Raw genomic sequence first — 72,089 nt, forward strand, 5'->3', positions numbered from 1 at the left:
AGGCCACTTAAAGGGCAGAAGTTTATTATATTTGCAGATGTTTTCTCTTGTTGCAGTCTAAATTAACCTTGGTAGTTGATCTTCATTCAAATTACAGTTAATTTGCCAAGATATCTGATACAGTCTTAGTATTTAATACAGTATTATCTTAATCCTCACATAAATTTATGTGAAAATGTGTTTTCTTTTAATTTTCATTAATTAAAGCAGACCTATTCCACAGCATATGCTGGGTTTAATTCCTCAAATATCTGAAAAAATACTAGAAACAAAAAAGGGTGGTAAATTTAGCTGGTTGCAGCCAGAAGCAGCTTAGATTCTTTGTCATGTGGACTCATTTTGTGCAATATTAAAGATTAATGTGCTTTGAGTATCAGCATCTGCCCTAAGTTCTGTATATAATGGGTTTGTATATAGTAACATCAAACATTTCAGAAATTAAATTGCTGTTACTAAAACTTCTGGAGCTGAAGAAAGTGGTGGCAGTGGAGATGCCACTAGTACCAAACATCTTATGGAGCTGTTAAAAATGGAGCAAACATATCTCACTGTAGTCACAATATATTTATTGGTCATCTGGATCAGCATAGAAGCCTTTGAGACTTATCTGGAACCTTGCAAGTAAAAAAGCATTTTGAGATTAAAGTTAATGCTGTGCTAATTGGCAAGAGTTTCTGAATGAATATTGCATTTAGCAAAACATTGTTCACTTTTGGATTGCTGAATTGGAAATTGAGGAAATGCAAACTTGAAAACTGAAAAGACTGTTTAAATCCCCAGGGCTCAGAATATAATATTGAATTCAGTGTTCATGCTTTTATCTTTGGGAGACGAATCAGCCATGGTGTTTAAAAATGAATCATGTTGCACAACACAGTCTGGAAAAGTGTGAACTTGGAAAGACCAGTCTTCCAGCTGGAGTGCAATCAGCCTCCAGGTATCCTTGCACAGTTTAGAAGTGACTTTGATGGCTTTATTCCAAAAATACTGTAATTTAAAATGGGAAAGAAAATCACTGTGACATAAATGAGGAAACTGATCAAGAATGATTAAATGGGAAAGGTGATTAATAGAGAAGTCTTGTAAACAAAGATGGAGATATGAAAAGGAAGTTAAATGAGGACAAGAAAAGGCTGTCTGCTCCAGTAGTGCAAGGATATGTTAGCAGGAGATGCTGGAAAGATTAAATAAATCAGATCACCAATTTTGGAAAAAAAATCGTGGGTTTTAGTGTTTTCCCATATGGATTTGTAAATAATGTAGGTGAGCAGGTTGCTTCTGTAACAAAGCATGTTTATATTCAAGATTTAGCATCCAGAATGATTTAAGAAAAAAGAACATCTAGGAGATGTACACAGAGATGCTGACAAACAGTTTCAAATTCAACTCTCTTTAGTTAGACATGCAATTGTCTCCAACCTGCAGAGGCTGTTCTTAGTCTCCACAAAATCCTGCACAAATCTCTTTCCTCCTTTCCTTACGCTTCACTGAAGGGTGCAACGACTGGAACGAGCTCGCTGAGATCAGACGCCTTGCTAAGGCTGCCCAAAGCGGCAACCAACCAGACAACCGAACTGCAGCTTCAGGCAGCCAAAATACTATTTCTGATGTAAGAAAGGTTTTGTGAAGCGCTTTAAAACGTGGCACTAAACTCGTATATGTTGTACAGGCAGCTTCTTCAGCATGTGCGCCCCTAGGGCTGTGCAAGGGGGATTTTGCAGCTGGGAGAATCTCGTACCCAGCTACCGGGAGTGAGCCTCGGACAGGACAGAGGGGAGGTGCCTTCTTCTTCCCAACTGTCCACCAGCGATGCCCACACCTCTTGTAACAACCCTCCTGAAAAATTGTTTCAAAGCCCGCCAAGTCAGCGTGGTACAAGACAAGGGGGAGTCGCAGGGCATTTTGCCCGGTCGGTGCCGAGGCTGGGAGCCCTTGGGCCGGGGGCACTCCTGGCAGCGGGGATGGGAGAGGCTCCGCGGGGCCGGCGGGCGGGCAGGGGGGCTGGGCCGGGCTGCGCTGGGGGCGGAGGACGCGGGTGGGGTCTGACTGTGACTGATGGGCCAGATGCGCTTCAATGTTTTAGAAAAGGGGGGGCCCTGCACCGCCGGCGCGACTTTGGCCACGGCGTCTGGTGCGCGGCTGACGGACACCGGGCTGTGCCCCAGCGCCCGTCCCTGCCGCCTTCCCGAGCGGAGCGCCCATCGCCGGCCAGCGGCAGCGATTCCGGGCGGGACGCGCAGCCGGGGTGCGGAGCGCGGCCACAGCCAGCGGAGCGCGTCTGCCTTGCCTTGCCTGCCCGGCGGCCGGGAGGATCCGCTCGGCTCCGCTCGCCGAGGTGAGGGGGAGACGCCGAGCAGGTCCGGCCGGAGGGGCTGCTGGCCGCGGCCGCCGCCGCGCAGCTTTTCGCCCCGGAGCCGCCCGCACCGCCCGGGACAGGCATTGCCCCGGCCCCGGGCTGCGAGCGGCGGGCGCGCTGTCCCGCAGCTGACGCCCCGTCCCCTCTCTCCGCGCAGGTCGGCGCTGACGGCGGCGGGGGCAATCCGCCGTGCCGCGCAGCCATGCCCGCCCTGCTCCTGCTCCTGCTGCTCCTCAGCTGCCGCGCCGCCGCCGCCGCCGAGGAGGAGGACGGCTCCCTGCTCCGGCCCGGCCCGGGCAGGCAGAGCGCCGCCGCCGCGCCCCCCACGGCCGCCACCGCCGGGCACAACGCGTCCCGCCCGGCCGCGCTCCCCAAGGGCCCGGGGGCGGCTGCGGGGCGGCCGCGCTCCGCCTCGCCCCCCATGTGCACGGGGCAGACGGAGATCAAGGAGACTTTCAAGTACATCAACACGGTCGTGTCCTGCCTGGTCTTCGTCCTGGGCATCATCGGCAACTCCACGCTGCTGCGGATCATCTACAAGAACAAGTGCATGAGGAACGGCCCCAACATTCTCATCGCCAGCTTGGCCTTGGGCGACCTGCTCCACATCATCATCGACATCCCCATCAATGTCTACAAGGTGAGGAGGGCTCGGGGATGGATTCGGGAGCGGGCGCGGGGTGCGGCGGTCGCCGCTCGGTGCTCCTTGGCGGTGCCCGTCCCCGCCGCGGGGAGACGCGTCCCGTCCTGGCTGGGACACACCCGTGGGCTTCACCTCGCGACAAAACCCGGCCGGAGGGTGGTATTCTGGTCAGATGTGGTGCCTCCGCAGGTGGCACCCTCTCTGTGCCTGAGTCCCATCCCTCTCAGCGTCCAGGCTGGGAATGGGGCAGAATGGAGGTGGCCAAGCTCTGAAAATCACCTGGAAACAGGTGCGGTCGTAGGGATAAATGAATGCAATGGATAAATGTTCAGTGGGCTGTTCGAGGAATGGAGGGGAGACACAGAAGACGCTCTCCTGTGGGTACCACTTGGTCCTTTGACTTTACGTGGGTCTGTACAGTCCCTTTCGGCATGGGGGCTTTTCTAGGAAGAGCCAAGATCGTTCAGCCAAGCGGTTTTATGCATCTCTTGGTTGGGAGGCAGGATGCTTTCCTGAGCTGAGAACCCTTTCACCCCTTGCCAGTGTTGCAGCATGGGCAGCCGGGAGGGAATGAGCCACACCTGCTCCTCTTGCACCTTCAGTAGTCTGTGCTTTGACTTGATAAGACTTGCCATGGAGGGGAGACAACCTCTGTCTTCTCTACCCAGCTTGTGCAATCCTACGGGATTAGTTGGGCAGTTGAATCCAGCCTCTAGTTGTAATCTAGCTCTCTTTGAAGGTATACTGGAAATAATAGAGCTCCTTCTGCTCTTAAAGTTTACAGTCTGGATCCCTGAGCACCCATCCCTGGCTTCATAAAGTGTACAGAATAGCATTCACCTATCACCTTCTCTTCACTTTGTATGCATGATTGTACACTGGGGGTTGTTACGTGTACTTCCAGAAAGCCACATTGAAGGGACGGATTTTGAATCCTTATAGTTATCCCAGAAGCTGCTGAGAGGAGAGAATCTTCTCTCTTTATACTTTTAAAGTATTTAAGTATTACAAAGTAGGGAATGTCATCGTGTTAAATTCATGATCCAGTTAATTTGGATTACATGTTAGTTCTCAGATTTGAAGTTTCAGTAGTTTTTATACTATACACTCTCTTACTTCTTGTGAGAGGAGTGTGCTCTTTTGAATGAAGGTGGAATTTAGAAAACAAAATAACTGCTTTAAAAATGTGTTTTTGCAAAAAAATATGCTGGACAAAATATGCTTTTCATCTCAGAAAAATCAAAAAGATTAAATCAATAACGGCTGTTCAGTATGAGACTTTGCAATGTCAGTGATAATTTCAAAATTAATGTTAATATGTAGAAATATACCTCAGTTCTTATTTTGATTGAATGTCACCAAGTGTGTCATCATGAGTAGGTTGGAGCAGGAGGAGTAAAGGGTCAGACTGCTAACCAATAAATATTATACCAGCTGCAATCTGGGATTTTTATTGTCCTATTGATAATGCTGGGAACTGTGCCATAGCTCTCAGGTGCTAAATCTCCCTCACTACTACTCATCTTACTGGAGAGCCCATAATCTCTTTATATTATCCCTTATAATAATGAGTGAAATATTTGCTATTTTAAAACAGAATTTCTGAATAAATGCAAGTTAAAAAGCAAGGAAAAAACACCTCTTCGATACTATGTTTATTTAATCAAACTTTTGAGGGCAGTTTGAATTGATAACTTTTTATCAACTCTACATCCCATTTCATTCCAGAGCAACAGGGAGAATACATACAGTAATGCAATAAAAAACTGGCTTTGATCACTCAGCAGTAAAGCAGAGAAGCAAAGGCTCCCTCAGTAAATCAAGTGTATTTAGCAATTGTAACTTGCAGTTTGAAACAATTTAAGACTGCATTAAACTGATCCGGATTCAGAATTTGCTGCCACATTGTCAGTAAGGCAGCTGCATGAAACAGTGTGAGAGAAGTTCTCATGTTAATAAAATGGAGCAGTTCTTTCCTCTACACTTGCCCTAGAAAGTGTGAAAGTGTCTGTGAATGCTCTCCAGACCAGACACATAGGAGACAATCCAAAAGCTGCACTAGAAGAAGTTTATATTGGGTATTAAAATGGAAAACTGCAAAAGATGTCCCCTGTGACTACTTAAGTGAACACATAAGTAACTGAAAAAGTGCACAAATGAAAATTGACATGTCCTAAACTGAGGGTATCTAAAGAAAAGCAGATTTTACCTGGATAGGGAGGCAAATGCACTCCAATGCAAAAGATTCTAATTAGTCCATTGCATTCCTAAATTTGAATATAATGCAATATGTTCAGTGGGAAATGGATAATATCAGAATCTGTCACACAGTCAGGAAACTGGCTATGAAATGAAGGCTTGAAGGGCATTCAGTTCCAGCATGTAGAACCTGGCCGATCTTTTTGGCATTCTGGGTCCTGGTAAATGGTCTGGCTTTGCCTGGATCTTGAGCTGCAGAATGGGAAGCAAAGTCTGAGACAGTCATTCTGCAGTATGTAATGTTTTGGCAGTGTAGAAACTTTGCAAAACTGCTACTAATTGGATGTGCAGGTAATTCTATGCAGCTCCACTAAACAGAGTAAGTCCTTGTTAATTTGAGGCCACAAACAGCAATTAAGGAGCAGAGGGATAGACTAGGTGGTCAGTGAGATTTTTATGTTCTTGTCTGCGCTTGAACTTTGGAGGACAAGACAGTGACAGCTTGTGCACCTGACAATGCAGGTCTGCAGTTCTGGACAGTTTATGCTGACTTTCCCAAGTAGATAAGGTTGTTAAGTCCCATGTCTAAGACACCAAAACATCAGGACTGGAAATTCCAAACTTACACTAGCTTTGTCTCTCATAGGCTTAAAATCACATACTAACATGCTTTCTCTTGTGATGCACAAACAACATCTCTTTTTCTTATTTTGTAATATTTACTCCTGTATATTAAATCAAATTTATTGTTATATCCCAGCAGAGTTTTAACAAGGGGGGCAGTTTAGGCTGTTCACATTATTGTCGGGTGTTCTGAACTCTTGACTACCAACAAATGTCTGAGGAAGAATGTCTACCTGGCAATACTGGCATAGGTTCCTTTTTCTCAGAGCTCAATGAAAAAGTGGAGAAAAAAAATTTAAGGGAAGGAAAAAAATGTTGTCTTCATCAAAGCCACTAATCAAGGGCCAGAGTCAGCTTTGTAGGCATTGATTTATTTTCATTAACTTTATTTAGGGATTACATAAAAATTATGGTTAACATAATATGGCATTATCAAGCACTGGAAATACAAGAAAGACCAGATTAGGGACTCTATATACCATTCAGACACAAATTGGCTCCTTTTTTAATCCAGCTTTTCTCTGGAAAAGGCTCTGAAGAAGATTTCTGTGGAAATGTATTTGTGGTGAACTTTTTAACTCTTGTAATGCAAGCACCTGTAGGCCATGCATTATGATAAAGCCAACCTTTTTCTGACTTTCTAATCAAGGTGCTTCTCTTTGGAAAGGATTCTCACTCTTCCATATTAGAACTCGGTTGCTGGTTCTTCTGATGTCAAAGATAGTGACCATTTTATTGGAAGAAATGCATTATTTCCTTTCTTTTAAGGTCTGAACCACTTACTTGAAGTCTTGCAAAGCTCATCTCAGGATTTGTTACACAAAGTTTTTTGATTTCTAACTATATTAAGCTAGAAGTCTATTTTGGTTAAGAACCCTTTATGGTGAACAAGTGCAAGTTAAAGGCACTTGAGAAAGATCTGAATTGTCCAGTGGAGGAACCTGTTAGGACTCTGCAGGCAGTGATAGGGAGAGGTCACTTTGCTCTGGATTCAGGTGGGAACAGTCCATTCTGAAGTCAAGTGTACGGAGTAGTGGAAATGTCTGAATGCTGTTAAAAGTACACATTCATAGTTTTCATGGTGCATCTCCAAACTGAAGTAAGTTAGATGATGCTAGTATAGATTTGTAAATTGAAAGTAGTTTTTTTCATTAGCTATACATTTGTTGTGTATACATTCACTTGTATAAAAGATGCACGTGACAAATTTCAAAGCAAGGTTTGACCTGTTTTGGCTTCATCTTCTACCCTGTATTGTCCATCCCAACCTGACAGCAGCATGGCTTTCTAAGTGATTACTTTTGATGCAGTCTTTCCACTGGAGCTGTGAAATAGCAGAAATTTTTTACTTCAACAGCACATTATGAGGTTTCTGTCATTTTCAAGATGACTCTATAAAATTGCTTTATCTTAAGTGGGTTTTTTATTAAGTTTCTAGGAGGAGTTATAATAAAGATACAAGAACATAACATTATTGCATGGCTCATATTAAGATTTTAAACTGTTTTTTGGATGGGTCAGTAAAGCATTCCAAGCTATGCTTGAAAGCAGTAAATATATTTTCTTGTCTGTAGGGGAGATCCTCACCCTGACATAATTATCACTAAATATTAAGAAGTTTGTAATGTTGTCTTACTTATCTAATCATAACCTTAATTTCCTGGGAAAATTTTCTGTTTGAAAAATGGTTGTTCCTGTAAAATATCTGTGTGACCTGCCCATGCCAAAAAAAAAAAAAAATCAGGTGAAAATCTACCTGTCATTTCAGAGATACATTGAAAAACTATTGTGTGTGAATTAGATGTAGAGCTGCATGTCTGGTTTCTCTTGTGCCTGCTGTTTAGAATGATGAAAATCAAGTCCTGCGAACGAGGCTTGCTGTGAACGCACGGCTCGGCGGAAGCGCCAATTCCTGCTCTGCGTTTCCCGTGGGCATTCCCTGCTCGGGACTGGCGGGAATATTCGCACGCTCTGCTGCTCCTTCCTGCCCCACTGCAGCCCGTGAGCAGTGGCGGGTTGGAGCCAGGTATCAGCCTCCTGGCTGGGGACCACAGCAGCTGAGCCCCAGAGCAGCACGGAGTGAGAACATCTCTCAGCTCTTGCTCAACTAAGGGAAAGCAGAGTCGGAATGGTGATTTGCAGGTGTGTCTGTGAGTCACGGCATCTCTTGGGGCTTCTTCCATAGCTCTGCAGCTTGCACATCAGTTTAGGCTCAGATCTGTCTGGTCTGAGAAAGCCTTGGCTAGGCATGCATCAGATGTATTGGTTCTTTTAAGTATGATTTCACTTCATTCATTGCAATGTTTTCCTTTTCCTTTTGATCTATTTCATCTTAAACACATCTCTGCTGCTCAGCCATTAAAACTTTGCCTGTGTAAAATATGTGACTGTAAATCATTGAAAAGGTCACTCGGACTACAGCCAGTGGTAGAGTACTCTTGGCATCTTACTTATGAAAGCACAACATTATTTTTCTCTTTGCTGCCACTTGGCAGTATCTCCTCTCGTGGCTCCAAGTCATTTGTCATTTGTAAAATGACAATCTTTTTACAGCTACCCTATTGTGACGCATAAGAGAATAATTTTGCTCATACAAAATTACAATAAGCTACATCTGTATTTACTAAGAGTTATCATTGTCCATAAAGGTGATGTTCCCAAATACTTTACATTGGATCTTCACTGTACTTCAAGGCCGTATTTGAAGGGGCCGTAGCAATACAGAGAACAGACAGAAGCATCAAGGAAACATACTTCAGCAAACAAAACTTTTTTTTTCTTTAACTTTATTAATGTTTTCTAGCTTTTGATGTAAAGCATGTATCATTAACCACTTGCAATACCATGATAGAGAAACTTGTGACTCATGCATTAAAATGCTCAAATTTCACAATACATCAGCTGCAAGACATAAAGCACATGTTTTTGCAATCCAATGCAGACAGCTGCATGTCCATTCTGCCCTGATATAAGCTGGCTGAATGAAAGTAATGTTTTTATGTTATGATAAACCACCAAAGCTAATGCACCCTTTCTCTCAGTTGACTGCATTCAGTCATGTGCCACGCCTCTATAATCCCAAACTGGAGCTGGCTCAAATCCAGTCAGTTTGGAGCACAGGTGTGACTGTCTGCACCTGAGTGATAAGTATTAGTTCAGCAAAATCTACATGTGGCTGAACTGCTGTGATTTGAGGGAAGAGAGACAGGGAGTGTCTACACACCAGCTAGATGTAAATAAAAGTTTTTAACAGGTCCTGCCAATAGAGATTTGACCAAATTTCTGCACTTTACTAACAAATAAAAGAATATTTTACTTCAAAGTGCTTTTTTTAATGAGTTCTATTTAGTCTAGTATAAACTCATGTACAATGTACAGTAGGTGCCATAAATAAGTATACAATGTACTTGCTACCCAGTCCTTGATTTCTGTGGCAAATATATGTGAAGGGCTGGAATTTCACTGCCTGATATAAATCAGTCCAGGTGTCATGCAACTCTGTAGGGTGTAAATTTAGAATACATGTAATTATTCACATTACAGTTTTAATAGTAGATTGTTACTGTCACCCCCTTACAGAAATTCAGAAGTTGTTTCAGGGAGAGGCTTTACTGAAAATACTTTAATTACAGTCTATGCTATTTTCCCACATCACATAAGCGAAAGATACTCTGTAGTTATTACAACCTCATCCCTACTTCCTCTGCTTTATTACTTTCCATAAAATTCTTGAGAAACATTAATCCTTAGAATTTATTTCTATGCTTAATTTCTGCAGAGGCATTGTATTTATTGTCTTACTTAATTAGATCATTGAAGAAATAGAAAGCTGGGCCGTGTTGCATTTTGTCTACTGCTGTTCTTTAAAAGATTCCATTACAGCACAGAGCTAAAGCAGGTATTTGGAGATGTTCTGGTATGTGGAAATACTGGTGGGCACTTCACAGAGGTTCCCAAAAGCCCATGGCCATAAAATGTTCCTAACTTCCTTTGTGTTCAAATAAAATTATATTTAAATTATATCAGGACTCCTTAGAAAACTCTCCTGTACCTTGTAAGTGTTTACCCTTAGAAGGACATGTCTGTTTGCATAAGGATTTTGCTGAACCAAACCAATCTGAGCAGGCAACCCTATGGCTACCTTGAATTATAGAATCATGGAATAGGAAAGATTTCTTAAGATCAGGTCTAACCATTGGCCTTGCCACCACTTTGTTCATCGATAAACCATTGGTCATGTCCCCAAGAGCCACATGTACATTTTTTTTTAACTCTTCCCTGAGAAGCCTGTTCCAATGCCTGACAGCCCTTTCAGTGAAATTTTTCCTGTTAGCCAATCTAAACCTTTCGTGGTGCAGCTTGAGGCCATTTCCTCTTGTCCTGTGTTTTCTTACTTGGAGAAGAGTCCAACCCCCACTTTATTACAGTCTCTTTTCAGGGAGTGGTAGACAACAACGAGATCTCTTCTCCAGACTAAATCTCAGCTCCCTCAGCTGCTCCTCATGCAACTTATTCTCCAGACCCTTCACCAGCTTTGTTGCCCTTCTCTGAACAGGCTTCAGCACCTCAACCTCAATGTCTTTCTGGTAGTGAGGGGCCCAGAACTGGACACAGCACATGAGGTGTGACCTCACCAGTGCCAAGTACCAGGATAACCACTGTCCTGGTCCTTCTGATACAGGCCAGGATGCCATTGGCCTTGGCCACCTGAGCACACTGATGGCTCATGTTCAGCCATGTGTTTCTTGGGCTCCCAGATCCTTTTCTGACAGATCTTTTCAGCCACTTCTTCATCACTCTTCCAGCCTGCAGCACTGCATGGGGCTGTTGTGACCCAATTCTTGTTGAACCTCATACACTTGGCCTTTGCCCATCAATCCAGCCTGTCCAGAACCCTCCTTAGAGACCTTGTAGCCTTTGTGGTTCCCAGAAACATCCACGCAATATGATGAGCTATTCTTCCGTTCTTACAACCCTCTTAAATGAGTTGTTTGAAGAGACCCTTGTTTGAAGCCAAGGGAAAGATTTTCCAGCCTCTTTTGGGTAGTCCTCATTCTTCCTTCTCCTTTTCCATTTTGTAGCCCTGTATCTGCAACAGATTCCAAAGACCTCATTTGAAGAAAGTTATGAAAAACAGAGATGGGCTTAGATAATCTAACTAATTACAGAAACTCCAAAAGTTTACTCTTCTATATAACAATTGCGTCTATTTCTTGGCACAACCCTTGTTGTGGAGAATGTTGTTTTAATGAAAACTGGAAGATTTGGCTGCTGCTCTGGTATATTTGACCATCAAAGAAGCTCACAGCAGAGTTCAAAGGCTAAATGTTGCTAAACTGAGGCTACAGATGTTTGTCTGTTCATAGAATCAGCTGTGAGTAAGGTGCTTTCTGTGTCCAGTAAATCTTTTCCCCTAAATCAGATAAAATGTGCAGCTGGGAATGTGACAATATTTCCATTAAAGTCTACGATTCAAAGTGTAAGTGAACCATCCAAAAGTGCATTGTGCTGTTTTCTCTATTTTTTAGTACTTAAAAGTATGCTGAATGTGCAAGTAGTCCTTTTGGTATTATTATACAGAAGTGGTTGAACTGGTCAATAAAGACCATTAGTGAGGGATTCATCTGACGTTTTTATCTGCTGCAAAACATTTAGATCAAACTATCTGTCTGTGCTCCTTGAGTGTCCTTTCATTAGTCATCAGATGGTCAGCTAAAAACTGGGGGAGGTACATTTCTCTCCAGTGTTGCCTGACTTCTCAGCTGATGGAGCCTAGACACTAAGCTTCAAATAAACCCCACCCCAGATATGCACCTATGGCTTTGTCCCTGTTCTGATCAGCCTCAAGCAATTTTCTGTATTTTTCTGATCAAGAAATATGTTATTTGGAAGGTGTAAGAAAAGTAGTGAGTGCTCAAGGCAGATAAAGGCAATTCAAACATGAGAAAGATCCTCACCTGCTCTGTAATTTTTTCCCATAAACACTGGGGTGATGAAAATGAAGCAAAAGGAGTGGAGTTTGCAGAGCTTATAGAGGCAGGACTAAGACTTAAGTGACACCCTTGCCCCACCAGGGTGTGACTACACTGCTACTGTCTAGTTTTAGGACACACCCCTCAGGGGCTCCCTTGTGAAAAGGTTCTTCTTGACTAAGTTTTGCATAGAATCCTAAAATGGTTTAACTTGAACGTTAGAGGTTGTCTAGTTCCAACCTCCATGGCATGGAATGGGCAGGGAGACCTTTCAGTGGACCAGGTTGATTATTGCCCTGTCCAACCTAGCCTGGAACAATGCCAAAGGATGGATTTTCACAGTATCTCAGTTTAAAGCCAGTCCCTCTTTGTTCTATGACTAAATGCCCTTGTAAAAAGTCCCACTCCAGCTTTCTTTCAGGCTCCCTTTAGGTACTGAAAAGGTGTCCCCATCTTCTCCAGTCTGAACAAACCCCATTCAGCCTGTCTTCGTAAGTCAAGACCTGGTGGAAAACAGTCAAGATAGAATTCCATGTTTCAGCATTGGGAATGACCTTTTTAAAAAAATAATTGTTGTTTTCTTTTCACAGCTACTTGCAGAGGACTGGCCCTTCGGTGTTGAAATGTGCAAATTAGTGCCCTTCATTCAAAAGGCATCAGTGGGAATCACAGTGCTGAGTTTGTGTGCCCTCAGTATAGACAGGTGAGACCCATTTGGCATTGAAGTCTCTAATTTGTTTCCTATACAAGCATTGGCTCAAATTCACCTTTCCACTCAGATGATACAATGCAAATAAAATGAATTTAAGCCCGTTAAACTGGGTGAGTTTTCTCATATTTTGGATTTGTAAACGTGTGCTATCGCTTCAGGTACCGAGCAGTTGCTTCTTGGAGTCGCATTAAAGGAATTGGAGTGCCAAAGTGGACTGCTGTGGAAATTGTCCTCATCTGGGTCATATCAGTGATCCTGGCTGTTCCAGAAGCTATTGCATTTGACATGATTACCATGGAGTACAGAGGAAGGTATCTTAGAATCTGCTTGCTTCACCCCACGCAGAAAACATCCTTTATGATAGTAAGTCACTAACATTGATAAAAATCTCTGGGAGAGTTCCTTGGATCTTTGCAGTGTTGCGTGGATTGTAATGTGCACAGGTGTATGTGACATGAATATAATGTTCAAATGAAATACTGACAATTCTGAAGCATGCTGGTTCAAAGAAGAGCATTCAGAAATATTTGACTTTTTGTGGGCTTTTAACACACTGCTGTCTTGTCCTGTTTTCTCACCTGTAATGTACACCTTACAGAAATGCTTTTTCAGGCTGACCATTTAGTCACACTTGTGTGACTGGCTGTCAGGCTGACAATTTGTGACTAAATTGTCAGGCTGACAATTTAGCACACTTAGCAAAATTCTCCGTATTTAATTCCAAACCATGTTTATGCTTTGTTTTTTCTTTACAGTTTTACAAGCAAGCTAAAGATTGGTGGCTGTTCAGCTTTTACTTCTGTTTGCCACTGGCTATCACAGCATTTTTCTATACTCTCATGACTTGTGAGATGTTACGAAAGAAAAGTGGGATGCAGATTGCTTTAAATGACCACTTAAAACAGGTAAAAATTTATCCCTGGCCACTGTGTAACTGCTAACTAATAACTTTATTGATTTTCCTGCCACATCATTCTGTTCTTGTATCACTTTAGGATTGGAAGCAAAGTGAACTTTCCTAGCAGTGGTGCTGCTGAACTCATATACATATGTATAAATCAGAGCCCTCAGGAACCTAAGATTTTAACTGAAAATCAAACAATTGTTTCATTCTTGTTTGGTTCTAATGTTTCAGTTTTTATAGGTTTTATTTCTTCTTTGCTGTAATGAGAGTTGGCTATTTTGTGATGCAAACTGAAGTCTTATGCTAGCCTAGAAGGTGGTGCTATAAAACTGTTAATTATTTTGAAGAAAGTTCATGCTGAACCCTAGTGAGGTTAGCAGTATATGTTAGCAGAACATATTCCAGCAGACTGAGGTACTAGTGCCCCAGACACAAACATCAGACATCACTAAAATTAAACTGTGATTGTTCTATAATGTATATTTGTGCTCCTTTCCTCTTACCTGGTTTAAAGCTGTAATTAGAATCTCTTGGGGCATTTAAAATAAGATGTGAGATCAAAGCATAAGGAAATGCAACAGAAAACAAGCTGGTATTTGAAAGTGATCTGGGAGACAAATATGTTCTTAATTTTAATTTAAATTATTGCTTAAACTAGTGTTTTCATGACCCCTGTTTTTCATATTATTACTCATACTTCTTGAAATAAGAGATATATCGAATCAGTGCGAGACATCTAGAACAATAGAAAAGATCAAGCACATATTCCAAGAAAATAAGCTATTTGATGTTTTCCTAACTCCTATTGTGATAGGCTTTTTTATCTTGTTTGTTAAACTTTTGGATATTAGAAGACAACAACAATCCAGAGGGAGAGAGAGGAACTGTAACACTGTTCTGTCCAATTTTCTTTCTCAGAGACGTGAGGTGGCCAAAACTGTGTTCTGTCTGGTACTTGTTTTTGCCTTGTGTTGGCTCCCACTTCACTTAAGCAGAATCTTGAAACTCACTATTTATGATCAGAAGGATCCCAACAGATGTGAACTTCTAAGGTGAGAATACAAAAATAAAAATCTGTATGTTGTGGGAATTCTCCATAAGCATGTTTGGATTTCCTATTGAACTAGATTACTCTGTATAGTCAGTTGCCCCTGCTTCTTCATCCAGGACCCTCTGCTTTCACTCCAGTAGCAGAGAAAGAAAATAGTGAGGAATTTCCTTGCTTTTCCCCACCTTCCTCTTGATCCTTTTTGGGACTGTTCTTCTGTCATGTGGCCCTATGAGAATAGAAAGGGGATTTCTGTGCCTGATTTCCCTTTCAACAGAGCAGCTAGGATTCAATTTGTGCAAAAAGACCTTGTGAACATCTTCCAAAAGTTAAGATGGTTGGATCTCCTAAAACTACTTTCACGAGAATGGTCTTCAGACCATTCAGACTCTATTGCTGAGTATAACTGTTACCTGCTTGAGTTAATCCTGTTGATTGAAGCCCCATTACTATTCCATTTAATAGCTAGTCTTGATTAGTGAAACCAAGTCTAATGTCTATAGTTGTAAACCTCTACTAAGCCTTTTCAAAGCAAATGAGAAATGTCTCACTTTAATTTCCACACAGCTTTTTTCTTGTGATGGACTATATTGGTATTAACATGGCTTCACTGAACTCCTGCATCAATCCAATAGCTCTGTATTTGGTGAGCAAAAGATTCCAAAACTGCTTTAAGGTAAGTGGCTGCTGGGAGTTGCTCCTCTGGTTAAAAGATGATGTCAGTAGTAAAATTCATTCCTTAACATGCACAAAGTGTTTTAAACAGTCATTAAATTTTACTTTAAATTTTACTTGGGTTATGGTAAATGTTCTCTCCCTCTCCTGCTGAAGCTCTGTAGGAAGGAACTGAGGTTTGAAGGTAATGAAAAAGAGAAAGCAAAAGAGCAGAGTGTACAATGAACCCTCTGGGGACCATGCTAATCAGTGCTACATCACTTCCTGACTGAAGCTGGCACCCAGAACTTCCAGAGCCCTGACAAAGCAGCCTTGGTCTGTGCTGCAGAGGTTCACGTAGCCATATCCTCTGCATCCTGCCAGGGAGGGTGCTGACCCTGGGCCCCCTCATCCTGACTGAGCACCTCAATCAGTCATGTGAGGCACAGGGTGCAAATCTGTGCTTGTCCCTTTCCAGTGCCAACATTTTATGAGCCAGACCTGTATGTAGTCCTGGCTTGGTCTGAGAGAATAGAGCTGGACATGAAATTCTCCACACAGGCTCTGGATTCTTTGTGGCTGGCAGCCCATCAGTCCTTCAGCCTTTGTGTCTGCTTGGAAAATATGAAGAGTTGGGCTTTTTTTGTGATCCCTTACTATCTTTACACACGATATTGAAGTCCTTACATTGCTTATGGCAATTTTTTAGATTTTTCTTTTCTTGCCAAGCATTTAACCACTGGCCACAGCTAGGGTTATTGCCTGGCTGTTTAAATCCCTTACTAGCAAGATGGAAGCATCTTTCAGTCAGTAGCCAGTCAGCTCTACTTCTAGTAGTGCTAATGTATTTCCCACATAATTGTGACAGCACAGGTTGCAGAGGTTTTAGTGTTGGTCTTGTCTTCCCTGTCTCTGCTGCTGGCTCCTGAAAGAGTCACTGGAGCAGAAACCATGTAAGAGATCTCCAGCATCCTGAGCATGGAAGTAATTGGGTGTGAGGAAGGCACTTCCAGCACCCAAAGGCCAGACAGGACCATGAGAAAAAGGACTGTAGTACATCTAGTAAATGTATGAATTATATGTAGGTTTTCACCCTTCTTCCAACTTCTCTTTTTTCCATCTCAGAACAATGAGCTAAATAGCAGCATCTTGCTTAGAAAGCATAGATAAGAATGCTTTTCTTTTCCCAAGAAAGATTATCAGAGAAAGGAAAACAAGCAGTCATAATTTTATTTTCAGATGCAGTTAGAATTGCAGAGCAGATTTGATGGGGTATGTGTGTGTTTGCCTGTTGCTGTATATAACTACTCAGTATAACTCTTCCTGTACTCCAGCAGTAAGGTTGTTAATGAGCAGTTCAGAGTTGAACCCCATTTCTGTGCTTTGTGCTCTAATCCCAGAGCAGCATCTTGCACATTTGCCATTTCCTACTCTACCCCTGAGAAAGGGCAGCTTTTCAGTGCATTTTGCCACGTGTGCAAAAACAGAGTGATGTAAAACGTTTATTTCTTTTATTTTAACAGTCATGCTTGTGTTGCTGGTGCCAATCCAAAGATCTGTTGTCCCTGGAGGAAAGGCAGTCCTGTTTAAAGTTCAAAGCTAATGATCACGGATATGATAATTTCCGCTCCAGTAACAAGTACAGCTCTTCATAAAACAAGCATAAAAGGTATATTCTTTTACATTAATGCTGGTGCCTTTTTAAGTAAAAGTGGCAATTACTTTTGACAAGATGGCAACATCCAGAAAAGTCTAGTTTTGAATTTGCACAAAAAAAAGAACATTAAAACAATTGCCCTAAAACTGTGTCACATTGAAAATCATGGATGTTTATGAAATCATCATTTATGGAACATGAAGAGAAGCATAGAAAGAACAAGTCATTGTTAGCACTTGAATACTTCTGAATCAGCACTTCCAAATGATCTCCACTTCCTGTACATTAAGTTTGTATTCTCTGTAACACTTGTAGGAACTGAAGTCACAGTAATTATTAAGCAGCATAATATCAAGTTAATTGGATCAAAGCCATTATTATATATAACTCAATGTATTATCTTTTATAAAGCGAATTAACCACCATCACTATTGTGATTTTTTTAAATAAAACACTAAATACTTTGTAATAGAAGTCTAAATGTTGAAAAGTAGAATTTTTATGAGGTATATTATAGAGGTAGCTACTGAAAATATTAAAGGATGCAGTAAAGCCAAAAGTGCATTTTACTTTGATGATTGTTTTTACCTATTATTGTCAGAAGGAAACTCCCAAGGGCTCTATAAATTCCTTTCTGTAGCCACTGTGTGTCTTAGTGCATTTGCCAGCACTTTGGGTATGAGTATTTGTGTCTACTGATAGCAGAGAGGAGAAAAACACACCAGAAGCAAAAAATTAACACTAGTACAAACATACAGACAACAAGCATTATTTCAGCTGTTGTTTCGTTTTTTGTTGGAAACAAATGGATGGTATCCTGTGTAAAAAGTGGGCATTCCAGAGCCTGATGGTTCTTTACTGGAGATACTTTTGTGACAATTTAAAACTGCTTTTGCAATCCAAATACTGTCTTGGGGCAATTTTTTTTTAGAAATAGTGTGTGGGAAAAAAAATTATAACCAAGGTAAAAAGAGAGAATTTGAACTTCTATCTCCATTTAGATTTAAATCTTCATAAGGAAAATAATTAATGAACTGTACTTTTAGAGAAGAGTACTATGTAGCATACTTGTCTTCATACTGTTTTAAAATATATTCTACATTTGTAGTTCCATATTTATGGGCCTAAGAAGATGTGTGATTAGTTTCTGCTTCTGTAAATAGTAGTGAAATGTAATTAATTGTAAAGTATTAAGATATGGGCAGGACCCTGCAAGAACAGAAAAAGATAAAGATGCCTGTAGTAAACATGATGTGTGTTGCCAGGAGCAATGCATATTTTGGATGTACATGACAGGTCATTCTTTGACTTTGCATTTCCTGTTAATTTGTTGCAGATGTCCCCAAAGACTTATTAACATATTTCATGCACTAAGGCATGAGTTTATCAAGAAAAATTGTCATATAACATGCTTTTATAAAAGACATGTTTTCAATAGGCTTGGTATTTTATTATAATAAAATTATTTATCAAAACTCAGGAATTTTTTTATTTTAAATTTCCAGATCTCAAATGTAAGGATTTTTATATTTTTTTCCAGTCTTGATTAACTTCATATTTTTTACTAAAGTGCCTTAAAGGTGCTCAGGATGAAAACAGCTTCCATTAAAATGTTCAGCTGATGTTACCTTAGATGGGTTTCTGACTTTAGGTAGCTACAGCTACCTTGCAGACAGCTAAAAACGAGGTGGTGAGCCCCATTCCTGGTGTTGCCCCCAGCAAAAGCTGGTAAGTGAATGCTTGTATAATCAAGCTGAGGAGGACCCCTGCACATGCATTTGGGCATGGGCACGTGTGTGTTTGTGTGAGAGTGTGTGCAAGTGTGTGTGGTGTGTACCATAGGGTTGCTGTTTCCATCTTGCTGCAGCACATCCACTCAGCTGCTATAACGCTGAACTTTTATACATATAAATCTATTTTAGGTTTCCTTCTTTACATTTTTACCTTAATTTTCGTGGTAACTTTCTCACAGTAAGCCATGGATATCACTTCACATCACCATACCTGCATCTATTTCTGTGAAATGCGTTTCATCTCTTAAGGATGGATAATAAGTGAAATCTTAGATTTGATACTGGTCAGTGTTATTTTCATCAAGTTATATCATTACAGTATTGTACATGTATATTATTGTTATTTTTATTTAAAATATAGCTGTTGTATTGGCAACTTGTAACATACTTTTCATCTTTTCCTGGACTAATTCTTTGTTAAGTCCTGCTAAGTCAGATATTTAGGTTTTGCAAATAAAGACCATATATACTGCCCCTTTTTTAGATTCATATATAAATATTAGTACACTCTTTATCATTTTTTCAGTATTATTCACAGCAGTATTTTTATTGAAGCTTTCATTTCCTGTAATAAACATTTTCAAAACTCCTATTCTTATACAGTTTTAAGATTAAATCTCCTAATACTCCACCCAGGTGTTTTCTGAAATCCTCAGTACAGGTTTTTTCCTTCGTTCACTGAAATCAGTAAACATTTAACCATTCAATTCAGTTTGAGCAGAATTAGGGCCCAACATAGCTCTTTGAAAAACCTATCTGACACTTGCCACTTTGAACAAAAAAAGAGAAAGAGCTACATACTTTTTTTTAAGGAATTGATTAGAAAATATAGAAAAAGAGGGTGAAATCAGCTCGTGGGGTAAGACATCCAGGCCAGTGCTCTCTAAGCCTCAGGTGGGCTCACAGGTAGCAGAACAATTGCAAAGACACAGGAGTTGGATGTGCTTGCCCAGAGCCGTGCCACAGAGTGAGAGTCATCTGTCCCAGTGGTCTGAAGAGTTCACACAGAATGGCTCAAGGCAGAAAAAACAAGAGACTACATCACAACTCTGTGTTTTGGCCTTCAGATAGCAGTTAGATTTTAATTCCCAGCTGTTCAGAATTCTGCCTAAACCGAACTGAAACACTGGTACTGCACCTCAGAGAATCAAACGCAAAAGTTGGTGGTTGTGGAGCATCTGCTGTGAGCTGTGACATTTCAGTGTCCCAAACAACTCTTAATCAAGACACAGCTGGCTTGGCAAGAGAATGTTGTATGTACTGAAATAATGTTTAAAGGATTTTAAAAAATTGTTCTGTATAGCTGTGTAAAATAATTATATATTTCATTTTCCATGATCACTTAAAATAGCAACTTCTGTAGATCAAACAGTGTAAACATTCTAAATTACCAATAAAATATTTGTAATTTTGATTCTTTACAAAAAGGTGTCTGACCTTTTTTCTCCTAGGGGGTCCCATTTAATTGCTAAACAGTGACAGTGATGTAAAAAGAAGTAAGCAATCCTAATCTAAATATCAAAGCTTTTGGCTGGGATGGTTTTATATAGCTGTTTGAAAATTGGAGAGAGTTCAGACTTGCATATGTCTGAACAATTTTTTTGCTGAGTGCAAAATTGTCTGATGTTTATTGGAACAATCGTGCCTATCTTTGCTCTGCTTGTTTTTGCTCAGAATGTCAGTCGCAATCTGTTCTCTACACACCCTTATATAGTCACAAATTCTCTCGTGTTTGAGACAACACAAATAAAAGGCAAGAAGCTTTTAGTTCGTTAATTTAGAAGTTTACACACTCAGTGCTGGAATATGCCACATGAAAACCATCATCCCTTTGTATGCTTTGTGTATATCTTAATTTACCTTTCTTGAAAAAGTGGGAAACTGTATCAGACTGAATATGCTGTAACTGGTCAAATATATAACTTTATTTGCTCGTGGTAACTGTACATCCCAAAATATGTTTGACGCTACTGCTGTTTTGTTGCAAATAGTTAAGTTTCCTTCTGTTTACTTGGTGGCCTGTTGCATCCATGAAGATTTGTCTTTTTTTATGGTCCCAGGACCTTTAGCATATAGTTTCAAGTTTCTTGTGCCTGGAACAGAAGCACCTGTGGAGATGAGATCCCTTGTAAGCAAATGTTCTGCTTAGTATCTCTCTTGGCCTCTTCATTGCTTTTCCCTTTACCTTGTGCTGTGGTCCAAGGTCTTCACCAACCACTCATTATGAGGAAGCACTTTTTGCACTTTTTTTTTAAGATCCTACAGCCTTCTACAGGCTGTAGGCCATAACTGCAGCTTGTTGTCAGTTTTCTAGACATGCTAGAACTTTCCCGGCAATGTGCACGTACAGGTGTCTTACATTCTTCCAACACTGCCTTACTCTGACCACTCTTGAGCAGGGCAGATTTGGCACTCTGGTGTGGGTGGGGCAGGATGGCCCAGCTGGTAACCTGTGGCTGGGTCTGGTCCACAGAGTGATTCACATTTTATGGCACTGTCCTGTAGCCTGCTGCTCTGACCACCACGTTCTTGTACTCTGCTCAGGAAGGCAACAGAGTTCTCCAGGTACATGATGTGCTCTTGGGTTCAAGTTTCTAAGCCAAGTTGCTGAACACTTCAGAAGACCAAGACAGACAAAAAAGACTTTAAAATGCTGTCATTTAATAAAACCATGACATCTCTTTGGACTTGTCAGCCCTCCTATGTGCTGTCATTTAGCTGTGCAGGCAGTGAAAAGGCACCACACACCTCTCCCCTTTTCTTACTATCTGTAAGGAAAATCTACCATAATGAAAAGTAAAACCTTCAGAAATTACTTTTTACCTTAGTGTTCAGTATCCTAAACCTTCATGAAATCATTGTGACAATCCAAAGATGTCCTGATTGTGGGAGGTAGTCTCTGGAAGGAATTTTAAAGTACAATGTGGGAAGTAGCCAGACACATCAATATCTATATGATACCCATTAGTAGATATCTTCACCTTCAGTGTTGCTATAAAACTTTGCATCTTGTGTAGCCGAGCTAGACGAGTGCTTTGGAAAAAAGTGGGAGTCAAATCCTAAAACCCAGTAAAACCTGAAAGGACACACTGACGAGGAATTAGGGTAACTAGACCTTCTTCAGAAATCACGTCCTCCAGAAGTTGCTTATATTATTTTTGCTCTTGGGTGAGTGGGATGAGGGCAAGCATTTGTTGCCCTTTTGCCTTTTCATTATCTTCATTTCCCAAAGTTTGTGTGAGTAACTCATACACCAGATTGCCCTGAAGAAACACATCAATGGTGAAACCAAGGGAGTCAGGAAATGGCTCTCATTTGAAGATATCAGGGAAAAGAATAATGACAAATCCCCAGAAAGCTCACATTTTTCCCACATAAATGAGTTCAACACATGCAGCAGGAGAGAAACATGTCAAGTTAGCAAAACCAAAACTGGTGGATTTGGTAAGTTTTAGCTGGAGCTGTGAGTGAAATGGCAAAGCAATTCAAGCAAACTGGAATTTTTTTTCTTATTTAAACTGTAATAAGTATCATAATTGCTAACAAGTGTTCACAGGACCAGAGTGGATCTTGCCAAAGATGCAGGAAGCTTCTTCCTGGAAAGCACATACAGCAGGTAGCACATCCTACAAATGTGGCCCCACTGATCTTGAGGAACTAGCATAGATACAGCATGAAAGGTTCATATCTGCTGTAGTCAAATAATCAACACATGCAGTAACCAGGTGCATACATCTTTGATGTGTATTTTATATGATTACATAGATACGAATACATATGTATTTATATATTTATACCTGTGCATATGCAAATAAAACAGATTTCATATTATGTAGTATAAATTGTGTGGCATACAGAAAGCTTTTAATTAGTTTTATCTGAAAAATTTTCAATGAAATAAAAAATTTTTGAAAAAACCATATCACTGAACAAAATATGACCCACTGTCTAAAAAACTACAAAGACACCATTTGTAATGTGTTTTTTCACTTTAATCTCATATTTTTGAATTTTAAGGGAGTTTTAATATGTTTGGAGACAATTTACATTTGTACATGCCATAATACGAGTAATGTAAGCTATGTGTGTCACCCATGCAAACTATGAATGTCTGCCTAACCACTGGACTTGTCTGTTGCATTTTTAATCTTCATATTCATTAGCATGAATAATAAAGATTGCTGAGCACTGATGGAAATATTTTTATTGTTTTCTGATGTGGATATCAGTTTATATTTATAAAAGTTTGAAATGTTGACAAATCATGCAATACTCACAGTGAATGGCTAAACTATGATATGTAATGAAAATATGTATAAACATTTATTAAGTGGTATTCATGAATTCAAGAAAGAATTGGTTAGGAATATTTTTATAATTTTGTCTTTTTAATAATTTATAATTTATATAATTTATAGTATCTAATTTTGTAACTTTTTTAGTGATTAAATGACAACAAAAAATATATTTTTCAAAAAAATTCAGAACTTAATGTTTTTATAGGAGATGGAAACAGATTGTGAAATGACCCATGACATTAATGCTCTGCATTGAGCTCCTCCACATAGGTTATAATGATACTTCCTGTCAATCTAACTACTAAAATTCTCTTGTTAAGTTTGTTTGCCCAAATTTTATGTTAAAGAACAAATAGACATAGACTAGTGCAAGCTTCTTGATATTTTCAACTCATTATTTAGTATCTTGGAAGCATTTGATCTTTATGACAGTGTGCATACTGAAGTTTAAATATATGACTTACAAATGTCTTCAGAGGAAGAACAATATGTCACAAATAGGTGAGGCCATTTAATATTTGTTTACATATGCACTCAGTTTATGAAAGAATTCAACAAATGATTTTTAGTTGACTGAAAAAAGAATAAATTGAATATTGTAATAATGTGCAAGTCAAATGCCTTTAAATTACTCTATTAACATATCCATGCATACATGCATTTTTACTTCTGTGTGTGTGCAAATACCTACACAAATACACATAAATTACATAAGTTACAATACAAAAGAGGCTGAAAAAACTAGAGAAGGTATAGCTGGGGGTAAAAATACCAGAAATATAAAGCATGTGTGATTTGCTGAGACTTCTACTGTGCTTTTGCCTGAACTAAAGAGCTTACAGCTTCCAGCTAGAAGTAACCAAATTTTCCAGCTCTTCAAGGTTTGACCATCCTTACTCCAGACTTCCCAATGAGTTGCAAAACCTGCAGTAGAATGACATTTCATGGCACTCTTACAACAGAGCAGGAATGCCAGCTACGGTGTCTTGGCCGAATGCCAAATTAAATAATTACAGTCGGTTTCCTCTGTTCCTTTCGCTTCCTGCCAATTGCAGCCTGGGTTAGCAGAGCATCCTGCCCCACTCCTCAGTTTCACACTCTGCATGGAGGCATCTGCTCTGTCGTGTGCTGGAAGTGACCACATTTCCATGCTAGAAAGTGGGAGCCTCCCAAATCTGTTGACAGTTTGTAGAGTATTAGGGAGTGTTTCAGAAGAAAAGTGAAATTTAAATGTAAAATCAATATCTAAGGGTTTCTTTAAGCATATGTCAACTCAAGGTTAAGTGGATCAAAATCACCTCTTTTTTTACTGACTTTGTTAAGTTTTATAAACATATCTTAAAAAGGCTTTTAAAACTTTTTGTATCATCTATTTGAATAGTTGGAGAGATTTATTATGATCTGGAATTCCTTAAATAGTGCTCAAATATTTGAAAAGGCATTAAGCTTGTCTACAAGGCTGAGTGCAGAAAGCCATGAGCTGCAGAGATCAGTGTTCTCCAATCTCAGATTTGAAGAAGTTGCAGTACTTCCAGAGCAAACCAGAACAACTTCTGTTCAGCTCAGATCTTAGCTAGACTGAGCTGGTGTCAGTCTGCTGTCGAGCAGGTGGATCCCAAGTGAGGGTAAACAAATTAAAAAGGCAAGACTAAGTGTTTGAACCATCAGACTGTACAGGTATAACAAGTTTATCATCATTTATTGCCTGTATTTAAAAAAAAAAAAAGTTGCTTGCTTATACTCAGAAATTTCATAGACTGATTTGGGTGGAAGGACAGAGTACTAGGAAGGAACAGAAACTACTAGACCTGGTAGCTCAAAGCCCCATCCAGCTTGGCCTAGAACTCTTTGAGGGATGGAACATCCACAATTTCTCTCAGCAAAATGTTCCAGTGCCTCACCAGCCTCACTGAAAAGGAATTTCTTGCTAATATCCATCCTAAACATGTAGTTTCGGTTTAAAGCTGTACCCTCTGCTTCTATCACTATGTGCCCTTGTAAATAGTCCCTCTCCAGGGCCTCTCCAATATATTTGATTGCATTTGTTGGAAACAATCACAAAGAACTGGCAATATTTGCTTTAACGTATCCAATTACTTAAATGCACTTTTGGAGGATTTGACAGATAAGAGGGTGAGAGAAATGGGACTCCATGCCCTGGAGGAAAGAGGGCTCAGGAGGATATAGCTGATGTGTATAAATACCTGCAGTCTTCAGTGAATGTTTGGAAAGATTCTCTTATAACACACCAAAACTGACTTCATTGTTGAGAGAGCTGGATAGTTGAAATCAATGGACATTTGGAAGACAAAGATGTGTTGAACTTTCTTTAGTTTAGTTTCGTTCAGTTCAGTGTGGACAAGTGCATATCAGGTGTAGTGCTAATACTAGGCAAGTATGTTTACTTTTTAGTTTAAATATTCGAAGTCTGCATATCTTCTTTTTGTGGACAATCTGGGGTTTGTCTACACTTTAATATTCTTCGACAGCGGTTAAGTTATGATGGTGCCTCTCACTGCATTATTATTTCATTGTATAGGAAATACAATGAAAAGCCCTGATCTCTGAAGAATTTCTTTTTCTGAATAGATTTTTTCTATAACTTGATTAAATAAGATGGACCTACTCCATCTTTTGGAGGATGAGAAGCAAAGGCATATGTTATTTGTAAGGTGACACTGGTGATAGTGTATATACTCTCCTCCATTTTGTCCCATAAACAATTGTATGCATTTCAAGTGACGTTGAAGTAGGAATTCTGTTGTCCAGAAACCTTTGATTTTGTTGCACTTCTTGAAAAGCAGGAAGGAAGTTGTGAAACACATTTCACATATATACAGACGTCAAGTACAGTTAATGAAGAGAAGCAGATGCATTCCTTAATAGCAATTAAACAGGAGGAGAGAACATACTGTCTGCTTTGATTAGGAATTTTCTCTTCAAGGCTCCTTTCTTGACAAGGATTGCCAGCTCCTTCACCTCATTTCTATCAATATATTTTTACATTACTCCTGAAAATATACACCACATTTAAAAGACGCCACCAGACTTCTATGTAAGACAGGATTATAGATTTGCAGCTGCAACAATAGGGTAAGTACTTAAAACGGTTACATTTTGCTGTAACAGGCACAGGATAGACACTGACAAACTACTGCACAATATTTAAAAGATATTAAAATAGAAGTTATCTCACAAAATACTTATCATACATATGATTCTCCTTTCAGCATATTCCAAAATGAGATTTTGGAAAACTGACTTGGTGAATCAGGGACCACTAAGGCAAACTGCCTTAAGTGTTCTCTGATTCATCAAGTCAGTTTTGAATTCTAGTACCATCTCCCAGATTGCTTCCAGAGTCTATTTCATACTCAATTTCTTAAGTGTACACTGTGTATAAACAGCCCAAACCTGCAAAAGTGCTGAAGAGAATCACATGCACAAATAATCCGTGCAAAGTCTTGCTTGAAATGATCCACTTGCTTGACAGAGATAGCTCCTACTTGAGAATGTTTTCAGAACATTATGAGTTCAGAACAACCTTAGAGTGATTACCTTTTAGATAAATCTTGTTCAGGGTGTTCACAAGGATATTACATGAGACAAGGTCAAGGAAAGTTGAAGTCCAGCCTCTAAGCTAGTACTTATTTCTGTCTCATGTAAATCAAACACATCATGGCTTGAACCACCATTGAATACACAGATCTCTTTAGCAGACCCTTCTTTCTGTTCCTGTTCATTCTGTATCCAAGAGATTCTGTGGTGCCTTCTGCTGAAGCTACCTTCCCACTCTGAGTTTAGACAACATGGATTGATAGACACAGTAAGGAAAGACTGGAAACAATCCTACAGCCACTGTGACTATCCCAGCAAGACACCTCTTTTAATGTAGGGGGACAGAACATAGAATGTAATCTTACCCCCTAAAGAGTTGCAGCTGAGCTAATTACTAAGGATTAGGAGCAGGCCTGATGTTAACAGCCCACATCTGTTATAAAACAGTGTGGTGGTTGGTTGTGGGAACTGGAGTCAGTTGGCTGTGAGGACAAGGAAGGGTTAGTGCCTAGAGGAGATACCTACAAGAAACATCAGGGAGGTACAAAACTCTAGCAATATGGAGCCTTTGTAATATAGTGACAGCATTTTAAAGAGCTATTTTCTGGGATATCTGTTTTTCCGAAGCAGAAGTGAAATTGTTGTCCCTGTTGTGGCTACTACTTTGAGCACAGCTAGAGATCTCAGCTAGAGGTTCTGGGTCTGAAGAAATGCTTGTGTGCAAGGGGACAGGATTCTCAGTGCTGAACTGAACAGTATTCAGAGGAGCTGTGGGAAGGGAACTCAAAAATCTATTTTCAGGTCTGCCACGTGAGCAGCTCACTCAGCTCGTGAAACTATATCTGAAATACCTTCTTGAACAAAAAAGACAGAAGCAGAGGGAATGCTTTCTGGTGCAGCTTGGTGCTCTGTAGATTATATTCTGTACTCATAGTCCTCAGGTTTTAAAAAGCACAATCATGGCACGTGATCCTTAAAATAGCACAAAACCTAGTCTGGGATGATGCGGGTTTTCTCAGCAGCCTTGTAGTGTTACATGTCTGTCAGATATGCACTGGCCATGACATGGATTCCATAGGTTCACACATCAATATCCCCATCAGATAATGGGCACTTAAAAAAGGAGATAGATTTTGTTTCTTGCAAAACTAATCTACTTTGAAACCACTGAAATGTCCTAAGGACCAAACCAAATCCCAGCAAGTGAAAACATTTAAGGGCTTATTTACAAACTACTGTAGACAGGAGACAGAAGCATTTACTTTAGGAGGAATAATTCAGGAGACATCTAAAATTTAAATGCAGATTATTTCCTTGATCTACCATGATTTAACCTACCTATGTGTTCACTACTTTTACACCCATCCTCAGCCTTCTCACCTATTTTTTGTGTAATTCCTATTTATTTTTCAAGTTATTAAAGTGTTTCTGTGCTTACATTTAGTGAGAAGGCTGTAATTTTAATTTTGAGCTTTCATCATATATTTGTGTATGAGCATTGCTTAGGGAAACCATTTTAGAAAGGTTTCTAAAATGTAGGAAACCCTTGTTAAAGCAAAGTATATAATATACACCTCTAGCCCACACAGGTATCATGGAATCAGAGAACATCTCTGGAAAATTCCAAGGATGAGATCCAGTAATACAAATAATTACTTGCATGTTGCAAATGTTTATCTGGAGTAAATAAAGAGTAAGAGAGATTCTGGTGCAATGACTCACCTACTGACTGATATGATAAACAGTTGCAAACAACTGTGAAAAGGTCTTAATTTGATTTTTGTCATTTCACAGTTTTTCACAGAAGAGTTATTCATTTCCTCATCATCTATTTCCTCTTCTCAGTATGAATAATGCCACAATAAATCCTCTGTTCTATGTTTCTCATTAAATGATGCAAGTAGGAACATCAGAGCCAAAAAACAGCAAAGAAAACCAGGAATAATGTGTCATAATGTGGCTAATATGCAGAGAGAACCAGACACCCCGTCATGTCTCAGCTATATCTAGAGACATAAAAGAGTTTAAAATACCACAATACAAGTTACAGTAATGACTCTACCTTCATTAAAGAGACAAACACTTTATTGTGACCATTTTTTTTAGTACATTAAAACCTTGCTTAGGGTCTATATTGAACTATACATACATCAAAGAGCTGCACAACCCTGGACTGTGTAGAGCCAGCTCCACGAAGGGAAGCAGTAGAGTCACATTATCACAGATGATTGACTGGCCCTTGTGCTGACAAGGTTAATTAGCCAGAGCTCATCACCAGAATAGCACTGCTGTGCTGCTTATCAGATCTCAGGTAGCATCATCCGCGTGTCATGACATACAGATAAACAGCTCTCTCAGAGCACATGTCCATACAGCCACAGATAAAGAACAGCAGGGCTCTAATGCCCAGTCTGATCCCATCAGTGACAGAGTCCACAGAGTCTCACAGGGTTATTTTTGCTTCAGAATAAGTAAACTTGCCTTTTGAGACATGCCCAATCTAGATTTAAAAACTGCCAGTGATACCACACTTTTTCAGTGAGTGAATATAGCCATTAATTTAATGGATTGCTAAGGAAAAAAAGTGCCCTATTTTGTGTTGAAGTTTTAACTTCACCTTTTTGACAGAGCTTGTCAGACCTCTGATTGCTGGACTGAGCAGCTCTTTGCTATTTGTCCTGTTTTGTGTACCATGACCAGTTATCCTTAAGTCATCACGCTGATAAACTGAGTAGATTGCACTGCTGGAGATTTTCCAGGTCCTTAATATTCCCATGGCTTTCTGTTGACCCTTCTCCAAATTATTCACATCCATCATGAGTTCTGAGCACTAGAACTGGACGCTCTATTCCAGTAGCAATTGCTTCTCTGCCAAGTGTGGCAACCCTGTAACCTTCCATTTCTGTCTGGATATACCTAAGGACAGTATTAGCTAATTTTTTTTTCCATGTGGTCTAAATAACATGTCCTCTTCATAATCTCTATTTCACAGGAAATTCCTCTCTTGTTTTTATGGCTTACTTTTCTATTCCTAAATGATATACCCTCTATTTGGCTGTACAGAACTGTCTCTTTTTTTTTTTTCCTGTTCTTACTTACAGTGTCCCTGAGTACTCTTTGTTCCTGATCCATCTTTTCTTAATTTTTCACTCCTGTTATCCTGTGTCATCACAAATTTTTTCCAGACAAAATGTGATGTCCTCTTGCTCAGTTATTGGTAAAAATGCTCAATTACATAGAGCAAAAATTGTCCCCCTGGGACCTCTTGGAATACAGAGTTAACCAAACAAGATACAAATACACTCATATTTACAATTATATTTGGAGATAAACAATTTTGCATCAGTGTAATGTGTGTGCTGCATTGACCTGTTTTTCTGTGGTATATTAGTGAAAACCTCACACAGTACCAAATCAAACCTCTACCAGAAGTTTCTCAGTTCTCGAACCAAACTTGGGTCTCCATTCAAAATATTCAGTACCTTTGCCAAGATATATTTCTCTCAATTTAATTGACTGAAATTAATTAAAATAAAATATATTAATATTTTTAATCTGTGTATGTATACTGCTCCATTATTTGTCTTAATACTGTTCTCTGACTGCCAGACATGCATTATTCAGGTCTGGGCTTTTATCCATTTTCTGTTTTAAAATAATGGCACAGTGTTATCTTCTCTGCAGTCCTCTGGAAATTCCAAGGCTTCTTGAAAAGCAACCATAGGTTCTTTACATTAATCTCAGCATTAATCTTGACAAGGGTTTGGTTGCACAATTATTGGAACTGCTAAGTTAAAATCATGTGATGCCTTGCACCTGCTAGCTATGCTTAGTGCCACTGGAGAATATCAGCATCATCCAACAGGAAGACATAATTTATTTTTCTCCCCAGTCCATAATAAAGAACTGAAGCACTTATGGAATGCCTCTGCCTTCTCTATGGCAGACATTGCAATTCTATTAAGGTCATACTGCTTTTATTATTGTTAGTATTGGTTTTGTTTGGATCTACTCAGAAAATACTTTAACCCAGATGATTACTCTTCCATTCCATAATATTTTTTCATTAATTTTCTTTATTTGCTGGCTTTTATGCTGTTCACTGACATCACTCATAAATATATCTCTAATATCACTCATAAATATGTCTTCTTTTTTATTATTTGTTCTGCTCTGATTTCTCGTACATCAGAACTGCTTATTTTCTTAGATACAGCACTGTTTTCTTTGGGATACTGTAGCTTTTTCAACCTCTAGTAACATATTTAGAAGCAAGTGCTAGTTATTCATATTTCTTTTCACTTTTTTTCTTCTAACTGGATGTGTATGTCATATTGAGTGATAAGGATTAGTTCTGTGCATACAACTAAGAGATGCAGACTGAATTGCAAAGGCTGCCACTCCCAGACTAATCAGGCATCCTGCTACTTCAGCTATCTGGCAATGGACCAGCACAGGTTTAGCAAGAGAAAACAGCCTCAGAAGGGTCTAGTTACCACTGCTTTCTACAGAAAGCAGTAAGAGTCTGCCCATCACCACACAGCAGTACCACCTTCATGTCAGCAGAAAAGGACATATAGGAAAGGTTTGTAACAGCACATACAAGACCAGTGTCAGATATGAAAAAGAAAAAAGAAATATATTAAAAGTTTGTTGCAGTCCTTGCTAGTCTTTTTAATAATATATACTATTTGTGCATGCTTAAAATGTGTTTCTCGGGGTTTTTTTTTTTAATATTTATTGCCTACTTAGAGGCAATTAGAGGAATCCACTAAATAAAAAGATAAATCCCTCTTCCAGTATTTGGTTTGGTTTTTTCTCTGGCTGTGGTAAGTAGAAGCTCTAGTGTGCGTGTTACAACTTACCCTGTCGTCTGATCCCAGGAAAGGGCAGAGTATCATTCCATTCTTTTTCTTGGCTCCACACATCTAGGCTGCCAGCACAAACACTTCCTGTAGCACCTCTGCAAAAATGAATCCAACGGTTACAAATCCCAGCTGTTCTTTTGATGTGTGGCTCTGCTGTTTTTCCCGTTAGCCTTCCATGCCAACTTGCTTTCTCAGCACCAGCTTCATGGCAGAGCAGCATGGTGACGGAGGCCAGGTGGAAATAATGTCCCCTAATCCAAAACCACAGCTTTTGTTAAACATGGAATGTTTTATTTTGGCAAGAAGGATGTGCCTATACAGAAACTCTGAGATCCTTAGAACAGAATACCTCCAGTGAAAACTGCTACTGTGTACTATGATGCTTTGGCAATCAACTGGTAAGAAAATTAAGAAACTGAAACATAAGCACTTACTTATCACTAAATAATAAATTTAGCAAACTAAAGCCCTTCATGTTTTCTCAGAGATTAAATATGTCAATTAAATTATTTCATGTATATAAAAAATAAAAAGCAATGTTTCAGACAAGTTATGTAATATATTGTCCTTTACCTTTTAAGTCTTCTGCCTATGTGCCAATACCCCCAGAGATCCCTTCCACTTTTTCAGCATTCAGACACCCACTGCTTTCCCTTTGACAACACATCCAGCCATTCTATTATAGAAGGCAATCAGATTTGGTTAGATATGATTTACCCTTGGTAAATTGCATTCTTTTCCTCCGTGTGCCTGGAAATGGTCTCCAAGAGGATTTGCTCTATAACTTCTCCACAGAGTAAACTGAAACTGACTGTCCTGTGGTCTCCCAGGTCCTCTTCCTTGCACTTTCTGAAGCTGTACATCGCATTTGTCTTTCTCACATCTTCAAGAACCTCCTGCACTCTCTACTTCTCAAAGACCATGCTGAAGAGTATCCCAATGCCATAAACCAGTTCCCTCATCAATCTTCAAGTCATTCTGTCCAGCCCCATGCACAGAATTCGCATGTCCAATTTGTTTTAGCAGTCTCTAATTCTAACCCACCCTACCACAGGTAGCAGTTCTCTCCCCCCAGACTCTGCCACAGAGATTTGGGAAGCTGCAAAATCCAGCTAGCCAGTAAGAACCAAGTCACTCTGTCAATGTCTTTATCCTTCATCATTAAGTCATGCATCCTATTTAGTGGTGGATTTGTATTTTTGTTGGTTTTCCTTTTGCTCCCAGTGTACCTGTAGAAGCCCTTCTCATTGCCTTTCCTATCACTCACCAGTTTAAACTCCAGTCCAACCTGGTTTTTCATGACTTCACCCCTTCAAGCTCAAGCAACAATTCCCATACACCTTAGCTGATCCCCTCTTCCATTTTCTGAGTATTCCCATTTTGTGTTTGAGCTCAGCCAGGAGCTCGAGTTCCCTGTTCAGCTGAGCTGGCTGCCTGCCACACCTGCTGTTTCCTGCACCTCCGGATGGTCCCTCTTGTGCTTTGAGGAGTTGTCCCTGGAGATCACCGCCCTGCCCTGCTCCTTTGAGAGAGGTCTTGCTACGGAAGTCACTGCCAAAGAGTTCAGGTTTTCTACAATTCTGCCAGAAGAACAGTTTATATTAGGGTTTCCTAATCCACTCCAGACAAGGCAAACCAGGTAAACTGCTTAAACTAAAGAAATGAACCCTATCATTTTTTCCCGAAATGAATTCACAAATTGCTTTAGGGATGGATATAGGGCAGTAAATGGCATAGAGGTGGTAACAAACAGCTGGAGGGAAACAGACCACTGGAACTTGGTGTATCTATCTCTTCAGCCCAGGAAATACTTAGATCAAATTCAAATGGGCAATACTTGGAGAAAAATTAGGAAAGGTTGATACAGCACCAATCAAACTGAGTGTTTTTTCAAGTTAGGTGGCAGAACTCCCACCTCCCAGCACACAACTTTATATTCATGTATATATTATATAGAGATATGTAATTGTTGAACAAATAATTTTAAATTCTTTTTTATATTTTAAATACTTTATATACCTCTAGATACCTGGGATGTTTTGATACTTTCTTTCATTGTCTTTTTACTCTTTCATTACTTTTACTGTTTCATTTTCTCTTAAACACTTCAGTTCTTCACATGTGAGAATGAAAGGTTCTTAAAGTATTCCAGACATGGGGTTTCAGCCAGATGAGTGGCAAGAGTCAAGATCATCTCAGAAAAGGGTAATATGTTGAAGTTGCAGCTTCATGATGTAGTTTATGGGAGAAATCCTTAATTTTCAGAGAGACAAAAAAAAGTAGAAGCACTTTAAAGTTTTTTTTAATGGATAAAGCCCTGAAAACGTCTGAAAAATAAAAACTACTCTTGTAGCTACTAGCTGCTCTTGAACTAGTTGTATCCCTTCCTTGCAGTCCCACTGGATATCTGTACTCCTGGAGCCAAGTGCACAAGCACTCCAGCAGTGATTGTGGTGATTTCTAGTTGTCCTCACCTTGCCAGCAGGCTTGGAAAGGCTGAAGAATTGCAGAGCTGAAAGAAACTCTCCACATGGGCATTGTCACTGTGCAAAATCACAGCTCCTGGCCTTTAATGTGCCACTTCCCTGTTGCTACAAATGCTCTGCTGAACGGCGTGTCCAACTAATCACAGACATCAATTTTGTGGTTGATATTCACTAGGGAAATGGTTTCTCCCACAATCTCAGCAGACAGGATATAGAGCCTTTGCTAAGCCCTTGCTGTGCACCTCCATCAGGGCTCTCATTTCATTGGGACCACAAGGGCTAGCACAGCAAGCAGAATTTGGGGAGGCTTAATGACTCGTCCCCTGGTTGTGGGATACACCAGAGGCCACCTCAGCACATGGGTCCTGTGTGATACCTCTGCCAAAATCTCAAGAGATGGACAGTTATTGAAGATGGAGGGAGAGACCCACCTTTCTTGATCAGCATCTGACTCCACTTTATTCATCAATCAGGCACCTTTTATAACAGTGTTAATTCACTTCATGCATATTGCAAGATCTGAGCTCACAATAGGTCAGAGATAACATACCAACTCCTCCTTATGTTTCCAATACCAAGATTTGGGTTCTCAAAATTATTTTTGCTTTCCCAAAACAGCCAAAGATAGAATATCTACTTGTTAAGAGAAAGTTGCCTGAGAACTCTGATATGCAAGGTTCTCAAGGCCTTCATGTTTGTCACTTTTACTTGTAATTAAAAACAACCTGAGAACTTCTGCTGTTTACAGAAACAGGCTGTGAGAATTTTACTCCTCACAGCTGCTTTCTAAGTCGTTTCTGAAAAAATCTCCAACAGACAGTGTCCATCCATCGGTTCCCAACTAAACAACCAAATTTTGCTAGTTGCAAGTATAGGTTGAATTTACATGCACATTTACATTTACATTTACATTTCAATCACATTGCTGGCAAATTACCAAACTAATAGGAGAAAATATTATTCAGATCCAGCCTTGTATTTATTGAAACACTTTTATAAAAATTCAGGCACAAATACATTTAAAACATCAGTGCTTTGGAAAACCAAAAAAGCAGCAATTTTCCTCTTTTTTTCAAATACATACACCTTTTTTCCCAGTTATTTCCTGGCTAAAAATTCTAGTGTTCCTTCCACCACTTGTTTTTTTTCATAATGATTTTGCCATTGTTAAATCTCCTCCCCTTTACTGGAAATAACATTTCATTTTACCCTCTCTTCAAACATCCTACTCTGCAGATGAGCAGGATACAGAAAAAGGCACACCTACTTACTGAATCTAAACATGCCTGAGTTATCATGACATCTTCAAAGTGCTCCTCTTCCTTCCACTCTTCCCCCCACCCTTGTTGCCACATACATATTACAATTGCTTTTGATGTCAATGTGTCTGGATTCCTGGTTCTAGTGACAACCATCATTTAGGATACTTAAAAGAAAAATTGAAAGAGGAAGAACGAGTCAGACTAGGTCTCTGTATTGTTGCAGGAAGCCTTCAAAACATAACTCATATTAGACACAGGAATAATTGGATTAAAATCAGGGGGATTTAACCCATTTGCTTTAAGAAGCTGTGAAAATATGTTGCAAGCCCAAGGTCTAAGGGCCAAAGCTAGATCCATGGTTTTGTAACCATAGCATAACTTGGTACATTGAGGCGTGCTAGGAACCAGGAGCCCAAGAGCAGATTATTGGTGTCAGCCATGCTAAGGCCCCAGTAGAGGTCTTCAGTTTCCTAAACACCAGTGGCCAGAACAGCTGGAGATGTCCTGCCTGCTCTTCCCAGTGTCCTTTTGTGCGGCATAGTCAATGTGCTCAGTGTAATGCACGGTGAGAAACCTTCTTGAGGTCTCTGGGTCATCTCCCACAGATCCCCTCCCCACCCACCCTTCCTCCCCCGCAGTTACTGACCCAAAAATCAGCTTTACAGTCGGGCAGTGACGTTTTGGATACAGTCCCACATCTACACCAGTGAATGTCCTGTGACAGCCTGCATCTAAGCAAGAACAAGATTGCTCCTATTTTGGCGCAGCTGAGCAGCTCAGCATATATCTCATGTTTACACATAACTGGGATTTTAAATTATGCCTGTTTTCCAATAAACCCAGTCTGGCAGGTAGACTCTGTGCGCACATAACACACTTCTAAGACAAAAATTCCATGAAGAATACACCAGTCATGACCACCTTCCTTCTAAAATTGAAAACCATGGCATTTGCTATGCAAAAAATGGTACTTATTATTCAAAAAAAAAAATTATTCACTGTCTTATTTTTTCTCAACCCTTTATAGAGCAACTCAAGAGACACAGTACCTTCTAAAGAGCAGTGGTTGACAACACTGTTTTCAAATGTCAGTTTGCCTTTCCTCACCTCCAAAACATGTACTAAACATCAGGCTGCAGGCTGTTATGTCAAGAAGCAAAGCTTATCTGTCCCTGATGTTCATCTGTGCTACCATACACAAATCAAAAGTGCAGCCAAGATTGATTAGTCTGGAAAACAGCAGAAAGCTGATTACTCTTCTCCAGCAATTAGGACACTCACTCACAAATATGGGCTTCTCATTCCTACTCCAATGTCTGCATTTGACGCAAAACAGTCGCTAGCACGACCACTGAGTGCATTCATGATTTTCTTCTATTGCTAAATTTTGCAAAGCCCTGAATGTAAAGAAAAAAAACCAATTAAGTCTTTCTTCACAAGAAAGAATACCTCATCAATACATTTCAAAAGTTATCACAAAAAAGCTGGATTTGCTGTCTGAGACTAAATAGGATCTATTCAAGTCTCTATTTAGAACAAGGACAGTAAGGTCATGGCAAGTCAGTCAGCAGAAGTATTTAATTCAGAAATCAAATTATTTGGATCACTCTTTGTATTTCTTGTTATGTGTAAAAAGAGAAGAAACCCATTAAGCTGCAGCTTGTGAGACATGCTAGGTATTAGTTCTAAATTCAGATTTTTTTAAGGCGGCATAGATAGCAAAGATACATCAGTGTTCACATTGTCACAGATGCACACAAATCTAAAATTGCTGATGGAAAAAGTCCTATACTTTTCTTAAAACAAACTGTAAATAAGACAGAGTCTACCTAAGTGTCATGCAAAAGATTGCTTTGCAAATCTGGAATTTCTGTCAGTGTAATTATGCTTTTTTTTTCTTCTGCACTTAGAAGATTTTCTAAAATGTGTCGAGGGGGAGCATGTGTGCAACATTTTTGGCACATAGAAAACTATTTTAATTCAGTTTCATTTCCAGTACCAGATATTATCTCTAAAGCAAAACAAACAATGAAACATGTCTAAAGTATCAAACCTAGAACTGTACATGCAGGTTCTTTTTCTTTAAATAATTTTATTTAACATTTTAAATTTTAAGAAGATCAGTGGAGAACATTATGACTTCTTGGTATACAGGTTCTTTGGGCTCTTTTAAATAGATTAATTAACTTAATTTGAGGGTATAATGGATGTTTTCAGTCCCAGATTCTAAATTTAGCCAATACATATGTGTGCACATTTCTGCAGAACATCACACAAAACGTCTGGGAAAATCCAGCCTCAGCAACCAAGGGAAACAACACTCTTATCACCACTAAAACCAGCAAAGCCCTATCTGTGTTGGCATCTGGTCTTTCACTAAGGTCACAGAGAGCAGACCACAGGCAAGCAGGCAACATTCCCACTCCAGGACCGAGAACCATTCCTTCCTAGGCTATCCATTGCACTCAGCTTTTGCCTGGTCCAGGCAGCCAACAGAGAAGTGTGCAGGATTTTTACTGTTCCTCAGAACTTCTGAAAATACACACAGTTATCAACGGTCATGTTGCTTCACACAGCTTCATTTTCTGCCCGGAAAGTTAATTTATATAGATAAAAATGTATCTATTAGGTAGATTTAAGAGAATTTTTGATAGCCGTCTAAGATTCAGTGTGGAAATCCTGAATAATATCCTGATCTCTTGTCTACATAAACTGGTTTTGTTTGCAGCATGACTAGAGGTCAGCTGCACAGGAGCTTCACTGAGGACATGTCCTATTTGCAGCATGTTTCATGTTTACTTTCACAGCTCAGACTGCAAGAGGGTAGATTTAGATTAGATATTGGGTTTACTCTGAGCATGGTGAGGCACTGGAAGAGGTTGCTTGAAGTTGTGGATGTGCCCCTCCACCCCTTCTCCATTCCTGGGACACAAAGAGCACTCACATTCCTAGGACATTCCCTAGATCAGGGATGCAAATGCTCCCCAGAGGAATTCGAGTTATGATGCATGCATCAAGCTCTGTTGTAATCCCTTTATTTAAAAAAAGTGGTTGAGCAGTCCCAGCAGAACTGAGCTGAAGCCAGGATGCCCTTCTTCCCCAAATTTCTCTTCTCCAAGAATTCAGAAGCAGTGACCTGGCTGACACCCCCATTTCCTCGCAGACACTGCCATTCATCGCAGAATCACAGAACAATTAAATTTGGAAGGGACCCTGGTGGTCATCTGGTCCACCACCCCTGCTCAAGCAGAACCACCTAAAGTTGGTTGCTCAGGACCAAGTCCAGACAGCTTTTCCAGCGGGGGAGACTCTATAACCACTGTGGGAAGGCTGCTCCAGTGCTCAGTCTTCCTCACAACAAGAGTAGTGTTTCCTGATGTTTGAGTTTGTGCCCGTGGCCTCGTACATTCATCCCTGCACAGAGATTCATCTTTAACAGCAAATGAGGACCATCCCTGCATCTTTACTTTGGCAGTGATTATATAAAATAGCAGCTAAGGATTCAAAGCTCTTTGCAGAAAGAACGACTCAGAAAACAAAGCTCCCATTTCCTATTTCATGAGTTCCATGTCCTGTCTATGTTCACACAGTGAAGTTGGGCAAGTGTTTTCCATGTGCTCAGTGGAGGACAGGCATCTATCAACTGCAGAGGGCTTTATCTTCATTTTATCTTCACTTCATGCTGGTAGCTAAGGACTTTCCCGATATAGAAAGGCTTACAGTCCACAGGAATCGCAGGTACCTCAACTGGTCGGGTTAATGTACCCCTACATATTCTCATTGGCCTGTAAATGGATCAAGTAATGCATCAATAGAAGGCAGAGATTCCTTGACAGGTCAGGTGGCAAAAGTCATTATATAAAATAAATCATTAGTAGTATTTAGCAAACACGTCATGTCTTACACACTATCTTACTTTATTAGAATGTAACAAAGGTTGGAAGACATGAAGACAAGTAGCAATTACATTAATAATTTTGTTTATTGCTTGCTGAGTCACTTGAGTCATTCTGAAAGAGACTGAATTACTAGTTTGGCAAGTCTCTCTGAGGAGCAGGTACTTAACATTTAACAGAAGCATTATTAGTTTGCCCTTTAATATCCCCTGTACTTCAAACCTGACAGCAGTTCAGCATTTAGCCTCCTCTGCACTCAATCTAAATCCCATTAAAGTCAATGCAAGTCTCTCCCTTTTTAATGGGATTTAAATCAAGCCTTTAATCCTCAGTGTCTCTGTCCTTTGTGTCATTCACAGACAAAAAATTATGAATGTGTGTTCCTGATGTAGATATTGCTGCAATGGGAGGTGAATGATAGCAATCAGTGCAACTTACTGTGAAAAATATACCTGTGTCTCTTTCCTATTGAGAGCAGAGTATCTTGTATACTTTAAGAAAAGTGAAAGAAAACATTTAAGCTGTAAAATCTTGGAGCCCTTCATTCTGCTAAATCTACATCTCTGAAGGGATTCATCTGCATTAATGAACTTATGAAATACCTTATAATGAAATGCCTAAATATTGAAATCTATTCCTTCAAGTTCCCTTTACAGAGCAAAAGAGTCACCTCCAGAGGGCAATTCATCTGATCTGTCTTATATGTGTGTTTTCAGCTGAGATGGATAGCTTTCTTCTGATGCTTATGTCTTGCCATTGATCATACTGGTTTAATGGATAACTCAACTAGCTCATGTTTAGGTGTCTATAATTAAGGCAGATATATCTCACCCCTTACAAAGGAGGTTTTAAAACCATAAGAGCCTGGAAAGTAGGCAATCCACCTCTAGTGTGATAGTGTTCAGTTACATTTCTAAGGCTAGATGCAAGAGCATGACATGATGGTTTTGAAAATGAATTTTTTCTTTAAACTCAAATCCGTATTTTAGGGTAAAGCAACTGGTTTTATACACATATTTTGAAATACAGAGATATAGTCACATCTTGTTATGTTGTTGTTATGATTAATTATCCTTATTACTAAACATATTATCCCAGCTCTGGTAGAACTTCATCATTTCTTTAGTATTTGATGCAAATCCTCTCTAATAATTTGGTGTCCATACATGTAAGGATTGCAATTACCTTTTTAATCACGGGAGTATATGAGGAGCACATAGATAATTTGTTCACTGAAACTCTGTAGTGCTTTTAGGCATGTTGCTTTTTAAGGCATATATCTTTGAATAGTAATATGATCTATGTTCACTTTTCTTGCAGTGAATGCTTCATAATTAGCTCTATTATAAACCTGTTTCTCTCCACTGAAGAGACTCTGTGAATTTGCTCTGCTAGCAGAGCTATTTCAGCAAAACAAAATACTGAAAGTGTTTTTCCACCAGTATGTCCACCACGCCTACTTTAATGATGCTCACTAAGCCAAGATTAGAGCTGCACATTGTGTGGACAGATAAATGAGTTTAGGGTGTGTGATTTCCACCCCCCACCCCAGCTCAGCTGAGACATCATACCAGCAGAAAAACTTTCCATCATCCATATCCATACCTAAAATTTTGCCCACAGAGCTTTATTAATAAAATTATTCTAAGGGAAAAAAAGCAACCAAACAAAAAAAAAATCTTAATGTACACACAGTTTTCAGTATTTACACCAGTATAAAAATATTGCCTCATTTCTAATTATTTCATTGGTATGGAAGTTCCTCCCCAAAAATCTGTTCCTTGATGTTATCACAGTGCTGAAAAAAGTGTGGGACACCTGTTTGAGTCTAGCATGCAACATGAGCTGCAGGAATGATCTTTCCTCCTCACAATTTAACTGTTAATTCTCTGTGTTATTGACAATATATAACTGCTATGGAGACTTATTATGAGAGTAAGTTATACATGATGTAATTATCGAATCATGAATTCTTTTGTTCTTTTCCTACCTTGTATTTGAGGGAAAAAACAAAATACTAGTTAGAATTGAATAGAAAGAAGTAATTTTTTGCTGAATTTTCTAAAAGTATAAAAAATATCTGGTTAGGACTAAATTGCCTCTTATAAACTAGACACTGGAATACGTGTTAAAACACAGGAAAAGTTATCATCCTTTGGGTCACATAAAAAATGTATAGCTATGAGCAAGAATGTTCTTCAAATCACATGTAATTTTTACATGTAGCACATATATTAATGGGTATGTTTTCAGCTGAGGGGAGAGTTATGGTGGCACAGAAATGTAAGGATCTTGAACAAGTTATCAACTTAGTAGGAATAAGTCTTTTATAAAAAACTCAGAAAGACTTGTATGCGTTTGAAAGTCTAACATTTTTCTGATAAAATCATTATCAACCAAGATACCCTTGAGAGGAAAAAAAAAAAAGAGAAGAAACAAGTAGGAAGAGTGAAGTGAGTAAAGAAAATTGAGAACCAGGAGTTAATTTTTAATTTGTGGGACTACTTGAGAGCTTACAGCTCTCAGCTACTGGCAGATGTAACCGCAGCAGTCGCAGTAGGTTGCTGGTGCCTTGTCTTCACAATGCTTCCTTTTGTGTGATGGCTGCAAATGTTTGACAGTCATTAGAAAGTCATCCAAGGAAATACTTCCTTTCCATGTACAAGATCCTTTTCGTGGATTTTTAACACTGAGCATTCTCAGTAATTCAGCTATCATTAGCAAAAGAATAGTTTCTTACAGCCTGCCTCTGCCCTTAAGGGTCTTTTATAAGGAGGACAGAAGCTCTTTGTTGTCACTCCTTCACACGTTATTAACAGAGGTTTAACAGAAAGAAGAGGGGCTTGTTATATGCCCGCTGCAATTTGTTCTTTTTTGGGTTCATTCAGATTTCATGATGTCCACCAGAAGATGGATTAACCCAGATCCAGGGAGACTGTTTCCATATTGAATAGAAAATGAATTCAAACAAGGCAGACAGAATAATCTCTCCTTGCAAAGAATCAAATAATCTAACGAGATGGTGAATGTTCCTGCATGCCAGACAACATTTTTGTAAAACAAACTGTTGTTTGACAAAGGAAAGTAAATGCCAGTAAGATATATTATCTTGATAATTTAATATGATCATAATTTTGCCATCGTTTTCACTTTTTTTGTCTCTGCTGCCTAATTCTTTCCATGCTACCTATGCACATCCGTTGCTGATCCTCCCGATTGTTCTGCACAAAGCAGGAATTTACGGTGATTGCTTCCAATCCCATCGCATTTGGGTCTGCAAGCTGATAGCTGTGATGGGGCTGTCAGATGGTGTAAAATGGGAATGCTCTACTGATGACAGCTGACTCAACACTAGCTGAGCCACAGCTTCCTCAGTTCAGCCTTTGGCAGGGTCCAGGCCCCCGTAATGACTTGCCGCTTTTAGAATTCTAGCAATATTTTCAATGAATTTGGGACCATGTCCAGTATGAATCATACACAACTCTCCAGCATTGCTGCTCAGGACAGGAAGTCGTAGACTTTTCCGTCGTGGCCCAATGAGTCATTTAGATTTCTGTGAAAATTTCTATTGGTTCAGAACTTCATAAAGGGGTGATGAAAACTAAAGACACACAAATATGAGAAGGGAGTTCACAACAACTGTCAAGCCAGTGCTACATGTCATGCTGATATACTAAAAACTCTACTAAAAAACCTCTTGACAGTCAAGAGGTCTCAACCTAAGATATTTAAGAGTATCTGAATGTTGAAGTTTAAAGACAAGACTGCTTATGTGCAGCTTATCCAGGAAAAGGTATCTAACCTATCTTTGTCTTAGAGCCTCTAAATCTTCCTTATCAAGAACAGTGCAGTCCAGGTCTACTGGTTTAGTTCACAGTAATTAGAGGACATTCCTTCCCTGCAAGTAAAGTTCTTCCAACTATTGGATGGGTCCTCAATTCAAGGAAGGTAACAGAAGTCTCAGAGCCAGCCAGATTTGGTCATGTGTGTGCAATGCAAGATGTTTTCTAAACAGCCTGGCAAAGTGAGCCAACATTGCCCTGGTGGAGCCTGTGGGTGATACTGAGTCTTTCAAGGTAGTGTAAGCAAAGAGAAGTGTCCTGAGCGACTAAGCAGTAAAATCACAGTTGGAATTCAATGCAGATAAATGTGAAGTCATGGGGAAAACCATTTGGAAAAACAGACCTGGTATCACATGTAAAAAACTGTACCACATGAGCTCATGTATTCTGCAGAAAGATTCTGCAGAAAGGAAAAGCTTAGGCTAGATAGCACTGTGAAAGCAGCAATTAGTGTTCAAAAACCAAGTAGAATATCAGAAAACATTAGGAAAGCATAACCAGACATAACAGGAAAATCTTTATGTCTTTGTTTAAATCCATCATTCAGTCACACCTTGAATAAATATTGTGTACTGCTTTGATGCCTTAGTCGTAGAAGGGGTATTAGGAACTGACAAAATTTTACCCAATTTTTCCTTCCTTTAATGTCCAGACATAGACCTGTACATTGGTAGGTCAGGGTACTGTGCTGGACAGACTCTTTGTCTGAACCATTCCCACGCCCTAATGTGAAGTTTGTTTTGTGACTGAGGTACAGCTTACAGTTCTGAAAAATGAGTGTTGGCAGCCAGTTCCAGCTGAAAAATGCAATTTGGCAATGGTTTACCTGTTGCATACTCAACATCATGCTTCCATCTGGGGATGGAGGGGAAGAAGACTCAATTACAAAAAGAGCATTTGAAGCACTGAACATATGAGATCATCTCAAGTATAATCAGCAATCAGGGTAAACAACTTGCTATGCCACCTATACAGATGTAAAGTTGAATGCTTGTGCACATGGAAGTAATGCTATAGTAATGCTCAGTACTGTGATCAGGATTAAAATACAGCTCAAAATCTTCACTGTCTGTCATCAAGACATGACAAGTATAGACACATTCTACAATAATTTAAAGCAATGCTCTAACAGGGTTATAAAATAACCAAAGGCTGCTGCACAGACAGAGCTTTTGATGCTATTCTCCCATGTCCAGTTCAAGCCCTCCCCATCTTTCCCAGAGCTGCATACAAGGCACCACCAATGCTGGAAATCTCACAGGCAGATTTATGTGAATTCTCTATTAATGGTTGCAAATCTCACAAGAAGCTGATTATTCCCTCTTTGTATCAGCAATATTTGTGATGTGGGAAAGTACAAGCAATTCAATGGATAAATTTCTGCTGCTATGCCAAAATAAAATGTAATTTTCAGATCTCTGAAAATATCACAGACTCTGGTAACACAACAGTACCCCATTGTTGATGGCAGTCGTGAGTAACACACACCCCATTCACTTGGCTGCTCAGACACTAAGGGAGGTATTCTCTTCTTCATTCTGCTTCCCCTCCCCTCAGCTGCTAAAATGACAAAAGGAGGCCAGCTGAACACTGTGGGCATTTTTATGGAGTAGAAAGCTAATGCCTTCACACGGTCTTAGGAAAACAGTAGTGCAGACACACTCAGCTGCTCCAGAGAGACCGAGCAATATGGAGATACAAGCTGGACTAAGAGATCAGCATCAGCTCACATCAGCACTGTGTCTATGCTGCTTGCTGACCATGAAAAAAATGGAGCTGAAAACCTAGATATTGCTGACAGTCTCTTCCTCAAATTTTATTTGGATTAGGGCTCACAAGCAGTTTGGGTGGCTAGTCACCCCCTAGTACTGGTGTTTCAGGTATCAGCTGGGAAAAATGGGCTCAAGATTAAGCAAGACCTTGATCAAAGCAGTGGTGAGTTCTGGTGTAAGAAGGTCAAACTGGTCTAACTGGTGGAAGCAGGGAGAACAGTTTTTCTGAAATGGGACTTGTGTACAGTATTTGTTTCAGAAACAAGGAGAATATGCAACAATCACTGTGGCAGTAACAATGAAATACACCCTTAAGTGTTATTAAAAAATATGGCCCCCTGTAAATTAAAAGCAACATCCATAGTGCAACAGGTGTCAAAAATGAAGGATCTAGAATAATAGTAGAAAAGATAAGGACAGTTGGGTCTGTGATGCCATTCACTATTCAGTGAATCCTAGAAAATCTGACAGCCTGGACAGTATGCATGCAGCTAATAAGAAAGCTGCAGTTCTTTCCAATACTGGTGTTTAACCCAGGATTGCACAGTGAAGGGAGAGGAAGCCACCAAAAGCATAAGAAGCTGGAAGTAGTGACAGTAACAGAAGACCCAAATCCCAAAGATATCTTCAGCCTCAAATAGTCTTTATGCAGTGCCACCACCTTCTTTGTGTGTTGTCAAGTGAAATTAGTGCTCCCCAGTGTGTTAACCAGCCTGATCATGGTAAATCAGCCTCCAGGAGCTCAGGTTCCCACAGATCTAGACTGGTAAAGTTTTGAGGTTATGTGGGATCCTGAGTTTTCAGTTCTTAGGGAACCCTGAACTGCAAGTTCAATAGAATTAGAGATTTGCAAGGCCCATCAGCTGTCTGTTGCATCCCTAATTTTTCTTGTGAATCTTGGCATTAAAACTCAACCTAAATCCAGGTGAATGCATCTCAAATCTCAGTGAGAACATTCTAATGCAACATTGTGTGCCTTTCTGCACATAAGCACAATACCAAACTGTACCAGTTCTCAAAATTTATTTAACAAAATTGCACAAATGTGTTGCTATTGCAGAAAAGGTGGTACACATAAAACTTCAGACATGCTCACCTGGTGCTTTTCTGTCTTCAACATGGTAGGGCTTAGAGAAACCCTCCTTTAAATTATGTGATTCGAATGGATAACTGAATTTATGTGAAATAAACCCATAACATATGGCCTGGACAAAAGGATGTTCACAGTGAGCAATATTTAGCAGAAAGGCCATTTAAGTATCTCTTTCTCACTCAGTGAAGTCAACTGGGTAATTATGATACTATAATTGCACTATTCATGTACAATATGTATGTGAGAACAAGAAATACTTTCTACAGAAGAACATTTGCTTCACTTCTTCAAAAGGTTGAAGCAGATCATCTTACCAAGCAGTGTTCAAGTTTGAATTCAGAAGGTAAAGCAGGAAAAAGAAGGAAAAACAACAGCAATGACCTCCGTCCTATACTTTAGGAAATACTTGTTTGGAAGAGTTGCATGAGAACATACAGAATTAATGTTTTTGGTTTCTTATCAGGCTGGACCAAGCTCAAAGCAATGACCTCAAGGCTAAAAGTCCTACATGTATTTTCATGTTTCTAAACAATCTAACCCTTCCTACTAATAAAATACCTTATTTGGAAGTCCATATGGCTGAATTACATACAGCTTGTAAAAACAACTAAGTCTAGATAAGGATGCTCTGAGGTTTTGCAGGCAAAAGATTTTCATTTTTTTTAGCCTAACTAGAACTTAATGCTGTCACTGCCATAAAAGACAATTTAAAAGGTTTCTATAAATAGGTGAGCAAAAGAGGAGAATCTTCATCCTTTATTGGATGGATATTCTGGCTTGCTAGATGAGCTCAGATGATTGTGGTAAATGACGTTAAATTCAGCTGGTAGTTGATCACAAATGGGTGAACTCCAGGGTTCAGTTCTAGGGCTTGTTTAATGTGTTTATTGGTGATCTGAATGAGGGGATTGAGAGCACTTTCAGTAGGTTCACAATGACACCAGGCTGGGTGGGACTGTTTATCTGCTGGAAAGCCGGAAGGCTCTGCAGAGGAGTCTGAGCAGGCTGGATTGAGGGGACAAGGCCACTTGTACAGGGTTCAAAAAGGCCAAGTACCAGAACTTTCACTTGGGTCACAAATCCCTTGCAGAGCTACAGGCTCAGGGCAGAGTGGCAGGAAAGGTGTCTGGCAGAAAAGGACTTGGGAATGCCAGTTGACAGTAGCTGATCATCAGCTGGCAGTGTGCTCAGGAGGCCAAGAAGGCCCGTGGCATTTTGGGTGACCTCAGTGCCCATGGGTATGTCTGAGATCTGTGTAAGCAGGAATTGCTTTGCCAAGAGCACGTGGGTGCATATAAATGTATGTATGAGCCTGTGTGAGCAGAACTAGGCCAAATTCCCTCCTGGGGATGTGTAGTGGGCATAACTGGCAAGGTCTGGGTTGGCAGAAGGCTACAGGAGTGACTTGAACAGGAGAAGGACATGAACTATCCTGTGCCATCACAGCCAGATCAACAATCAATCCAAGCTGTGCCAAAACCTCAGCTGGTCAGAGGAGCACACAGTGCCTCTGCTCTGACGAAAGGGAAAGGGAAAGGGAAAGGGAAAGGGAAAGGGCAAGGAGCAGAGCTGCCAGATGCCCAAAGTGCATATAAGGAGACCCAAAAGGAGACACAGGAGGGGACACACGAAGATACAGGAGGGGGGACAGAGAAGGGGACATTTTGAAGGGCACAGGGGGAGATGCACTCAAAGAAGGCACTACTTGCCAGAGGACTGGAGCCCATGGATAAAACTGTGCCAGGGTGGACATGCCCATGAAGGACACTGCCCACAGACAGTGGTCTGTGGAGGACCCCACACCAGGGCAGAGCAATTAGAGCAAGTAAATGTTTAGGAAAAACCTGGCCTGGGTCAGTTGTTGGTGTTTCATTGAAGTGCCAAGTGCGACCCAGACAGATGAGCAGTCTGTTCTCAGTAGGTGTAATTTAGGTAGGGAGTATAAAGAGGCAAGTTACAATTGTCCACAGTAAATCACAACTTACTCCGTCTGGATGAGTCCAAAAGGTTCAGCTTCATCAACATCAAAGAATAAGTTCACCTCACTTCGGCATTTCAGAGATAGGCACTTTAAAATGGTTAAAAGATATATTGTCATTTATGACTCTTTTCCGTGTAGCCACACAAAAAAGCCAGACTATTTTGTTATGTTAATTAGCTTGACAACTCAACTAGGTAAATTATGAGAGTAGTCTTTGCATCACATTCTGAATACCTGGATTCCTATAATAGAGTTGCTGATTAAAGCAAATACTGTGTCTGAAAATTTCAATTTTTTCAGTTTAATGAAATTTTTGTTTTACTAATTCAGTTCTCTATGTTTGGCTGTAAACACTGCATATATTAGTATTGAATATGATTTAAATCAAAACACTGTTTAATTACCTAAAGTTTTACTTTATTACAAAGAAAGGTAGTTAGTTCAATATATAGGAAAATGAATGGGTAATTACTATGATGTTACAAAGATAAATGAGTTGAGGGAATTACAATAATATTATGAGGACACATTCCAAAAGACAGTAGTTGAAAGAACTTTGTGTCATTAACTTTATTAGGAGTCCTTCCAAAAGACTCAAGTTGAAAGAACTCATGCCATTAATATATTTGGGAGTCATTCCAAAAAACAGTAGTTGGAAAATGTTTTTGTAGGTTGATTTATTTGTTGGTTGAAGCAGTTAACACTTTTTGGTATTAGATGCTGGATTTTGCCAGAAATTCATTCTACTACTGGCTTTTGTAAAGGGAGGTAGGATTTCCTAGACTAATGCTCGTTAAATGTTGAGGTTAACCACTTGAAATCAGGTAACTTTTCTTTTGTCTTCTCCAAGCCACTTTAAATAATTTTTTTATAGCATGAGCACAAACATTTATTTTCTTGATTCTTCACAGGTCAGCTTTTCTATATTCTCTCTGTCTTGTATTTATCACTGACATGTGTTGCTACTATTACTTTTTCATTTGAAGCATGCTTTTTCTGCCATAACAAATCGTGTTCCTGCAGAAAAACTCTCAAAATTTTTAATTTACTGGTCAGTGCTTCTGTACTGATAAGAGGTTGAAATGCTTACTTGTTTTCTTCCACTTCACAACTGCCTGAAAAAAGGATATTCTCTGTAGTACATAGGCTGAGTTCAGTACTGGGAAATTTTCTGCAGTCTCTTACATAATCAGGGAGATAGCTTGTGTATTATGCTGGATAATATTATGTCACAGCTTATTTTCCACCTTATTTTCATATCTTTTCATACTCCTATCTCAGTTACTTTGTCAGGTAATTTTGGGACAGAACTTGTGTTTTCTGTCCTTCTGGAAGAGCACTGAATATAGAGGAGTCCTGGCCACTGCTTAATTCCAAATGGTGTCGTATTTTTGTAGCAATGGGAAACAAAATCTCCCACATATCTTTATTGTCATGTTGCTGTATCCCATGTTTCATGTTCCAGTCTCAGTCTATTGATCTTCCTGGCCACATGAATGCTGTTTACCATTCAATATTCCTTGTAGGGTTGTGTTGGAAGGGCTGAAGCCTAAAGAGTTTACTTGTGGAAAAAAAAAAGTGCAAGCATGAGCTGGAAAAGAGTGAACACCAGAGTTTTGCTCCTATATAAAACATAAAAATAAACCCCGGCAGATCTGGTTTCTTCAGCCTGTAGGCTTCATGGCCTTGTATGCCCTTCCTGATTCTCATGCTATAGACCAAAACAACATGCCTCAACCTTGGCAATGTGCTACAATACATTCCTGTGTTAGATTGTGAGGGACTTGTCTTGTTTGTGTCCATTGCTGAACAAAATGGTGCCAAACAGCATTTAAAGAAGTGGCAGCTGGAGCCAAGAGGAGATCAGCACTCATGGTTTCACCACTTCAAATTCAGAAAACATCATCTGAAGCCAGCAAAGAAGCTGGAATTTGAGGGAAGTTTCAGTATTTCCAAAATATGCACAACATCTTGGATGGAGAATTAGCTATGGAACGTGCCTATGCCTCAGGCCACACCCCATACAGAGAGAGGTGCTACAGTCTAAGAGACAGGTCTGTGTCCCAGCATCTCCAGACTGTGCAACATCCCACAGGATTAGCCTTCAGATGGTGGTAACCATGGGATTAACTGGACAAGCACACGGTCGTGACATTCATGAATCTCCTCACTGATCATCAATGCTCTGCAGGATCAGGAAGTGATGCCTCTACTGATTCACACAGTTTTAGCTCTTAGCACAGGGAAATCTGGGGGAAAGTGTCCCTTTAGTGTGGTATATGCACAGTGATAAGGTGCACTTATTGCTTCAGGAAAGCCAAGAGCCCAAAACAGGGAGGACAGGAGAAGGGTCTTGCCTTATGTTCCCTCTGAGTCTCCAAACCGCTGTGGGGTGGACAGCACCCCAGGGCCATTTCCTATCCATGACAGAAAGGTTCTGATTATGCCATGTTGCTGCTGCAGGGCATGAATGAACTCCCCCCTAAGAACTTCTTATGTTCCCATTCCTAACTTCAAGTTTTGGAGGTGCTTTGAGCATCCCAAGTCTAAAATATAATGCTGCCATTAGATGCTGCCATCCCTCTCATCAAGAACTGCTCCTCAGCAACAAAGACTGTGGCTGCCCTCCTAACAAAGTGAGACAAAGAGTTGTGTTACCATCAAAACAGCCTTGTCTGAGGCTTGTCTCTTTCTTGTCTGAGAGCATTGGACAAGAGAGATCCATCTTGCCGAGGTCTCCTCATCCTCTGCTAGACATCTTTCCTCCAGCAAAGGGGGTATGAACGAACCTGAAATATTCTTCTCAGTCATTACACGGTCAGTAAGAAATCAGGAGCCACACCAATGGACAAATTATTTAACAGGTCCAAATCAGAGGCTAAGTGCCTGTCTCTGTCATACAGAGAACTGGAGATTTTTAAAACCCACGTGGACAAGATCCTGAGCAACCTGATCTAAGATGACACTGCTTCAAGCAGAGTGATCTATCAAGGAAAATCAAGAGGTCTCTTGCAGCTTAAATTACTCTCTGATTCAGTGATTCTAACATATATCTATGTTAGAATATCATTATAGTCATGTATAGGAGAAAAAATAATCACCTAACTTAGAAGACCAATGTGCAGTCAAAATGAAATCATTGCTAGTGATTGTGATACTACAATATAAAGCTTGCAAGTTCTTCAGAGGCTGAACATACCACCTCTCTCTGCCTCCACTATGTTGGTGAAAAATAGAACGCCTATAATAAATAGCATGGAGTAATTTTCAAATTACTTTTTATGTACAGCATTTTTCTTTGCAGTAAATCATTTACTATACAAGATACATTATGACAAATAATATGTGTAGCATGAGACCACAATTTGAAAATGACAGTCTACATCTTGGACTCAATTTCAAAGGAGAATGCCATTATCTGTAGACTTAAACATGAAACCCTGCTCTGTAGTCTGTCTTTCAAGACTAAATAGTGTAACAATGTGTATCTAAACACAAGAACACATATCAAAAAAACAACTTTGTCTCATCCAACATAGAGCAAAATTCTGCTTCCCTTTGTCATCACAGTCTCTGACTCTTCATTCTCTCCCTCAAAGTTTGATTTTTCAAATGTATTGATTTTGAAATTTGGTATACATATACTGTGCAGACTTAATAGAAGCTCATACTGTGCCTTAAGAACCACTAATAAACATTTGATTTACCACACTTGTATAAATATACAATCAGAGAAAATATCAGGACCACAAAACTTAGAGCATACACAAGTCAGACAAAGGGCAGAGGAAAGGATGAACATACAAGCACAGCAAACAACGTGGTAGTAGCAAATTCTATCAATTAGCATTGCTATTAATATAGCAATTAGCATTGCTATTATAATAATAGCAATTAGCATTGCTATTATTTGCTTTATTTGTTGCTTAAATCTCTCCAATGGAGTTCTGAGAGGAATTAGATAGGTGGGAAAAAAAAGGATAGGAGTAAGTCTGTGAGAGCAAATGGCAGATCTGCATGGACAACAGGCTACATGGAATTAAGATAGCAGAAATAAGCTTTTAAAGTCCTCACAGTCTTCAGCTTCCACAGTTTGTGCATTGACTCTGTCTTTACTGTTTGTCTGGCTCAGGTCTGCTGCTTCTTTTGTAGATTTTAAAACCTGTATGGTGAAGAAATGAAACATTTAAGCTGTGTCCAATTTACCATCAGTGATGTAGTCCCAGATGTCCACACAATGGTCTGTTTAAGCAGAGTAACTTCTGCCCAGTCTTCATTCCCAGCTTTCACTGTAAGCCAGGAAAGCTGTGCCTCTCCATCACCCCAGTTGTAGATGCACTTCTAATCCTGATCATCTAGACATAGCCTTAGTGGCTTCTAGTCCATACTTCTCAGTTTGGAAAGTTATACAGCTTTACAGAAATCTTTAAGCATCACTTGCCTATGCAGAATATAAAGCAAGGCTGAGTACTAGTTGAGGATAAAGCTTTTAAAAAATAACAAATGCAGTTAGCAGAGGGTGGTCTTACCAATACTGTAGGAGGGAATTTCAGACTCAGATGGAATTTTGGACAGAAAAAGGAATATTTTTGCACTCCTGCTTTTATAAAACACCATACAGGTTATTTAAGGACTGAAAAAAACTGAGAGAACCAGAAATGCTTTATATTGGCTCAGCTGAACAGAGATATTGAGCAAACTTTCAAGATGTGTTGTATATGCCAAAAGAATAAGCCAAGTCAAGCAAAAGAGCCCCTATTGGTGGCACAGGAAAAATTGTTTCCTTGGAGCAACATGGGCTTAGATTTGTTTAGATTGGCCGAGAAAATAAATGCACTTTTTTTCTGGACTAAGTTTACTAAGAAGCTGTATTTTGTAAGTTTAGGTATAGACAAGTTACTGCTAGTATGCCCTTGGTCGTAATCCACGTAACTTTTGAAAAATTTACTACAAATAAATTACAGAATATGACAATTAAATACAGGTTGTCACCTGTAGGCATTTGTTTTAGTAGACAGGGAGAATTCTAACACTTTTACTGATTGCAGAAGTCAATGTCAGAGTTTTATGGAAATATAAATACAGCTGTATGGAATATGATCAATCACCTGACTCAAAGCACTGCTTATCCACATGATGGAAATTAGTGAGCAGAACAGTAAGGAGATGGAGGAGCACAAAGTCCAAGAAAAATGCCTCATGCCATGCACTCTATTCATATGATGATGACCAAATTTCCCCAATTTCCCACCTTTTCCTACTTACACTGCGGCTAGACAGAGATGGACTACGATACTGCTGTTCCACATGCTTATGAAAATGACATCAGTAGACAGATGCTGCAGCCTCCAGTTTCAGGAGAGGATGCAAGAATCATTGAGTGCTTTTTCTTTTTTTTTCTTTTCTAGTCATGCTTGAGCAGAAGTTACAGCAGATAAGACATCTAAACCCCAGGTTCTTAATACTATCTAAATAAACAACTTACAATTTCCAATTAGCAACAGTTATGATATTTCCAGAGAGACCTGTCATCTCAGAGACTAGTCAAAAATACCTCAGCACATGAAAACCAGTTTATGTAGTATGTTCATTGCAAATATTTGGAAGCAAGCTCCATACACGTAGCTTAAGGATTAATATATTAAGTGGTTTGGTCAGGATGTTGAGCAAAGAAGATCACACTCTGCATGCCTGGAAGACCTCTTAGATTATGCCTCTTTGCTGGCACAGAGGAGAAAGTAAGGAAGCTGGAGGAAAGAACAAAAGGACGTGCTTAGGTATGTTTTATGTTCATTTCTTGTTGCATATCCACCTAAAAATTCATGCTAAACACAAAAATATTATGCAACTGCAACTCCAGTAAAAAGCCTCCTAATCCATCATCCTAAACGGGGAGATATTTGGCCTTGACACCTGGATGGTTCTACAGTGACTGAGATACAACCAAAAGTAAGTATCAAGTAACCAGAGCTCTGCAGTTCTTGAACTCAAACTAGAAGTTGTGTACTTCAGGGAAGAAGGTATGCATTGCTTCTGATTATTTGCTTCCTCTCCTCCCCTTCCTCCTTCCCTCCTTTCTGCACTCTGTAGCCCTGTTTAATTTATTAATTTGTTTGGTTCATCACAAATATCTGGCGAACTATTTTTCCAGAAAAAATATGTTTATTTTCCTAGGTTTCCAGGTGAATATTCAAATCTCTTTTAGAAAAGAAACTTCTAGCAGCCTTGTTTTGCTGCCAGTAAGGCCTAAGAAAAAGACTGCTGATGTTAAATTTTAGCTTGGAAAATAAACTGTGATGTTTGAAATCTTACCTTTAAGGAGTTCATCTTGGAAAGTGTGTCACTGATCAAAAAGGGTATATCCATAGTCACAAACCCTGAGGTTACCTGGTTTGCCTGTTGATCACAAACTGCTCAATAAAGCATCCCACTTTGGCTGACAGCAGCATGCTCACCTCAAACTGGCCTAGGACTAACCTCCTAGAAACTTGTCTGGGAGATACCTGATTGAAACAGTCCAAAAGAAAGACAGGGAATGAACTAGGAATTAAACTATGTAGACAATGTTTGGTGTAGTCCCTGAGCTTCTTCCTCAGCTCTCTTCTTTTCAGCAGCAAGAAGTCTCTCAAGCAGGACAGAACAGAGGAGGTATCTGTGCTAACTGCTTGAGGATTGCTCCTCAGAAAGCTTTGGTTATTCCAAGATATTATGTGGTGTGGCTGTGCTATTATGTGGCTGTCACACCAGCCTTGCACCACAGTTTACTCCTCTGCATGCAGTGTGTTGCACCATTCACAAGACATACAATAAAGTCACAGGGAATCTCCTGCAAGCAGTTTAGCCAGAAGCTGACACAAACATAGGAGTTCCTGAGTCTAGCTGTTAGCAGGGATGGTGCTGACAGCTCTTTGGAAGGGCCTGATGATAAGGGATCTCAAGATGTCAGCCACCCTGCCCAGAGGTGGTTTGGAACCATCCCATTGCATTTGTCTTTCCAGATCCCCTTTCAGATGGATGGTTTGTTTATCCAGAAAATGTCTCTTTAAGAGTCACCCCTCTTTAAGAGTCTCTGTCTCTTCTGCCAAGGCAAGGAAGGGACTGAGCTGTCACCTCAAACCCTGTGCTATACTCATGCTCTTTAGCTTTAATGCAGACTTAAAAAATGTTCCAGCAACCATAGAACTTCCAAAGGACTTCTAGCCTGTGACAAAGCATATTCCTGGACCAGAGCTGCCAGAGGCATTATGAGTGGTCAGCTGTCAGTTTGTATCCAGTTATATTTTCTTTTGGACATGGGAACATAGCCGTTTAAAAATAAAACCCAAACCACTCTACCGTGCTAGTCATACTTCTTACAGATGTTATTAACTGCCCTCTGTGACAGAAAAATAATTTTGCGCATGCAAAAGTCTCTTACAGACATGATCTAGAGATGAGTTTAAATAATTTTTTATCACTCCTTCAGGCATTACCTTTCTACAACATTTTAGCACATATGAGATGTCATATGTTTCATTTAGCACATGTCATATGTGCTAAAATATTGTAGAAAGGTAATGCCTGTTGTATGTGACATTCTGTCATATCACAGAATACCATATGACTAGCTGTAGAAACAAATTGATGTATGCTACTACATAACATAAACATCCTAAAATGTATAAACATGTACACCTTAAAACCTACCACATTAAATTCAAACAAATGAGAATGAAATGAGCATGAAAAAAGGGCTTATGAGCTAAATAAGCCCCATGTCACTGTTACTTAGTTTTAACATAGTCTCATTTATCTAACTGGTGCAGAATCAATTACTTTCACACAAGGCAACTGTACACCGATTGGAAAAGCTCTCTTAATAAATAATTCCACTGCTCTCAACTAAAATCCCAACTTATGCCTACAAGTAGAAAAATTTGGCTTCTACAAGCCAGATCAAAACCCATTATAATCAGCAATCTATTTTTCTGAAAAAATTCTATTAAATTCTATACAATGTCTAGCTCTCCAGACAGCCCTGAGAGTAGTAATTAAATGTGCTTTGATTATAAGGGGAGCTTAGACATGAATTCATTTGCAAGCATTACATTCAAGCATCTACAGTCTGGTACTAAATTCCTCTGCTAGATAGTTTAAGTGGTGAAAACGTGAGATTATAGCTTGATTCAAAAGCTTAACTAGAACAGGGCTTCAGGCTGGGCCTCCTGCCTTCTGTCAGGGAAGAGCACAGGCCTCCCACAAATTCTGGTACTTCTATCAATCTCATGTGTATGGCTCAAGGTACCTTATGGAGCAGGCAAGTGTGTTTAGAAAACTGAATTGGTTCCCACATTTCAGTTTCTAGATGTCATGAACAAATGCTTGCTTCTCTCTATTGAGTATAAAAAAAGAATATTAGCAGTAGCTGCAGAATGAATTCTTCCCATTTGAAAAATCCTGAAGTTCAGTATGTAAAGTTCAGCCCAGTCTTTGTGCATATCCAGAGACAGATAAACTATTTTAAAAATGCATTGAGTATATCATCTTGAAGAGAAAACAAGGAAATTAACAATGTCATTTCTTGTCTGTGGCTCACCTTGAAGAGAGAAAACTCCTTTTAATACCAAGCTTACAGTTTCCAGCTAAATTTCAGTGCTTCCATGTGTCAGTAGTGATTGATTACCAACTCACAAAAGCTCCTGTAGTGCTGTTTACCCTTCATCTTTTCCTCAGCCTTACAGCATGACTGGTGCAGGTACTCTCCAGGTATAATCTCGCCCCAAAGAACCTGGTCTTGGGCCAGGGCAAGATGGAACCTGCAGCTTCCAAAGCTCAAGTCTATCAATAAAGATTATGTGTTTCAGAAGGAAATTCATTTTCTTGGTAATTAATATTAGGACACACCCAAAAACTCCACAACAAACAGCAAGATGTGTCATAAGAAATTTCATGTAAAGGAGTCGTTCTTACTAAGATGGGTTTTGTGATGTGTTATATCAGAAAGGAAAGGTCAACAAGGATGGGGAAATTCTGTATGTTGGTATACACTGAAAGAAGCTCAAAGCTTCTTCATCTTCATAGAAAAACTCAGTGAAAGCCAAACTAAATGGATGGGAAAATTGGGGGTTACACAGTAAAGATCACAGTTTTATTTAAAAACTCAGAGCAAAAATCATTCTTCCAGTAGATAATTAACATGTTTTAATCTCCAAGAAAGATGGTATTAGACCTGTCTTTTGCATCTTGACACCTTTTCCAGGCTAAGTTTTTTTAATTTCCTTTACCTAAGTGCCAAGATTTTCCATTATCTATAGCCAGTCTCCCCAGTCTCCTAGAGAAGAGCTAAAATTTCAGCACTGTCTTTGCTCTAAAAATCACAGTCCTCATTATTTTTTACCATACAGAAAAATCTACTGGTTTTAATTAATCCCAGTCAAATCTCAAGAGCCATTCTCCCACCTTGGAGTTATATTTGGACAGATAATTTGTTTTGATTTTACTTTTCTGCTTCCTAAAAATTATTGTGTGATCCTCAGAGTCTTTGGCTTTTTCCTCTGCAGCAACATTATAGATAATGCAGAGTATTCTGCAAGCTTTCTCAAATCCTACCTGCTATTGGCTGCATTGAATTCTCTGAGTTTTCAAAGCATATGATAACTACTACACATTCCATTTCCTCTTCTGGCCATCCTTTGTCTGCATTAGATCCAGCACTTTTTCAGAAGTCATCATTTAACATAAAATCTGAATGTACTACAATGGAGCCAGGATTAATTCCCGTAATTATTAATATTTTAGTGAGGAACTGAGACAGAAGTGTAAATATCTGATGCTGCAGTCAATGGAGAGAAGTAGCATTTCAGAAAGACTGAATTACCTTCCTGCTAAGTACTTCCTTCTATTGACTAAATAGGAAATGAAATTGATATTTAAGATACAGTAGTTAGATCCCTGCCTTTCATGAGAACACTTCCAAGAAAAAAAGATAGAAATTATACTTCTAATATAAAGTAAAATTGTGAAGTTAAAGCCAGTAGTCTCTTGTGGATGTACCTCTACTTATTTTGCATAGAATACAGTAAAAAAATATTAATGTACAGCTATCAGGCTGAGGTACCTAGCTTGATTACTGTCAAGCCTTGAATTTCAAGGTAACATCTTAAAATCCTTGAAAAAGCTTCATCTAGTAAATACCAGAATATTAAACAGTGTAATTTCCTAGTATATTACTAACATCAATACAAAATTTACACCTCTTTATTGTTGTGGCTCTCCTCCAACAAAATCAAAATTCTTAAATAGGTAATAGCTTTTTTGTACTGGAATCTAGTAAAAAGAAAACTCAGTTTCCAGAAAACTTTTTTTCTTTTGTTTTTTTCTTTTGTAATAAAGAAAAAAGGAACCTGCTTTTCTTCTCAGTTATCTGGTAAGAGAGTACTGCTTCTTGTATGTAGCTGTTACTTTGCAAAGCCACAACACATCAGCATGAGATGATTTATTCAACATTTACATCTGTTTAGGAATGCACTAAATGTGAATGACTCTAACTACCAGGGAAAAAAGTGGCTCCTATAACTCCAGGAATCAGAAGTAAACAATTTGTGAGCAGAAACCACAGAGAAGCATACTTGTGTAGGGGATGAGAACAGCTGTAAGTGATGACAAATTGACATTTAAAGATAAGAAACATAATAGAGAGAAGGTAAGAAAGTGATGAGATAAAAAAAAAACTGAGGAGAAATGTCTTATTCCTACATAATTAGTGTGATGGGTGCCTCCCCTGTTGCCCATCAGCACCTTATTTCTGCACAAATTCCAGTGGTTACTGGAGCAGTTACTGTTAATCATATTTGCTTTAATGTCTAGAGTAACTTAGCAATCAGAATGCTTCAGACAAAAAAAAACCCCAAACTTGTTTACTATACAAGTGGTACAAACATTGTATGTGAGTACCTGCACAAAGAAGAAAGTTCATTTCCAGTACCATTTTACTCTTTCTGAAGTTTCCCATGGGCACATATAATATGACAACGAATCACTTATTTTAAATGTGTAAACACACCCTCGCAAGCTGTCACTGAGAAGAGAAGCAGTGTTTGGAAGAAATGAATCTTGGTTTTGACAATGAAAGTGTCTTTTAATTCATTCAGTACCAATCCTAACGTTCCACTGGCAGGAATCTTGAAAGCATGGGCAACACTCTTTGCATCCCAAAGGCTCTAGGACATGACAGGGATGTGTTAGACTGGGGAAAGGATTCCTCTCATCACAGAGTGTGATCTAGTTCTTAGATCCTCTCTGGTCCTCTCAGCTTTAATGAAGAGGCTCTGACACTTCCATGGAGAAGCTGACCTGAATAAATGTCTTGGTGAAGGAAAAATTGCTCCAAAGAGAATCTTATCTTTCTCTGTTGAATATGGGGAAATCCTGTATGGGACAGCTTGAAGGAGATACCTAACTTTGGGATGACTCAATTTTGTTTAAATACATTCCTTCAGAAACTACATTTTTTTCTATATATTTTTGTATATTTCAGAAACAAAGGAGAACAGACAGGAGCAACATCAATACACCTGCAACAGCACTGAAGGAGGGGGAAAGGCAGTGGGCCCAGCAGGAGCAAATGGTGTGTACAACAGGGTTGTTCTCTATCAGTTGCCCCATTTGGCAGTTTTTATCTCCACTTAGATTAATAAATCAAATAACAAAACCGCCTTTCTTGTTTTATTACTTGTTTGTACTGTTTTATGCGTTTACTGGTGCTGAACTGTGAATACATGAAAGCAACGAAAAAGCAGGCATATACAGTGGGCAAACACACAAATCAAACAAAAGAGAAAGGCCCCTTTTGTATTCGAAGTAGCAAATTTCATTTTCATGCAGCCAGATCAGCTGCTGGAAACTCTGTCTCATACTGACTGGAGAGATTGTGCCCTTGTGCCGTTCAGATGTTACTGCTGGCAACTGCTAACGCGGGTTTGCATTTCCACCAGCGAGCTGATCATATTGACAGATTTAGGTCAAAGCACTGAGGAAGCAATTCACACCTGGTCTGAAGATCTGGACAGGCTAACACATACTGATGAAAACCTTCACTGTATTTAGACTTAGAGTCTATTTTTTTCAGTGCTGCTGCAGTTTGCTCACTGTATTAGCAGTCATGTACAGACAAGCTAACTTCTAAAAGCTGGAAGGGTATTCCTTCCTGCACTTTGTGTTTTAAAACTGGCCAATTGCCTTTGTTCACTTCGGAGTTTCTTTTGTATAATTTAGCTACTGTTTCATGCAAAAACCTTAAAACTAATGAAAACAAATAGTACCCAAGAAACCTTAGAAGTCATGGAAGTAAGGATAATAAGCACCAAGTTATCTCCACCAATGAATTTCCTCTCTTCCTGTTCTTATCATGCACTCTAGGCTATTCACATCCAATAGTAATGTATATAGAAAGCATTGCAAATGCTGAATACATTGCTTGTGTTAAACCACAACTCATCATCATTATGTTATAGGAGACCTAGAAGTTCTGATCTTGTTTCTATTACAGTCACAAGACACAGATCCCTCAGTGAGTTCCCTTGCCCAAAGCCTGTGTCCAGAACAGGTACAGCAGCTCAAGCACTTTGCCCACTGTGAGCAGGCAGCAGGCCATCCAAAAGGCATCCCAGACACCATTGGCACTTTATTGTAAAGTACTTTCTTCTTCACTTCCAACCAAACTTGAAATAACTGAGATGTGTGAGCACTGTGTTAGGTCTTCCTTAGAGGATCCTTGCTCGGCAAACTGAGCAGCTGTGTTTTGCCCTAGCTGAGTTTCCCAGGTGGCCTTTTCAGGGCAACCCTACCAAGAGAGAGCTTTCCAATGCCATGACCCAGCAGAATAAAAAATGTGGCTAGACCATTGCCCCAAAATCAGGCACACAAGCAATCCATTGAAATCAGAGTAGCTCCTTTGATTTTGTGGGCTGAATACATTCAGATTAGACCTGAGGCATAAAAGTCAAAAACATTTCCACAACAATTTACCATTGTTTCAGAGATTTTCAAGGGCAGTGAGACCAAAAAAAACCCTTAGTAAGCCAATGCAAATAATGACTTTTTAATTTTAAGAACTTTTTCCAGCTGACAGTGTTGTCTTTCTTGATCAACAAGCAACACACCCATCCATACCTGAATTCAGGATTGCACCTGAATATAGATTTCCTTTACCTGAAACCCAGTAGTCTGTACAGAGGAATGCTTGTCAGGGAGGGACATAAGCAGAAGCAGCATGAACACAGGGATACAATTATTTAATGTTCCGGAGAGATGCCATGGAAAGAGAGACAGGGAAGAGCCCCACTGCATGGGTAAGAAATGTTGACAGAATTTGGGAAAGAGGAACACAGACATGACACAGGCACCTGCAGTCCTTCTTCCTGCACTGTGCTACAACTTCCCTCCAGCCTTGGAAGAACAATGCTCAGCTGTTCCAAATCTAAGTCACCTGCACAAGACAAGAGGGAAGAAAAGCAGGATTAAGAAGAAACGAGAAATCCGTAAGTCATTTTCTCAGTAAAACTCTTTCTAAAAGAAATGGAAGAGAGTGCACTGAATGCACTAGTGTACTGTTCTGCAGTAAAGCAAAAATGTAAGGATGCAAGGGAATTTGTATAAAAACAATTCTAGAGTAAATGAAAAATTCTTCTTGATAGACAATAAATGGGAAAAATACACTTGAAATTAAAAAATTAGTACCCTTTAATATAGTAAAGAAAAAACTTCTACTATAGTAAAGAAAAAAATAATGAGTCAGCAGGAGGGCAGACAAACTTTATTAAATACTAAACAAAAATGAAAAACCAAAGAAAGTTCCCTTTTTCTTTTTTTAGAAAAGTACTTCTTAAGCCAGAATTAAGGAACCACACACCAGAGTGTTTCTGATTTTTGACTGTGCCTTAGTGGCACTCAGTATTGAGAATCACTCTTTAGGTACTTTAAAATCCATGTATACTTTGGCTGTTACTGCTCAGGACTGTGTTTCATTAGAGCCACTTGGGTATCATTTGAGTATCCATAATTGTGGGTCAATACAGTTCATTCTGCTCAGATGCTTGACAAGATACACCCTGTCCTAAAGGAAATGTGATTTACTTTACCAAGTATGAAAGATCTGCAGACATGCATTGAGGCAAATTTCACCATCTGCAAAATCACTGAGGTAAGGGGAATACCACAATCCTACAAACCCTAAAGTTTTTATTTTCCCTACAACAGGAATTTACCTATTCAGAGGGGAAGGAGATATATATTTTACATGTTAGGTGGTAAAAAAAAAAAAAATCCTATTATCACAGAATAAAAGCTTTCAAACTTGAGAATTCTTAATCTCCCTCCTGTCCTCTGGGCAGAAAAGAATCAGTGCAGTTTACCAGTGCTCTGGGGGTGTGTCACTCACCAAACTTTAAAAGTTCCTGTTTATTCTGAGTAGACATTTGAGATCCTGGGACACAGATCATAAAACTAGGCCTTTTTTCTTTTATACTTTGCCAGCAGCAGACTGTTCACTCTTCTGTGGTAGCATACATACATATGTAACAGCTTTTGGATCATCTGAAAGACCACATAAATGCAAGCTATAAGGAAGGTAGTGAAACTTGAGATTCATGTGTAGCTTGTCAGACTGGGAATTATGACAGCCATCTACCTTAAGAGTGAGACTATAAAGATCTCTTATGAGGAAATCCATTCTAATTAAAGCATCCACAGAGAGCTTTTCATATTTTTTTCTAAATACTATTTCCCTGCAGCACTAGCAGTCCTAGTTCTAGTAAAAAAAAATCCAAAAAACCCAAACAAAAACAAAACAAACAACAAAGCTGTGCAGTATTACTGAGTCATATGTTAGTGTGACAACTCCTGTTTATCTTAACTTTCTGCAGCTTTAAACATGAAATCTAAGAGGGAGGAAGCAGGAAGACAATTTAGTGGTCAAGAATAGCTGGTGTGAAAGGAAGGGAGGGAGCTTTCCCCTTGGGCTGTGAAAAGATAACTTGCAAAGTCTTGCTGTTTCTTTCAAAATCCACTTAAAATTGAGGATGGTGATTTACTGAATATACAGGTTCTGATACTTATTAGAAATAATTTATGTAACTTTTTTTTTTTTTCAGAAATACAATAATCTGCTTTTGGTCCAAAATATTTTTTTAGAAAGAAATAGGTTCCATAAAATGAACAAGAAGATTGTAGGTGACCTTGTGCATGCATATTATTTCGTGGTGTAGCTTAAAAACATAAACTGGCTTAGGCTGGAAGGGACCTCAAAGATCATCTCTTTCCCACCCCTTTTCCATGGGCAGAGACACCTTCCATTAGACCAGATTGCTCACAACCCTATCCAACCTTGTCTTTTTTCCTTTTTTTTCTATAATGATTTTGAAATCTAATTTCCATAGCTTACAACAGAAAAACAAAGAAACAAACAAATAAACAAAAAAAACCAAAACCCCAAACAAAAACCCTGGTAAGTTCAAGCAAGTTCTTGTCATTCAAGTTTAAAAAAGTTTTGTTTCCAGTTCTGGGTTTTAAAATGGTTTTAGAATGTGTCTTTTGATACACCTAAATTTCCTTCAGGGAAGGAGGAAGATATTCCAGTATTTTAGACAGCTGTGTAAGTGTCCCCATTTAGGGGTTTCTGCATACGGCCATTGTAACAAGGAGGAGCAAAACTGACTCAGCTATGCTGCCTTGTACACTCACAGGGATGGATTTTCTCCTCACTCACAGGGAGTTCCTCTCCCCAAAACGAGCAACAAATATGGTACAAAGTAAAGCTTTGGACAGCAACAAACAAGGGGTTCTACAGCTCTTCACCTGCCTGCCTGATTTTGAGGAGCTAGCCTGTGTAAATCTGCAATCTTGCCACCAAGTGGAGCGGAGATTTAGAGCCGTGCACATTCACATACTCAGAAGCCACAGGAGCTGCTGCCCGTAGCATCCCTTCTTCCACTGAGATAATTCAGTTACACTGTTGTAGCACTTCCACTCCATAATTCATTCCCATACCTTAAAATGAAGCTATGTGATTAAGCAAACTGCTATCTGTAAAAGAAAATTTGAGAACTATAGAAAAAAGCTCAATTATTTTTAGTGATGAGAAAGCCACAGATGCAAGAGACAACTGAACATATCTTAAACATAGTTTTTTTATTTACATAGAGGCTCTCAGGTAGACACTGTGACTGTCTGGTGGTGACTCTGATGTGAATGCTGCTTTTCCAGAAGGCAGAGCACTTGGCACAAACCCAAAAGTCATGGGACTTGCATGAGACACAGACATTACCATCTGTACCTTCGACCTCTTTTGTAAAATGCTAAGAACTGCCACTGTTCTCCCTTGAATGGCTTCTAAAAAGCTTAACTAATCACTGTTAATAAAGTACACTGAGGCTTTCTCACAGCACGAGTATTTGGTTCCCTGGGACAGAAGAAAATGGGACAAAAGAAAAAAAAAAGAGCTATCAATGCAGAGTTGCAATTCCATCTTAGAAAATGAAATTTTCTTTTAGGAGTACTAAGACACACAGAATGAGATCCTCAAAATGGCAGCTTTATTGAAGCCTGCTGAATTTATTGGATGTAGCTCAGTAAAATATATGGAGCTGTATTTTTAAGAAGTAGCATTTTAAAAATGTTTGAGAACTGGAAATTAATGCATGAGCGCTTTACCTCTTCAGATTCAGAAGAGCCTATACAGAGTTTGCAATTAAATATACATTCCAATTAAAGTTAGGCACCTATTTTCATGCTTTCTTGAATTGGAGCAATACCAGTGTTGTTTAAGAGCTTTCTCAGTCAGTTTCTTCTAGCTGCAGTTATTAAAACAATCAGACAGATAGGGCTGTTTCTGAACTTTCAAAACAGAACTCCATGTCCCCTGTGTGTAGTGAAACAATATCTATTTAATGTTCATTTCACAGAATACAAGCTCTCTAAACTATTTTTCAACTGTATGTTCACAGTGTTCATTTCCCTGGTATCTGGAGAGGTTAAAGAGCCTTGCACATCTACAGCAAAAGCAATAATGTTTCTGCCAATACCTGGAATGAAAGCTGAAACAGCACTCAAAATACATCTTGAATAAATGTTCAAAAACATATCCTTAGGGTAGTTTCCCTTGTTACTGGCAAATCCAGTTTGCGTGTGTCTGATAAAATGGTTTGAACTAGGGAAGTTTAATACTGCAAAGAATGTTTGATGATGTTAGGACATGCCACATGACAAGCTCGGAGCAACTCACGATTCTCCTGGTGCTTCTAAAAGAAAATCCATTAGATGTGTTAAGCTGGACATTCACTTTTTTCATCTTTCTAGCATTTTACAGTTAATTCCTGAAGTTTTACCCCCTACTATTTTTTGGTAAGCCTGAGAATTTGTATTAACTTGTCTTTGTTACAGCACATGACATGAAACTCACTGAACCATTTTTCCTAAATGATCAAAATGATAGTCAATGACTTGTACATTACTCAAGTGAGAAACAAGGCACATATTTTTGCCAGTGAGGAGGACAATTAGCAAAAGAAAACTTTATGAGGGAGAAATTCTTGTCTTCTTCTCTCTCCTGAGCACTTCAAATCATCACTAGGTAACTTCCCAGAGATTCAGGTAAACATGGAGGTCAATGGTGAGATAAGTGGATAAACTTGCAGAGAACAGGAAAGATTTTAATCAACATAGAGTCATAAAAGCAAAGCATACTAAGACGAGCCAAATGGAAAAAAAAAAGGCAAGAGTAGTACTGTATTAAATAAGCTTAAACCTTTTATTGAATTCTAACAATCGAATTGGAGGACTTTACTGGGCAGAGATGCTCTTCCACAACCACCTTTGTAACTGCTACCCCAGCAATGTTTTATGTTCACCCCGCTATGTAAAGTTCCACCCACAAGTGAGGAGAGGAGAGCAAGCCAGTTATGAAAGACACCCCAGACACCAGAGGCTCTAGGATGGTGGGAAATATGGATCCAGTTTCTATTTATTTAATCAAATAGGGGCCCCTAGAAACTGAGGAATTATATTGCACAATACTATTTTCAGTTGCAACTTTAATTCCATTTTCTTCTACTTGTGAAATTTCTACTTTTCAGAAACAAGAAGTTTCCCAATGTCCTATCAGCTTGTGGTGGTGTCAGAACCATGGAGAACAAAAAGGAAAACTTTTCAGTTCTCTATTGGTTTTTAGCCATTGAAATATTCAACTAGTATTTTGGCTGACACAGAGCTCTGGTCAAAAGAGAGATCTGGGATTATGCTAGAAACAAACCAGTGCTCAGCAACAGCTTGACTGCATTAGGCTTGATTTGGTGGTGACTCCACACCATTTTAGGTTGCAAAATGTTCCTTGATTTCTTCCAGGACATACAAACTGCAAATATTTTTTTTCTGGAAACTTTTCAAAACCAATGCACATTGAAAGCCTCTGAAAACTGAGCACAACCTCTTTAAAGGGGTACTCCATAAAGGTATTTGCAAAGTAATTGTGGATGGATACATTTGCCTTTGGCTATTATGTTCCAGTTTGCATCTGCAGAGCAATAAAAAAAAAAGTGTGTTGGTTTGGTTTATGGCTTTAAGTATAGCAACTAAACACTGAGGCAATTAATAATCCTATTACTAGGATTTTAAGACTGCTAATTTTCCCCACCATGATCTCCCCTCTTCTGGCCACATTTTGAAATAAAAACTCTTGTAAGCCATGGCCACGAATAAAACCCAAACAGGCAGAAACCACAGGTTCTGTCTGCTGATGCTAGTTACTACCACCTGCACAGAGGTTTGCAATGTTGAGTACATCTAACAGCTGCAGCCTCTTCCAGAAAAAAGCAGTGAAAAAGGCTCTATTACAACAGATGCATTTCAGATTCTGCTGAACTGCTGAACACAGTCCTTTCTGCAATAATATACACAGCCTGCATCTACATCTTGTACCTACAGTTGCCATGACTGCTTTACAGAAACCTCTTTGGGGATTTTCCAAGCTTTTTTTTTTTTTTTTAAGAAATAGAACAAATAAAAGGAACTGTAGGCATTTAAACTACATAGTAATTCCTGTATTTAAGACTTGTTTAATCTACAGAAATAGTTGCAGGAGAAGAGCAACAAATCAAACCAAACCCAACCAACACAGTGTTTTCTTTCCCTTAACTATTAGCATTCAAAGATATGCAGAGTTATTCTCTCTTTCTGGCCTGAAGTTTCCAGTAGTCTTTTCTGCCCAGTTTAAAAGGAGAGGTTGAGGGAACTTCATGGCAGTGGCACCCCTTTGGAACCTATAAAATAGGTCTACCACTTCTTCAGGAAACCTTACAACCATTGATGGCTGCATAGAGGGATGTTGTCTTGGAGAATCTTTTTTAAGGCTGGTAGTTCTTTTCAGGTCTCACAAGGCTCATCTTTACTGCTAAATATGAGACAGAATTTTGGTTAAGCAGCAGGCCCACATATAATGTACAATATTTAAATGTTAGTTCACACCCTGGTTCCTTTTCAGGCTGCTTCAGGTGACTCCATGATAAATTTAGTTCCAGAAGAAGCCTCAGTTGTGCAGCCATGAGCCAGTTTGTGCCATTCGGCTTTGAGGCCACGGGTTGGCTCATGGCCCCTTTTTAATTAGCAGCATAAACATCTCTTCAAAGAACATATGTGGGTGTCAACCCTCATTAGAGGATTTGTGGTTGTGAATCCCAGGTGAGCAGAGTCATCTCTGCTGAAGACTTAATTCAAGCACCTGCAGTCTGGAAAAAAGGAAGGATTTAATTAGAATTTCTTATTAGTTAACCCTAATGGGAGTACTCCTCTGAGGTGTTTCTCTTTCCCTCAGCAATTAGGATGCTTCCTAACTTTATTTAGTACTTTGGATGGCCAACTAGGACAGGAATGCCAAAGGTAGACATTACATTTTGTACCATGTAGGAAACCCACCTCCACAATTAGATCCACCCCTACACTCCTCCACAAATAATTATTCTTTTGCAGGTTTTCACCAGACTTAGACTTAATCTCTGCTCATTCAGCCTCTGCTGATGCAAATTCAAATGAACAACAGAAGTTTCCTGGTTGGAACAGCTCAGGAGTGGTCAAAAGCCCAGGCAGGACACAACTTCACATACTAGGGAAAAAAAAGAGTGTCACAAGATTTTATAACATCAAATAATAGAACCATGTTATTTTTCCTCTGCTGGTTTTCAAGCCATCATAGATGCTATCACTCCTGCTCTTCCTTTCCCCTTTAAGGGGTCAACATCAGCTCAGGGATAACCACAGTCGTGTGGTCACTGGCTCAGAGTCCTTGATCTCAGAACTAATACTTCAAGCCCAGCTCCTGTGGCAAATCCAAAAAAGAGGACGCCAAAGAAAGTTGCCAGAGACCTTTCCCTTTCAAGTATAATCTAAACCATATCTGACTTGTTCTATAAAAGCACACAGGGCTTGTTTTGTTTAGTATTATATTTCTTTCTTTTCTTGCTTTTCAGACTTTTAAACTCTTCAAGGCAGGAACCTGTTCTTGACTTGATCCAGTTTTACCTCCTGACCAACAACATGTGCACAGCAGCTGAATGGCTCCAGTTCTGAACTAACACTGACTGCCCTGAGTATGAGAAAACAGAACGGTATTTGTATTTAGATATTTTAACACACAAAACACCAAAGTGTTTGGATTGTGATGGAAAGGCCAGTGAATGCATAACTAATATATACTATCAGAACACCACGTGTTCTAGCCCAGATGCTCTGGTTCACATTTGTGAGCCACCCCAATATAATGTAATATAATAACAAGTACAGATGAGCTGCAATTATCTCAGTTTTCTACCATCCTATCTCCTTCTTCTCCTCAGTTTTGACAGCTGGATTAGTAGCTGGCACCTGTAATAGTGGAAACAAGAGAACACTAATATTTCCTCTATTTTCTGCTACTTGAATTCAGGTCGTACCTCTCTCATCTTGTCTCTCCAACATCCCAGGAAAATCCACTGTCCTTCAGGGTAAGAATCAGTACATGTGAGATTAAGAATGGGTAGCATTCATGAGTGCTTTTGATGTCTCTGGAGATTTTTTTAAACCAGCTCTCTGTTTACAGCTCCAAGGATACAGCATAGGGACAATTAAGTGGCTCCCTATTGTGGCATTTCAACTGTTGCACAAGACAGATCAGTACCTCCTATGGAAGTCTCCATGTTTTCAAACAAGTGCTGTTTCCTTCCATTACCTTTATTTCTGATTCTCTTTCTCCCCTTTCCTTTCACTTGTAGTTGTCTTATTTTTTGCATTATATGAAAATATGAAACTTCATCAGCACACAGAACAAATCCCAAAACCCAACAGGCTGTGCATAATTACTTCCTTATGGATTTCCTAAACTTGCTAGCCAGATTTTGCTCATTGACTAAATGCATTGATAAGACAAAATAACCCCATTTACACAGCATATATCTACAAGATACATGAATCTACAAGAATTTATTTTCAAATTTGAATTATGAAGTTCTGTTATTCTGCTGCTCTTCTTCACTGCTACCTGTGTTCAATAGAGTAAAAAAAATATTTGCTTCACTGTAGTTCCCATAAAACCTAAACAACTCTATGTGTACATGGTAAGTTTGCTAAAACAAGAAGTATAAGGAGAAACTCTATTATGAAAGAACACAAAAATGATCAGCCTTAGAGAAAACGTATAGAAAAGAGAATCCAGGTTTTCTGATTTTCAGTTTACTGAACTGACTGTTCCCGTTTTGGAATCGGTTCTGCAATTCTCTTGCAGCTGGAAGAGCTTTTACTCACATGACAAGGTGCACAGAGCTTAGGCAATGCCCTCACTTAGACTGCCAGCTGCTTTGGACAGGGCTTTTTGGCTTTATTCCATGAAATCCAAGTTGCTTGCAGCCCACAGACACTACCAGAGCACAAACATTTAATCCCATTACTCAAGTGTGAGCATGTTAGGCAGGTTTTCTGGTACTACTGAGGTTTCAAGAAAACGCATTCATTTCTACTGCTTTGTGATTCTATCCGCAGGCTAACACATGCCATGAGACAGATTTTCCCATATCTCTTTTTCTACCCAGAGGAAAGGGGAAAAAAAACCCCAAACTATTTCACAACAAACTTAACCGCTCTGTGGAACTAAGGAAAAGTTTCAAAACAGAGGGCAAAGCCGCCGCTTACTGCTTCACAAAGGATTAAAGGAATATACAGGAGATGTACTTTGTAAGTTCTCTTCAAGGAGATGGCCTGCTTTTATGTAAACTGCCTTTCATCTTATCATATATTGTTCACACTGAGGATATAAAGTAGACAGGATATCGAGGGAGGCTATGAAATGATGCAGCAGGAAACAAGGCTCTTTTCAGCAGCTTATGTTCCAAAACACTGCTGAAACAATCCAAGATTTCCACATCTCCCTTTCTTTCTTGGAAATATGCTTGTGCTTATGTAAACCCCACAGACACCTGTGATTTGTATTTTGAAACAGGACATCAGTTTCTGGAGCAAACTGTTGGTTTAATCTATATGGAAAGAGTAAGTCTACTCTTGGGAATGATGCTGAGGCCTTCCATGATGGAGCTTCCATTATGTTGAAATCTCTTCAGGGTAGTTTTTGCTCAGCTACATTATAAAGTTAACATGGATTTTTATGAATACCTGATACTTTTCAATCAATATTGGCATTTACACTCAATTCCGTATAAAGACGTGTGCCAGGGAAAATGATCATCCCAATTGTCTGGAATAGCTTGCCAAATAAATAGCACATTTCTTCCTGTTTCCTTTGGAAAACAGATCACTGACAATGCAAAACAATCTAAACCACTACTTCTAACAGAATGTTCTGTCAGTGAGTTTGGAATTCCACAGAAGTACAAAATATCCATGCCCAGACACTGAATTTTATTCCAAGCCATTCTCAGTCAATGTCATTGTATAAACTGCTTTCTGAGTAAACTTTTAAGATACTGAGCTGTGAAAATAATGTAATGAAACTTCATTTTAAATGGGACATTAGTAAGACAATATCAGGACGATAATTTTTCCCAGTGTCTAATTTCAGAGGTGCTAGAGCTCTTACCACTTGAACTAGATGCAGCTGGGGCTGCAAGCACTCAGTGCTTCAGAAAAGCATGCCCATGTTGTCAGACTGTGCATAATTACATTTGGCTCCTCATCAAAGAGAATCACTCAGCTCACACACAAACCACAGGGCTGGATAACAAAGCCACAGATTTGTTATCAGCTACCAGCTACCAGGCTGATAGTACTGAACATGGTGAGGCAGATGCACGGTCTCCCTCCACCCCACCCACCCAACCCCAGAGCTCCTCCTGCACGGGACAAGCCAAAGCAGTAAGATGTCTTCAGAAGCAAGATAAGCTCCACTAACACGCACACGGCTTCTGGATCAGACTGCACTTATCAGTGAGATGAGAGCATAATTAAAGGAGTTGAGCCCAGCTGCACCAACCAAAGTAGCTGCATCTGTAAATTAAGTGGGATGGGACCCATTTTGTATCATCAATGCTGCTTCTCATTGATTGAAAGGATCAGGTGCTAGAAGTGTTCCTTTTTATGAGGCAGAAGTAGGTTGCTTAATGTGAATTGAGATCCGGTGAAGAGTGAGCCATTGATATAGCTATACATTTTTGTCTGATGCTTTTTTCCTTCTTTCATATACAGAAAAATCCTTTCCATTGAATATGTATTACCTCCTCAGAATTTACTGCAGTCAGTGACTGCCTAGAAAAACATGGATTAAATCAAAACACATTTTTATGATTTTTTTTGGCTTAAAAAAAATATCAGTTTTTCTACATATTTTTTTTCTTCTGAGTTCCTGAACTTTCAATTATTTATATTTTAAAGGAACTGAATGGGATATTGGCAACATTATGTAAAGAAACTGTATTATACCCTGATGCTAGCTATTGGAATATTTCAGTTCTAGAAACAATGTAAGTCTCCTAAAGAGGTCAGTATTCATTAAACATATTGCTAAAATTGAATTCAACACATTTGTATTGGCTCAATGAAATTCACAGGAAAAGAAAAAGCATGTATCAAGGGTTCCAAAAATGAAGTTAGTATAACCTCCTGCAGGAAGGGTTGAAAAGCAAAAGAAACATTAGAAGTAGCCTTTCTGTTTTCTATTATTGCAAAACAAATGCTTCCAAAAATTTCAGATTAGGTGTATTTTAGTTGACATCCTCATCATGTTATCTGCTGCTTCTATTACTGAAAATTTCAGTCTTGGATACAGATAATATACCTTGTTTAGTAACATCTGCGTGCAGACTGCAAAGTATTAAGGGTTGGCTGGATTGCTAGAGCTCAGTTTGGGAATTTGGCCACAGGCTCATTCTTTCTATATGTCTGGACACAAAGACAAAAGAATATTTTGTTTTTCTAGGGGAACAACAGAAATGTCAGGGGCAAGAAGTGAACAGAAACAAAGAAGAA

The 72,089-nt window shown here is 39.4% G+C and overlaps 1 protein-coding gene across 2 annotated transcripts; it reads left to right on the forward strand.

Moving 5' to 3' along the window:
- The first annotated feature begins 2,065 nt into the window (after positions 1 to 2,065).
- On the forward strand, positions 2,066 to 59,192 carry EDNRB (endothelin receptor type B). Of its 2 annotated transcripts, XM_064713019.1 has the most exons (9): positions 2,066 to 2,335; positions 2,514 to 2,996; positions 12,385 to 12,497; positions 12,665 to 12,869; positions 13,262 to 13,411; positions 14,329 to 14,462; positions 15,026 to 15,134; positions 16,636 to 16,781; positions 59,134 to 59,192. In XM_064713019.1, the coding sequence occupies exons 2-8, from the start codon at positions 2,559 to 2,561 to the stop codon at positions 16,765 to 16,767; spliced, it is 1,281 nt and encodes a 426-aa protein (XP_064569089.1). In that variant the 5' UTR covers positions 2,066 to 2,335; positions 2,514 to 2,558; the 3' UTR covers positions 16,768 to 16,781; positions 59,134 to 59,192. The 2 variants fall into 2 exon arrangements, with proteins under 2 accessions (XP_064569089.1, XP_064569079.1); XM_064713009.1 differs by lacking the exon at positions 59,134 to 59,192 and having other exon boundaries at positions 16,636 to 19,897.
- The last annotated feature ends 12,897 nt before the right edge of the window (positions 59,193 to 72,089 follow it).

Source organism: Zonotrichia leucophrys, chromosome 1 (assembly GCF_028769735.1).
Source record: "Zonotrichia leucophrys gambelii isolate GWCS_2022_RI chromosome 1, RI_Zleu_2.0, whole genome shotgun sequence".
Classification (NCBI taxonomy): Eukaryota; Metazoa; Chordata; class Aves; order Passeriformes; family Passerellidae; genus Zonotrichia; species Zonotrichia leucophrys.

Bases quoted from the DNA above. Each gene is read 5' to 3' on its own strand.
- EDNRB (XM_064713019.1), top strand. From the start codon at position 2,559: ATGCCCGCCCTGCTCCTGCTCCTGCTGCTCCTCAGCTGCCGCGCCGCC. The intron at 13,412-14,328 runs GTAAAAATTTAT...TTTCTTTCTCAG, and splicing joins TAAATGACCACTTAAAACAG to AGACGTGAGGTGGCCAAAAC. The intron at 15,135-16,635 runs GTAAGTGGCTGC...TTATTTTAACAG, and splicing joins GATTCCAAAACTGCTTTAAG to TCATGCTTGTGTTGCTGGTG.